The 71084-nt window shown below is 42.7% G+C and overlaps 4 protein-coding genes across 9 annotated transcripts in view; 1 reads left to right on the forward strand and 3 right to left on the reverse strand.

Annotated features, from left to right (window-relative positions):
* The first annotated feature begins 1517 nt into the window (after positions 1-1517).
* On the forward strand, positions 1518-34465 carry AKIP1 (A-kinase interacting protein 1). Of its 6 annotated transcripts, none has more exons than XR_006414284.1 (7): positions 1785-2358; positions 3350-3436; positions 6287-6400; positions 6993-7082; positions 7716-7888; positions 22752-22967; positions 34233-34465. XR_006414284.1 is itself a non-coding variant. In XM_044425736.1 (6 exons), the coding sequence occupies exons 2-6, from the start codon at positions 2224-2226 to the stop codon at positions 7870-7872; spliced, it is 555 nt and encodes a 184-aa protein (XP_044281671.1). In that variant the 5' UTR covers positions 1518-1775; positions 2222-2223; the 3' UTR covers positions 7873-8104. The 6 variants fall into 6 exon arrangements, 4 of the variants coding, with proteins under 4 accessions (XP_044281671.1, XP_044281673.1, XP_044281672.1 ...); XR_006414283.1 differs by having other exon boundaries at positions 7744-7888; positions 34233-34460; XM_044425736.1 differs by lacking the exons at positions 22752-22967; positions 34233-34465 and adding an exon at positions 1518-1775 and having other exon boundaries at positions 2222-2358; positions 7744-8104.
* CUNH11orf16 (chromosome unknown C11orf16 homolog) lies at positions 10404-15363 on the reverse strand. The gene is made up of 4 exons (XM_044426101.1): positions 15298-15363; positions 14414-14620; positions 11853-12078; positions 10404-11102 (listed from the first exon to the last, which is right to left on the reverse strand). Exons 1-4 carry the CDS (start codon positions 15361-15363, stop codon positions 10423-10425), a joined length of 1179 nt encoding a protein of 392 aa, XP_044282036.1. The 3' UTR covers positions 10404-10422.
* Positions 28147-44931, reverse strand: TMEM9B (TMEM9 domain family member B). Its single transcript, XM_044425734.1, has 5 exons — positions 44714-44931; positions 40369-40460; positions 36026-36134; positions 34407-34541; positions 28147-29028 (listed from the first exon to the last, which is right to left on the reverse strand). The coding sequence occupies exons 1-5, from the start codon at positions 44795-44797 to the stop codon at positions 28873-28875; spliced, it is 576 nt and encodes a 191-aa protein (XP_044281669.1). The 5' UTR covers positions 44798-44931; the 3' UTR covers positions 28147-28872.
* Positions 44932-67743: 22812 nt separating this feature from the next.
* NRIP3 (nuclear receptor interacting protein 3) overlaps positions 67744-71084 on the reverse strand; it is a 33685-nt gene continuing 30344 nt past the window's right edge. Inside the window, exons 4-7 of the mRNA XM_044426102.1 lie at positions 70344-70483; positions 69867-69919; positions 69292-69386; positions 67744-67759 (exon numbers count right to left, since the gene is read on the reverse strand). Of these exons, the coding sequence (XP_044282037.1) occupies positions 67744-67759; positions 69292-69386; positions 69867-69919; positions 70344-70483 (304 nt within the window). The remainder of the gene's footprint in view (positions 67760-69291; positions 69387-69866; positions 69920-70343; positions 70484-71084) is intronic.

Below are 71084 nucleotides of genomic sequence, written 5' to 3' on the forward strand. Positions count from 1 at the left end.
TCTATTTGCCAGGAAGTGAGAGGACCGGATGCCATGATCTTATTTTTCTTAATGTTGAGTTTCAAGCCAACTTTTGCGCTCTCCTCCTTCACCCGCATCAAGAGGCTCTTTAGTTCCTCTTCACTTTCTGCCATGAGAGTGGTATCATCTGCATATCTGAGGTTGTTGATATTTCTCCCAGCAATCTTAATTCCAACTGGTGATTCATCTAGCCCCGCCTTTCTCATGATGTGCTCTGCATATAAGTTCAATAGGCAGGGCGACAGTATACAGCCTTGCCAAACTCCTTTCTCAATTTTGAACCAATCAGTGGTTCCGTGTCCAGTTCTCACTTTTGCTTCTTGACCCGCATATAGGTTTTTCAAGAGACAAATAAGATGGTCAGGTACTCCCCTCTCTTCAAGAACTTGCCACAATTTTTTGTGATCCACACAATCAAAGGCTTTAGCATAGTCAATGAAGCAGAAGTAGATGTTTTTCTGGAACTCCCTAGCTTTCTCCATGATCCAGCGTATGTTAGCAATTTGATCTCTAGTTCCTCTCCCTCTTCGAAATCCTGCCTGTACTTCTGGTAGTTCTCGGTTCACATACAAATACTATTTCTAGTTCCACCTCGTCTAAATTTACCACTGAGTGGCGCTATACAGGAGCATCTGCTAATCGCAACCGACAATACATTAGCTAAAGACAAGCTACAGGGGCCGCTTCAAAAGCTGGTAACACTACTTACAGTGCGAGCCTAAACATGCCCACTCAGAACGAAGTGCCACTGAGTTAAAGAAGTTTTACTCCCAGGTAACCATGCATAAATGCCACGTACTTATTAGCATTGCAGCAGTCTTAAGTGATTGGATAGCACTAGAGTGACTCTTGGGCTCGGTGTTACAGGACTCATTTTCCTCCATTTGTCTCGGTGTGAGCCAATGAAGCAATAAAATGTTTCTACTTTTACTTGCGGTGCACTGCTACAGTTCCACTCCTCTCCCTCCTCCCTTGGCGATTATAGCAGCCACCAGAAGGGATAAGACTGCCATCCTAAACACACTTTCTCTGGAAAATAAGGCTCATCGAGCACTATGGAGGTCACTTCGAAGTAAATATTCATAGGATGGCAGTGGAAACGGGACAAACGGCATCTATGAAGACGAAGAATAAATAGCAAGAGCATCCGTGGCCCATACCCTATCCGCCTGCGCCTTGGCGAAACAACCTCAACGCTGTAAGCCTACGCGCACGTACAGCAGGGGACCCAGGCAAGTTTATTCAGAAGCAACTTTCCAGTAAGTGCGCACAGCTGCACGCGTGTACCAGTCACACAGATTAAAGCGAGCACTGACTAATTTATAGCTGCGCGAGTGTGGTCAGGACTCGCCCCGACTCCCAGAGTCGCAGAAGTTAAATTGCCGCCTTAAGGACGTGTCATCTTCCGAGAGGAAGAAGGCGGGGCGTGACGTACGTCCATTGTGACGCAGCGACCTGCTGTTCCGCGGAGGAAACCCCTCCCACCGGGCACAAGGGAAAAAACCTCGGCTCGTGCCGTTAGACGTTCCGGAGAAAGTAGCGGCCAGGGAGCCGCAGCTGGGCTGGGTGACGTCATCGGCTTCGCTTGCGTTAATTGGCGCTTTCAGAAGAGCTGGTCTTTCCCGCGAAAAGATGGGCTTGAATTTCTAGATAAGGCGGCCCTGAAAAGGGGTCGGCGGTTGCTTTCCTGTGCGTGTCTCCTGCTTTCTGCGGGCTTCTGCCGTCGGTCGGTTTCTGTAGTCGGTGTAGTTACGGTGAGTTCTGCTAGGGGCCGGATGTGTTTTTCGAGTGAAGCTGCCTCAAGACCCTGGTCCTTTTACGAGGAGTTTGCTTATCAGCCGACAGTTTGAACCCATCTCTGGGTTGTTCTGAGGCGTGCAACAGGTCGTGACAGTGTAAGCCTAAGCACACCGCATGTCTCTTCTCTAGAGCTTCTGGAGTTGAAGGTCTGGATGTGGGGGAGGTTTAATCCTTAGCACCTCTTCCTTTCTGGGGATTTGGAAGCCATGAAGATGTAGTTTATATGAGCAAAATGTTCAAAGCATTGGCTGGACTACCTCCGGGAAACAACAAGCGAATAGGAATTGTTAGAGGAATGACATGGGGATGTCATTTGTCTCCATCTCCTGTCCCGTACTGTTATTTGTTGCTGTCTAAACAAATTTGCTGTTTTTGTTAAATTTTTAAATTGGGACACAAGGAATGGAGTCCCGGTCCCTAAGTGTGACCCGTCACATGCAACGTACAGCAACACTTGCTCGGGAGGTCCTAGAACGGGCCAAAACACGGAAATTGCACTGGCCGCTGCCTACTGAACTGCAAAGAAGAACCTTTCAGGTAAGGATTTAACAAAGAAGCCTTCAAGGTTGTGGTTGGAGTCAAGTTCTTTATAGTTGCTGAGGGTGGCCATAGAAGGAAGGAGAGAATGCTGTGCCTTGCTATCAAGTCATGCAAAGATAGTGGAGCTCTTGGAAGGAATCACGAGATCTTTTTTGTGGGTGGAAGTGTACAACTGTTTACTGTGCCTATTTGTTTTAAAATCGCCCATGTCATGATTACAATGGCCTGAAGAGCCAAGGCTATCTAGGCTGCAGCTGCACAGTGGGCCAAATGTGGACAACTGTTCTTGTGCTCTAATTATTTCTCTGTGTCTTTGGGGGCATGATGGTCCATAGCCCAGTGACAGAGCATCTGCTTTGCATATGGAAGGTCCTGGGTTTGATCCCCAATATCTTTTGGCAGGGCTGGGAGACCTGCTTGGAGAGGTGTTGCTGCTTGCCCAAGTTGGCCTAGGTGGAACAAGGATCTGACTACGGTGCTAGCCAGCTTCCTAGGTTCCTGCGGCTCCAATTGCACTGCAAGTTTATAGATGGCAACTCTCACTGGCTATTCTATACTCGAGAGGGTAAAGTAGTGGTAGGCTATCTTTGCCCTTCAGATATATGAGACTGCAGTTCCTGTAATGCCTGACCCTCAGCCGTATTTGAGACTTAGAGCCTATGCATTTTTCATTTTTGCTCTAAGGAGGTATGACTCTAAGATCTTCAGTCTAGATCATCTCCTTTACATGGAGATAAGTGGGCTAAGATTCAGATTTGGTGTCTAGTGCCTTCTCCAGGGTAGAAGTGAAAAAAGGCATGGTTATTAGATATAAGGATATAAGGAAAGTCTGTTTTGGCCCCTAAATATTCAGTTTTCTGAGTTAGCTAAATCAGCTTAGCTAGATCTTAGTTACCTATGACCAGATTTGCTGCTGTAAGATAATGCAGGATTTTACATTGCCTGGGGGGTTTCATAGTGACATAGTAACCATTATGTTTCATGAAAGCAGGAAGGGGCCAGTGAAGATGCACACCTTGCTGCTGCTTTTGCTTCAGTTGCTGAACACTTAAGCCACATCTCAGCCGAATGTGAGGTAAGCTGCCCTTGAAGTGGAAGCAACGGCTACTGTGATGGGACTCTATAACCGTGAGATGCACTGCATTGAGATTCTTCCCACAGGTAGAGGGACTGAAGTCCAGTGGAGGCTTCTCCAGTGCTGGAGGAAGGGAGAAACTTCCTCTTCCTCTTCCCAGTTTTCCTTGTAAGTGACCTGTATCACTTCCCTCACTGATGTGAAGGGTTCTCCAAAGGGCAGATTCTGAGGTGGTAGGGGGTTGGGCTTAAAAGGGCTCCCCAGGCCTTTTCACAGAGACACATGGAAGTATGAATGCATGCATCCCTCTGAGGAGGGTAGCATGGCGACCCCTGTAAAAAACCGCCCATCAAACCCTTTTAAAAGGAGTCAGAATACTGACATATGTCAAAACTGACAGCAGCTGTACACACTTCTCCACATTCCTGAGCACCTAGAATCTCTAAAAGGGTAGTAGGGTGAGAAGACCCTCAAAGGATCCAGGTCCAAAACTCCTCAAAACCTTGACAATTGCACTGCAAAGGGGATGATTTACTGGCGATCCCTTTTTTACAAGTGAGGAAAAAGCAAGTTTTGTACAACTTGGTGTCTCTTGGAAGCTCACCTTTGAACAGTGGTAACGACAAACTGAATGATGGCTTTGTATGATGTCTAATTTGTATAACTACTCTTGGCACCATGGCCACGAGCTGTTGTAAACAGCAATAAGACACTCTGGCTGCATAGCCGAACATGTTACACTGATTAATTATGCAAATCACCCCGGCACACAGCATAGTTTATAAGCCACTGTGGGTTCTTAACTACCTGTTGATCATAAGAAGCAGATCTGTACTTGCACATAATCTATTTTTGTGCTTTTATTTGTGTGGGGGTTTCTGGTTGTATTTAGCTTTATTCATCCTCTGACAGAAGAGAGACCTCTATGGGAATTGATTCCCTTCCCTCTGTGAGCTATTTTATGCCTCCCATAACTGCTCCAGAAGTTTGGAGGATGCTCTGTGGCAAATTTGGGATGCACAGTGGGTGGAATGGGAACTCTCATAACACAAGCTTGCTGCTGGTCATGTGGCATTAGCAATACACTTCTGCACCTGTTCCATTACTCCAGGACTCCCAGAGTGCTAACTATAAGGCCAAGTGATTAGAATCAGCCAAGAAATGGGTCTGAATCTAGAGTAGGGCCATTGAAATCAACAGAACATGTTAAGTCACTGATTTTGGATTCGGCCCCAAATATAAACCTGGGGTTGATGAGATTTCTGAATGGTGGTAGAAGAATCCAACACCGTGGAGTCAACTGCAAAAAGTGTAGCTGGTGAGCCTGTTTAAAATACAGATGAGAACTTTCCAACAAAATTCTTTCTTGGTTGTTTGTCCCTCTGCAAGCAGCAGGTGGCAGCAGAGATTCTACCAGGGTTTTTTTTTTTTTTTTTTTTGGGCAGGGCTGTAGGGATGCAGCAGCATTATTATCATTATCATTATTTGTATTTATTATTTGCATGATAATTTAGCGTTTGTGTAATTGTGTAAATGTCCTGTTTGCAGTCTTGAATACAAGCAAGAGCAAAAAATGTCTGCAAATTCCTGAATATGTTTGAAATCAAATGTGCCTTTTGAAATTTATGGCTAAAAATGCATTTCACAGTTTAATCAATGGGGAGAAGGGCACACTTCTGAAAAAATATGCACAGAAATGGACACTTTTCGCTTTTGAGATGGGCCCTTTTCCTATTGAGTGAGCTGAAAAATAGGTTGAGAATTGGTGTGAGCTGAAACAAGTTGAATGGTTTTTAAAAATTTAGCTGAGCTCAAATTGCTGGTGCGCCACCCTTGGCATGGAGGAAGTTGCTTTATATGACAGGAGCAGCCACTCCTGACACCAGGGGCACCCAGTGTAGCTCTTGGTGCCATCATGCCCACGGATACCTCCAGTGGCACCCATGGAAGCATCCCCAATGTGGTGCCCATGGAAACCTGCACTTTTGAATATTTCTTTCCCTTTTTAATGTATGTATGAAATTCATACAACTTTCTAGCTTCCAAAAAAGATCGAATATCCAAATAGTCCATTTGAAGTTGAATAGTCCATCAATATGCCACCCATTCATATGTCAAAAGTGTTGTAAGATCTATTGCATTGTAGGAGATGAGCGTTTATCCTTTCAGTTTTGTATTACGGTCTTTCAGCTGTCAGAAGGGCACAGAGAATGCTTTTTTCCATTTGTTAATTTCCATGAAGCAGGTAAATTATAAGCCTGTACATCATCAATACTAAAGACTGTTCCAGTACAGAGTTTATCTGCGCAATATTCTCTTCCACCAAGGTCATTCCCCAAACTTACATTTTAAAAGAGTTTTTTTGTATTGTACTCCCAGCAATTAGCTGAATTAGACAAGCCCTTATTAAAGGGATGCTGTGATAGTCTGGTAGTCACAAAATAAGTTTTTACTAAATAAGACATGGCCTAAGATCCATGGACATGGCAGGCGGATACCAAAATGGCAATCCGCTGATTAGGCATTTTGTGGTGGTGCCCAAAGCAGTTTGTCAAATTGCCTAACATGCCTCCCCCATGTACAAAAGGTCAAGGGACCCCAGTATTACATGAGCCTTTCCAATCCCGTGCCTTCCAGATGTGTTGGGCTTCAGCCAGGTTAGCTGGGCCTGTGTTGCGCTGTGGTCCAAGACATCAGGAGGAATCAAGCTGGGAAAGGCTGACACACATGTCTATATTCCCCTAGATTTTAGGGGAAAGGGGTAACTTTACAGTTCTGCATCATATTTTAATGAATTTATTTTAGTAATGCTTGCAGTTTGCTTAGTAATTTTCTTCAACTCTCCTACAGAATTACTATTGCTGCGTGCCCCCCTTTCAGTTCAAAGAGCATGAAGTTGCACATATTTTCAGATATCACAGCAGGCAAGCATCTGAAAATTTGCTGAAAGCATTTAAAAATGAGGTAAATATACTTGTTTTTTAAAGTTTTATTTCTTTTAGAACCAAGACAGTTTGTTTGTTTATACATGTATTTATAGGCTGCCTATAACTGCCAAGACCTTCCTAGGTGGCTTACAATACATACTCCAAAGGATCTCTTGGGCTGTGTCTCTTTCTATCCATTTCCAAAGCTAATATATTTCAGACAAAACTTAATTGCCCAATACTCACTGCTTCTCAGAATTCTTATCAGTATTGGCATCTTCCTGCCACATCATGTCCTTCACATCTGGACAGCACAAACTCAGGTACTGCAACTCCCATCACACCCAACAAACTCAACCAGGACATTGCTGCTTGGTGAGTATGGGATTTGTAGTCAAAAGATCAAGTGGTTGCCAAGCTGGAGAAGACTGTTGTAGAATTATTAAGGGTTTGGAAACCAAATTCACATACATAGTAGCTGTTTTTCTCTGGATAATTTTCATTTTTTTTTGTTATTGAATGTAGACAAAGCTTTAATCTCACTTTTTATTTCTCTTGCTGCTGTTCTTGTTTTTAAACTTAGTTAACTTTGGCCCTGCAGTTCCATAAACAATACCTATTCTCTCTAGGAATATAAAACTGGTCCCATTGTAGAAGAACCTGGATGCCCTGATACAGAATCATCTGCATTAGTTCCAGTTAAGAATGCTCAGCTGAAAGCAAGTATCATAACATTTTAAGGTTTCTATGTTTTTATACTTCTTCAGAAACAGTGTGTGATGTAGGGTGCTCTCTTGTGCATTATACTGAACTTGGTATTTGTGGGCAGAACAGGCAGTACTGGTGAGAGGGAAGTCCTTCCCCCTCTGCAGGCTCTGTGCTTCCCTCAAATCTGTTAGGAGTGCAGGGGACAGAGAAGAAGGCGGACTTCACTTACATGGTATATGCTGAAAACTTAAGTAGAATGCCCTTTATCCAGACCTTTTACCAGCAATCTAATGCACAGGTACTTGGCTACATAGAGAATTGAAATGGGTAGTGAAATTGGATTTTTTTTTAAAAAAAGTTTAAATATATTTTAAGTGAAGCAATCCACAATGCCTCTGTCATGGTAGCTGCCCTTCCCAGTCTGGGAGACCACCACCTTCACTTCCCCAACAGACATGCTCCTGAAGATGAACATAATTCTTCCTTAGCAACACTGCTGTCCCATTGAAGATGTGTTTTTATAGCTGCATCTCTGTATTCACATACATCCCATGTTATTGTTGAAAAAGTTAAATAAGAAATTGCTGCCCTTTTACTTAAATTAAGAGCTTCAGCTACTAATCATTGATTGTTCTTTCTGGAAGAATCCTGACCTGCAAGTTTTACATGCAGGATATTTACATTGAAGTTTCTCCGGGCATCTACACAGTCTGCGCATCATCATGTGAAGACACAGTCAGACAAACACATCTTGTACAGATCCAACCAGAAGAAAGTGTAAATTTGACTTTTGATTTATGATCTCATCATAATCAAGGTAACAGATGAACAGACTTCAGTGTTTTAAGTGGCACATTTTAATATACTGTCTTCCCAGGCCCTAGGGCTTGACCATTATTATCAGTGTCTAAAATGTTCTTCAAATTTGCCTTAGCTTGAATCATGTGGGTGTATTTTCATTTTTATGCTGTGCAATCCCTTGTAAGCAATAAACCTAAAGTGCAAATGCTGCTATTTAAAAAAACAAAACAAAGCTTAAAGTTGTGTTTATAACTTGTTTGGACAAGAAGTTTGCTAAAAGAGTCGTAGAGGTTATTGAAATTAAACAGAGTGAAATTTTCTTATTTTGTTGCACTGTAGCAAATTCAACAAAATGCACCATTGAGTACAGAAGGAACTGGTTGTGATCTTATGGCCTCTAGACATTGCGTGGGGTCCCTAGGATAATTTGGAATCTACACTCTGCCCCCTCCCTGCATCACAGCCAGTCTGTAAAGAGCCGCTGCTGTCTGTGTCCCCAAGGCTGGAGAATCAGCCTCAGAGAGGGGATAAAGGGGTGAGGAGGAGACTGTTAGGGTATGATGTATCCTAATGGTGCTCCAACCTTTCCTGAGTATCTCAGCTAGATGGCCAGGGGTGGCCGTCTAGTTAAAATGCCAAGCAGGAAGTGCAGCGAAGTGAAGATGGTGGCCGGTGCTACTGCTTTGCCTTGGGTGTTCAGGCTTGGTGCTGTATGAGCACTGAGGGCTGAGCCTTAAGGTTCCAGAGGCCACATTCCCTGCCTCTAGACTAAAGTCTAGCCTAGTGTTGGGTTCAGTGGGGTTATTTCATCCCCTTTCTTGTGACCTGGTCAGTTCCAAAGTTCAGGGAAGTTTTAAACTTGGTAGGAAAGTTTCCTCTAAACAATACCATTACCCACACACACGTGTGTGTGTGTGTGTGTGTGTGTGTGTGTGTGTGTGTGTGTGTAGAGAGAGAGAGAGAGAGAGAGAGGTAAACACATGTTAAGAGCTGTTAATAAGGCATATTGTTCTTTTGAATGTAATGTACTCTTGTATATCCAAAATTAAATGAAACTAGAATTTCTGTCTGGGCACATAAGAAGCAAGCCCAAGTTTCAGCTAAGATTTATTACACCCCTCCCCAGCCTGGTATCCTCCAGATGTGTTGGAGTGCATGGTTGGGCTGGAGGCGATGATGAGTATTGTAGTCCAACATATCTAGAGGGCCCCAGGTTAGAGAAGGCAGACTTACTGCATGCATTAACCTCCCCCTGATGATAGTTTGACATCTTTGTGGGTCAAGATATCCTTCATAGTAAGTTTCCTTCGGGGAGAGTGTTCAATGGTTTCAAACATGGCACTTTGGTTGTTCAATCCAGTTGGAGACATATCCGTATATGAAAACGCTTTGGTTTCAGCACTTTCTTTTTGGCAGCAGCTGCTGAATATGTTGGTTCCTGTAGGTGACAGTATAACATTGAAACAGTAGGTTTCTCTGGCGCTGTTTGAAATAGGAACTTAAAACATACAAAATCTTAGAACTTTTTCTGTTGCTACGTAGCACTTCTGTTAGGAGTCCACAAGCAATTGGCAACCTTCTTTCTAACCCAGGATGGGATTCTAACATATTCTACTTTTTGTAATATGTTAGAAGTGCACTTATGTCTGGAAAGAAGGGTGAGGGAAATCCCATCACTTTGTACGGTACTAGTTGTCAACAGTGGATGGGGATTTTACTGATGATAGAGCCATTTTTGGGTAGGATTCCAAAGAGCTGACACTTGTGCTCAGTACTACATTCTTAAAATATGACAGAAACAGGCAAGGTACACTAAAGAAAAATGGATGCTTTGTTGCATAAATCAGTGATGAAATGTAAGTATTGTATGCTCCCCTCCTCTCTTATTGCTACCACTAAACTATATGAAACATTTACTGCCAGACTCATGACTAAGTGAAATTTTGAAATCATGTCAAGCAGTTTTAGCCTGGCTCTGGAATTGAGCTGGAATACTGCATCCAATTCTAGTTTCCAAATTTTTTTGGACTACAGCTCCCAGAATCCCTGGCAATTGGTGATGCTCTCTGGAGCTGATAGAAATGGAGCTCCAGAGCATTTGGAGAGTGCCAGGTTAGGATGCTGCTCTAATATGTCTATATTAGTATTGTCAAGGCAACTCACAACCCAGTATTACATGAGCAGGCAGATTAAAAGAGATTCCATGGAACTATTTGAGGTGGGAGATGTAGCTTTAAAATATGCTATTCATCACATATAATTTGAGTGTAGGATGTATCATATTTGAACATAATTTTCAACCAGGCAGGTAGATTGCAAGTGGTTTTGCACCGAAATACTCATATGCTGTCTGTGGGACTAAGCTATCCTTTTAGCTTTCTGTTCCTCTGACCAACTCCCCATGTCATTGGAGGACAAGATTTACATTCTAAAGTATGCTAGCATCTCTGTGTCCACCCTGGTAGAAAAGCCAACATTGCTATTGCTAATCACTTCCCTCCCGAGACAATGCTGAATGTCCTTGGCATTGAAGCTTCCCCTGCAGGCCAGTCAAGGGAAGTGCTGTGTACCTTGGCTCTTACAAGGGGCGCTAGGATGGTTTCTCCTCCAGTACTTCCAGTCTGGTCTCCTGATCGCTTGCAGCTTGGGCTGCTCAAAAAGGCTACAATCTGTGTTCACTGCATGATCTACCATGGTGCTCTTGGTCAGACCCATTTCTCCACTGCTTTGGGAATCTGAGGAAGGGCTGGACGGGGCTGTAGCCGGCTCTTCTTTTGGAGGACCTTCCAGAGCTAGGAGTTTTGGGGTGGGTTTGCTACTGATTTCTTCTTCCACGTTCCCCTGGGGTATTTTGGCTGAAGAGGGTTGCCACCAGCAGTCACTATATTTGGGGCAGCTGCAGGAAGTATGCAGCATATGCCCAAGCAGTGAGCAGCTGTGGTGAAAGCAACTATAGCAAGGACATGGGAAAGAGCAGTACGGCCAGTGGGACCGCTGCAGGTCCCCCAGAGTGCATGCGCATGTGCAGGCCGCCACAGGCCCACATGCGCAGACGTGGCAGCTTGCTCTGCGGAGCGGCCCTCCCAACTGTTTCCTGCTGGTGTGGGGCATATGGATCATTTCGACAATCCTCTGCCACTGCAGTGGTGAAATCCACAAGGCTACCCCTCGTGGGACTGTGGCTTTCTTGCCATTCCAAAAGCTGACTGTAATTTCTTCATCTTCTTTCTCTATGGAAGAAAAAAAATGATTTTTTTAAATAAGCTGTCACCCTCTTCAAGTAATGGAAGATTCTTCATTATTGATTTAGAGCATACAGTGGATACCTGACCACCTCTGGCCCCGAGGCTGGTCTCTCTATCGCTGGCTAGAAGGTACTTCACCGTGATCCACTTTGCTTTTTTCTTTTATTCTGCTATGCAGACTGTGTTTCCAATGTGCTGCCATCGTGTGGGTAATTAACAAAGTAAATACAGCACATTTAGGTTGTATTCTGCTTTCTGTCTAGGCGTACTACCACCTTCACAGAAACATGCTTAGGGGCGGCCAATTCCCAACAGCATGAGTGGGCAGAACGCTGATGGCCAGTCCCTGTAGCTGTTTTGAAGCCGTTCCCTTTCAGAAAGCAGTGCTGAGCTGGGGGACCTTTAAAGGGCATGCCAAATCAGCATGGAATTGGATGAATAGGCCAGACACAGGATGTGCTCTAAAGAAAATAAATCTGAAAATGCTGCAGGGAGGGATGAAGAGAGGATTTCTCGAGAAGCGGAGCCACGTGCCTGTGTCACTAGACAGGAGAAAGTGGCTAGCTGAAGCAGAGCTTGTACGCAGCAATAAAACATATTACTCCAGTATGGTTCCCCATTAAGAGTTGCAGTACTCTTCTGCACTCTAGGTATGAAAGAGCCAGCCACACCACTGCTTTAGAATGGAACTGTCTCTAATCCCAGATGTATTTTGCAAAAGAATCATGGTTTTACCTCTCAGGGGATCCCTGGTCTCCATGCCTCGGAGGACAGTGCCAGGGCCATATCTCTTCTGTCCTGGTTCCCAAGGTGCCAACACTTTGTCACCTGGTAGGATGGAGTGTCTCATGCCGTTCACACACTCAAGGACATCACCACTGGCTGTCTGTTGCACATGTGCTGCATCCCCATCCACCGAGAATGGTGTGGCAAACTGTACTAGCAATGTTCTTTTTCCACTCTGTTAGCAGATACAAAAGGAGGAAAAAATTAAAATGAAAGACCTATATTATTAATTATGAAAAAAAAGTGTCAGAATTTAAAAGTAAACCAACAGTTCACTAGCTGCACTAGCCTGGTGTTGTTAGTGCAAGAGGGAACAAATATCTAATAGGTCAAGGTAGAACCAAGATAGAAAGTGCACCCTAAATCAAGGGTGCACATTTTGTACATTGTTCTGAGCCTCTAAGGAACTGAAAGTGCAAATGTGCACTGCCCCCCCCCCCCGGGCTTTTGGTAGCGTTTAAAAGAGAGGTGGTAGAGTGGAACTGGGTGGTTTTGGACTGGACATAAGTCTCTGCATGCAGTTAGAAATTTGGAAAAATAAGTCTCTGCATCATTCTTTGTGCAAATATTGATTAGACAAGAATGGACAACCATGGGCAGCCCCTCCAAGATGCCACTGGGACACTTTGAAAGGACTGCTTGCAGCTGTTAAAACAAATCAGGAAAGCCAGCTTTCCCAAACTCTGGAAGAAAAGATAAAATGCAAGATAATCTGCAACAAACACGGCAGGGAAGAAGGCGAGGACTTGGTTCTCATGGCATATGAGGACACCTGGAGGAGGACTAAGGAGAAACTGGGGCCAACAACCCATGGTTAACCCAGTAATCTGCTGGGCTCAGCCTGGGTTGTTCTCCACACAACCAAACCTCTGTGCTTTTTTTGTCAGGCTGGGTTAGCATGATGCAGCCTCTGCTGGTAAGAGGCAGTTTCCAAGGTTCCAATAGTTGTTGCTAACTACAGGAGCACATCTAGAACACACATCAAACTTCGGCACTGCATGTGGGAGCAGGAGAGGTGTCAAGCATCCACACACACACGCACTTGGCAAGATGAGGACCTCCACACGGATTCAGATGAGTGTTGTGTGAGCCAGGTGTGGGATCTTATCTGGTCAGCCACATGTTCCCCTTCTCAGCTGTTGCAGTTCAATTGGGAGGAGGACATTGTGTGCAAATTCAAATACAGAAGTTGGATTAAACTAGGAGAGCAAATCTAAAGACACCTGTAGAATTTGCACAGTTTATTCTGCAGTGCAGAAATTTGAGTTTTCTTAGCACAAAAGCCAGCTGCTGGATTTCTTTTTAATGTATTCAGTACAGAGTTTCAGTTTGTCTGTACATTTACTTCACATATTGTGCTGCATGTGGTCATGCAAACAGCACTAAAAAACAAAAACATATTCTGGATTTACTGCGGAGTCACTCCCATGATGACATACTCAATAACCGTCATTCAGCTTTGTCTGATTTTCAGGGACTTCAGGATCCAAACAACCATGCCATTTGCTTCCTCTTTGAAAAAGAACATATAATATTTGTTTTTCATGTTTCAGCTGCTAACAGCTAATGAATTGAGGTTGGTGTTGCTGTGCACAGAGGCCTAGCATTGCTTAGTATATATATAAACACACAACACATTTCCAGCAATAACACTGTTTATCATTTCACTTACGATAGCTGATGAGATACTGTCCCCAAATTGCACAAATCCTCAGACATTTGGTATTAGCATAAATACAACAACCACAGAACCTGCTCCAGCAAGGTGCTGGGAGACTAACAGAAGCAATTCTGTATGTGTCTGTTCAGAGAGGATTGCTGCCTTAGCCCTCAGTATGAACTGTAATTTTTCATGATAAATGCTAGAAGAGAGAAAAGATGGAAAACTGGTCAACCATCATGGCTGAAAAATTGATGGCAATGATGCCAGTGACTAGCAGGATGTAAAATGAGTTGCTCTCCCCACTAGCAGATACTAACTTAGGCTGAATAAGCCATTCTGGAGTCAGAGTGATGGGAAGAAATGAATCATAGTACATGAGAAATCATCATGACTTGTGACTCAGCCCTCCACATTTCTAGTTTAGAATTCAATGGCGTCCCCAGAATCTATGATGATCTGTGTTCCCTCAAGACTGGTGAGAGAAAGCATCATTAATGAGGGACGGAAGGGCATTCATGCTCCATGCAGTCCAAATGAAATTATCCCTCAGGAACTCTGCTTCTGCATGCTGTTATCAACCATTAGACTGAATCATGTTCTAAGCAGAATGCCAAAGGCTGTTTCTTCCATCCCTGTATTAATTCAATATTCATCCGAACTGGTATAATCCTGTGAATAAAGAACCTGTTGTGCTAAATCTGACGCCACCATGACTAGAATGAGCCCATTTGCTTGAATTACTGTGCTTTTCAAATAGGCCAGTTTGTCCTGATGAAGCTTGCAAAAGGGTTCTGGGTGAATTAACAGCGTCCGTCTACGCATGCTACAAAATAATACAGCAACTTGCCTCTGGACCCTTTACTATAGCGCCTCGGTAAAAATAACCATCAGTTTCCCGTCTTGCCAGAACAGGAGTACCAGCAGTATCCAGTGATCTCTCCAAAGTCAATCCTGCATCGCGTGTTGTATTCAGAACATAGGGGCAGTGGCCAAGACATGAGCATCTTGAGAAGAAATTAAAGGTGTAAAAAAACAAAACAGAACAAAGCATTTTCTATGCATGAGAAGAAACGCGTATCACTCTTGAACTACTGGACTAGTTCCATTGTTTTTCATGGGTACTGCCCCACCCTCTGGAAAAATCCACAAGATCCCTTCCGCCTTTGAATGCAAGGAAGGCACGGGGGAGCTGGCAGTTCAATGTAAAGCTCTTTGTTGAGCTGGACACTCGTGGCAGGGTTGGGGAGCCCGTTTCAGCCTCGGGGCCAAATTCGGTTTTGGAAATGCTCTCAGAAGCAGCGCTCCAGTGGTGAGCAGGGACCAAGGTAAAAGGAGCAGACTGGGCAAAGAGGGTGGGGCAAAATAACCCCAATCCTGGCATAATTTAGCCTAAAGTTCTTCCTGCCAGTTACTAAGCCTTGGGAGAGGCATTGCAACCTTTTAGAATGAGAAAAAAATGTGCAAAAGCTGGGAAAGCACTAACATTGAAGGGTAGCTGGTTGTGGGGTCAGGGGAAGTGTGGTGGCCATCTTACCCTTACTCCAAAGGGTAAGATGGGGTGGGGGTAGAGGAGCAAGATTTGGCCATTTCCATCCTCAAACGATAGTTTGCGCATCCCTTCTAGTTCTGAAACTTCAGATTTGCTTTTCCGTACCTTGTGATGGGTCGTCCAAAAGCACAGATCGGATGTGCTAAGATGGAACTGGGATGAGGCATGAGGTGCCTCTGCACCAGTTTAGCCTGCATTGGCATTATGCAGCAGTGCTTGTGACAGGGGGACCATGTGCAGCCATCCATTCCTTCAGAAGCACTTCCCTAGAACAACAACAGCAGTATTCATTAGTGGGTGGGGAAAACACATTTCCAGGGTTTAAGACAGGGGTCCCCAAGCTTTTTGAACAGGGGGACAGTTGACAGGTGCCAGCAGTGGCCACAGGCCGCCAAGGCGGTGCCGGCGGGGGGCATGGACCGGTGTGGGGGTAGGGTACGCGTGCATGCACATGCACATGAGGAGATGGGGAGGGGGGGCGCGGGGCAAGGCCCCAGCTTGCTCATGAGGAGTTCGTTTCTGAGCAAGTCCAAAACAAACTCCTCGTGAACAAGCTGCTGCCGGGCACGAGCCCAGCGAGGTGCCGGCTTGCTCGCAAGGAGATCATTTTCTCCAATCGAGTCCAAAACGATCTCCCCATGAACAAGCTCCAGCCGGGAGCTTCAAGCGTTTCCAAAACAACCTCCTCGTGAGCAAGCCTCATGAGCACCCAGTGAGTGCAAAACCTGTGGGGCAGATTGGTTAAAAGAGCATGGCTGGCCGGATCTGGCCTGTGGGCCTTAGTTTGACGACCCATGGTTTAAGATAACTACAGGCAGAGTTATGCCCAACCTCTACTTACAAACAAACTGCCATAAAGCCTATCAATTTTAAAAAATAACTACAGGAAATCATCATTACCACTGAGAGAGAAGAAGTGAAATGGACAAGAGGGACAGCTCCAAAGTATCACCACAGAGATAGAAGACGTGAAAGGGGAGAGAGGGAGGCCTCCAGAACATGCCTTCCTGCTCCACCCTTCCAGAGAGGGAAATCTCTCCTTGCTGCAAAGAGGAGATGCAGATGAGTTTGTACAGGGGTGTTGGCTTAGACATATTTCTGGTTCTTCCATTTTCATGGGGGTCCTGCACCCCCAATCCCTGCAAATGTGGGGGGCCAACTATACATGATTTAACTTGCATACAAATTCAACTTAAAGGCAAATTTCTGTTATCTCAGGAACGGAACTGCCAGGACTGCCTATATAATTCTCATTATTACTACAGCTTCTACCTTTGGCGATTTGGTCTGGATGTTACCTGCAAATCAGCAATAGTGATTTAGAATCAGGATCCAAAGCTTTCTTTCACACCATGTCATCTGTATGTAGAATAAATGCCTTTTCTGTTGCTGCTGTTGTCAAGTCACCTCCGACTTACAGCAACCCTATGGGTGGCTGCCTTCTGAACTGGCCTGCCCTTCACAACCCTGCTCAGCTCTTGGAAACTCAAGACTGTGGCTTGCTTTATGGGATCAGTCCATCTCATATTTGAGCTTTTTTCTTGTGTTGCTGCTTTCGATTTTCCCTAGCATGATTGTCTTCTCCACTGATTCAGCTTCTTGTGACGTGCCTGTAATTAAAAAGCCTCAGTATCATCATTTTAGCTTCCAGGTCAAGTTCTGGCTTGATTTGATCGAGGGCCCATTGTTTGTCTTTCTGTCAGTCCAGGGTATTTGCAAAGCTCTCCTACAGCACCATGTTGCCAATGCATCCATGCTCTTCCTTTCCATTTTCTTCACTGTCCAGTTTTCACAGTGACCAGGAATACAATTGTTTTGCTGCTCTTGGCCTTCCTGCCCAGTGATGACCTTACACTTGATTTCTAGTTTCTAGTTCCTCATTGCTGCCCTTCTAAGTCTCAGGCTTCTTCTGATTTCTTACCCTTTGAAAGTTATACAAAATCTTTCACAATTTCAAATTCTTTCTTGTTGACATTCAAGTCCTGCAATTCTTCCATAGCCATGATTTTTCTTTCTTGTTCAGCTAGTCCTGATTTTGCACTTCTTTTACTTTTATCAGGAGTGGTTTCAAGTCACTGCTGCTTTGTACCAGTAGTTTGGCACCATCTGCACAGCCTAAAATTTTGATGGCTCTTCTGCCAGTTTTTACTCCTACCTCTGACCTAATCCAGCTTTCCTTACGGTACGTTCTGCATAGATACCTGCCATTTCTGCCCAGTGGGAAATGCCTACCACTCACACAGCCACTGTGGAATTGCACTTGAAACACTATCAAAACAGGTGGTGTTGATGAAGAAGTACCTCATGCTTCCAAGCCACCAGTTGTTGTACCTGTTGCACTCAACTACTTTTGGATTGGGGCCCATTACAGTCTATTAAGGATGCAAATATATCATGTTTGTTCTGGGGCTTTGAGGCATTTTATACAGAGCAAGAGGAGTGCTTCCCCCTTGTCCTGACCCACTTACTCACTTCGACAGACTTCTTTTGCTTGTCTAGCTAAAGTTTTTGAAGGGGGAGAGAAGTGGCAGTGGAATACTTCTTATCCTGGCCACTCCAGTCTCCTTCCCACCCATTCCTTTTACACCTGTCAGAGGTTGCTTTCCCAATCCCAGTGAGTGGCTGGCCCAGTTCTTTCTGCAATGGGTAGAAGCTAGGGCTCCAATTTCTAACTCAGGAGAGTAGATGCCACCCTTGGATCTTAAGGCTCCAAATCATCCTATGGCCTCTCAGACTCTGTCTAGGGACAACAGGATTGCTCCCGATTTAAACTTACTTTGAACCTTGAAGCATGCTTATTCCAGGGCTATACTTTCTTCCAAACAGACTGCCTTTCTGCCTGAATTTCTCACTGTTTTGGGAACAAAGATTATGAAACATCTACTCAGATTAAAAACTGTTCGACATAACGTGAACCATTTGTCTAATAACTGAACATGGACTCTGAACTGAACTGAACTCTGACATGACTGTGAGGCCCTTCTAGTAAACTTAATGTAGAAGAAAATATATGGGCGTACTCATCTTAATACAAATAAATAAGTTGCAATTGAATATACATCTGAACAGATCTGTATCAGCTTGTGATGCTGGCCTCTGAAATACATGCGTGTGTACAAATTGCTTATTCATTTAGAAGACTTTTGGACTGCTCTGCTCAAACAGCACTGCAGGCAATGTACAATAAAAGGATAACATACATAAAAATACAAGAAGCCAGACTTTTTAAAAACTGGTATTAATATAAACAAAGCACAATTGCCTTAAGTAAGCTATCCCAACCTGGCACCCTCCAAATGTGCTGGACTACAACTCCTATAATCCCCTAGCCAGAGCATCAGGAATGCACCAGGTTGAAGAAGCCTGGTTTAAACTAATCATAAACCCCCAAATACCTTTCGATGTACTACACGAAACCTTTTCTTTCTAGCATGACTAGGCATTCCTTATCATTATGCCTTAAATAACTGGATGTTGTCGATTCAGCAGGTACCACTCTCTCTCGTGCAGCTCTTAAAAGGATGTGTCCCATAATTCGGTCCCAAATTATTTAGGGCTTTAAAGATTTGAACTGGTAGCACTCACAGCTGGGCCTGGAAACAGAGGGGCAGTTGAATCTTGCTTCAGGGCTGGTGTGGACAGGGCACTCCACTGCACCTGAGAGCAGCAGCTAGAACAGAGGAGTCCCAAGGTGCCCCCGTTTCTCTCCCTCCAACAGGTGACTGCTGCTTCCTGTCCCATCCCCTGCACCTACTGCAAGGGCTGACAGTGCTGGAACCAAGCCACGCCAGTAGCTGCAGTCTAGGTTGTGCCTAGACTGTGTGTTTCATGGTACAGAGAGTACCTTGGGCTTGGGTGTCTACATATGTTTGCAACTAGACATTCTATTCAAAGCATACAGTTCAGGACAAATAAATATTTTGATCTAGCCACATCTTGTACTCACTGGCTTCTCAAAACAAGGAAATCCACACATTCAGAACTGACATGTGACAGGAGAATTATTCTGTGGCTGTCAAGGTAAGATTTGCAGTATGACAGCAACCGCCAGACATTTTTTTTATTATTTCTATTTTCCCAACATATACAGTTACATAATTTAAAAAATACAGAATAAAAGAGAAACTAAGATAAAGGGAACAGACTGAAGTGAAGAAAATAAAGTTGCCAAGGGAATTACAAACAAACACAGCCCATATACTGCAGCCTCCAGAACTATATAACCTCCAGGTCATCAAAAATATTTTGCATCATTGATGTACACAGTCTGTCTTGGTTTGGTGTGTCAGGATTGAAATGGACATCACAATTTGAGCTTTATTTAGATAGGACTAACCTTCATGTTTTATTGATTTTTGGCAAACAACGCTTAAGGATTTCCCAGGAATTTAGGAAAAAAGAGCTTTGAGTGTTTAGAGATGAAATTCCCGGAGAACAGAAGTGCTCCCTTGAGATGACCTGTCTGGAGCCCATGTAACAGCATTGCAATCATTATGAAAGGAGATAATCTGGAAAGGCTCTCTGTTTGTAATGCGAACATGTCTGTTCAATGGACTCTTGTTTTATCTGCCTCTCTTCGAGGTTTTCTTCTACCTAGATCTGCCAGTCAATGGAAGACTATGGACTTGTTTGCCTTCTACCTGTTTGACTGATTTATATCACTTTTATATAAGTCACCCCATACTAAAAGCTACGGCTTGTAGCCAGTGGATAATAATTTTATTAATATTTCAAGGAGCCCAAGGCATCTTTCCGGATCCCCCTCTTCTCCATTTTATCCTCACTAAAGCAACCCTGTGAGCTGTATTCAAACAAGCTACCATTCATTGTTAAGAAATAACATTTTTAAATATTATTGCTCTTTTTCCATTTCAGTAACACACATTGCCACAATAGCTTCAAAAGGAGACACAAATGTATGTATCCATAATTTGAAGTCGATTAGTGGGCCACAGTGCTTAAGCACCCAAAGTTTGATTTGATTAATCGATCAATCTGTTGATTAAACCAATATGTAGCACAATCTAATGCAAGTCTACATAGATGTAAAGCACACTAGCTTTAATGTGAGCATACATTCATAATCCAATGTTACAGCCCTAAGTCTAACAGTGAATTTTAACATTTACCATCTTTTTACATTTCCTGAAGAATGTCAAACATTCATCAAAACTGAGATATTTGTAACATGTATATTTAGTTGACTATCATCTAAAAAGTAAAAAAACTAATCAACAAACTTTCTTTAATCTATTGACAACCTTAAAACTATGAATAAAACAGGACAAGTATGTTCTTTATTCCAGCACCTTTCAGGAAGTTTAATATTGTAGAAAAGACCTGATTTTTTCAGGAAAAACCTTAGAATGAAGTTTGCCATAAAAAAAACCTCCTTTGGTTACTTAAGAAAGGCTCAATAATGATGGATCAAGTATGTGGCTAAGGCAAATAGCATCAAGCAGTCCACTTAGTCTATTGTGCAATCATTTTGGAAGTTGAAGGCTTTGCAATTTTCTTTTAAAACTCACCAGAGTTTGTGGTGTTCAGTGTTAGGATCTCTGGACTGGCTTGACTTCAATGGCATTGCACTTCTGTGCTACTGAGAATTATTGGCTAATGTTTTTCATCGCTAAGCAGGTTGCCATAGAGCCATTCCTAACAGGAACTTACGTCTGATAGCAAACCAAGTATTCACACACAAGAACACACACACACACACACACACACACACACACACACACACACACACACACCAGCTATAACTGTTCCTTCAGGCATATTAACTGCACTGCAAGAGTAAGTCAAGAAAATATTCAGAGTTCCTTCATGATTACGGTAGATATCAAATGTTGCAGCTTGAAAAATAACTTTGCTTCCGTACAATCCACTTTTGACCATCTTCCCAATTCTACTCTGTGGAAATGTCTTCAAATGCCACTAAATAAATACTTCTTAAACATATCATATTTAGAGCCACCTGGAGTAATATCGTATCAGAAAACTCAAGTATTGTGCTATGTTCAAGTTTCTTGGTTGTGCCCATTGCTGATCCAAGATGGCAGAGCATCCTGCCTTGGAAAATGTGATTTTCATTTCTAGAATGCTTTTGCTGCTGAAATCCCCAGGTATTCAGTAGCTAGTCTCTCCCATGGCCAACCATTTCTTTGCCCTGCCTGGAATCTTCCCCCAGTTCCCCCCACCATGGCTAACAGCAGGAATCCCACACTATTCATTAAACACTTTACTAACAAACTGGAAGAACTGGAAGCACACGGAAGATAGGCAGACATTGCCAAAAAAGGCAACAGCCCTCAGGCCTACGCATTTTGTTATCTCCCAAGCAGAATATACAGTCCAGCGGCAAGGCCTGGCAGTCCCTCACATTGTGTGCTGAAAGCAGCTTTGGAGCTGTCGTGCAGCGGTTCAGTCCGCTGCATGCAGACTCACGAGTGCATGCCATTCATGACTAGATGCTGCTTCTTCATCTCAGGCACACTGGAGACACCTTGCCAGAACCGAAGGTGACTTTGGTATGTATATCAGAAAATATCTTTACTCCTGGCAAAGCCATAGAGGAGAGTAATTCAAAAATGCCTTTTCTTTGCCCCATTCTTTCTGCTCACCACAAGTAATTGCTGGTCATCAGTTGTGGCACGGAGGTTGCAATCACCTAGAACTTAATTTGAAGTAGACATTTTGGGGATACGTTTCTGAAATGCAAACCTGTGGCTACTAGATGCTGTCTGAACAGTGACAGGAAAAGCTGGAGTCCCAGTCCTGATCTTAGAAAAGGTGGGACCCCAAGTTCGGAGCACCCTCCCTCTGTCCTTCCTGCCAGCACAGTTCTTTCTGCATCTGCTGTGGTCCTGAAGCAGATAATCAGCTTCAGAGCAGGCCCTGCTCCAGCTGCTCGACTTGCAAGCCAGAGAAGAACATTGGATAGCTGAAATCATGATGGCTTCATCTGTTCAGTGGGACAAGAGAGGTATGGAGTCTGCCCTCACTTCTGCATTTCTCCCACTTTGCACTGGATACCCAAATTTAGATAGGTTGGTGTTGTTAATTATAATTATCTCACTCCCACTGTGAGAACATACATAAGGACAGCCTAGCTCCAAAGAAGTGCTTAATCATGCAAAAAGGTTTAGATACTCAGTAAAACTACCTAGCTACAGGAACAATCAGCTTTTCAATATCAGTGCATTTTTAAAATCCTGTATATTTTATTCCAATCAAGTAACTTTCTTTCAATTGTATATTTACTAGTTTTTATATTCTGGGCAAGCATCCAGTAACTTTATATAGAAATATCTATATTTAAGGAAATAAAAATGAGCAAAAACTGATACTGCTGCTTGTCAGACAGGAGCAAAAGCTTCTAATCACTTTATTAAAATATAACTTTATTTAATAGAATACAGCTTGAGATGATACATTAGAATGTATCACCTTCTACCCACCTCAGGTAGGAACATTATCAACACATTGATTATATTTAGGAAGCTTTTCAACAATGGCAACATTGCAATAATTTGAAACTTCCATGTATTTTTAACATAAATCATCTCAATCATAGTCAAAAATGCTGAAATGTGTGTAGCGGGCTCAGTATTGCAAATATCTTTAATCCTTCCAGGTGGGCGATCTATGGCATCCTCATGTAAGATAGTATTTGAAGATTATGAACTCCTTGGAACTGGATCATTGTGAGAGCTATCCTGAGAAGGGCAGTGAATATTTCTGCCATTATTCTCTGAACCATCACACAGGACAGACTGCAGATGCCTTATGTACTTAATTGCTGCTCGGAGTGTTTCAACTTTGCTGAGCCGTTTCTCTAAGTATTCAGCAGGTAGGTGATGTCTGAGTTTGGCGTATCCTTCATTGACACATTTGATCCTCTGCCTCTCCCTCTCATTTCTTTTCCGGATGAACGCTGGGCCACAAGAGTACTCACATCTACTGAAACTCCCACAGTGGACAGGAAGTTGGAAACTGCAAGGATTGCTGTAGAAATTATCAGCAGTCAGGTGCTCTGGGTTGAATGGAAGCAGAGGGAAATCTTCAGGACCAGTAAACTGGTTTGGGGCCTCTGGGTACAAAGGAAATGAGGCATACGGGTCTCTGTAGCAAAGTCTGGACAGCTGTCCACCATGGGAGTCACTGAAGTTTGGCAACTGGTCCATGGCATCCCAGGAGCTTTTCCTAGCTGTGCGTCTCAGCGACAAAGCTGGAAATGCAGAATTGCATTATCAGTTTAGCGATTCATGTCTTGTAACAAACTAGGTGTGGCTGTCAGTATTTTTAGAGTGCTCGATTTTATGGAAATACGTGGGAGACTGTGATGATAAAGTACTGGCGTATTTAAATGCCATGTTCTACATTTTTAAAATTACCAACATATGTGCTAGATGTTTGCCACTAGGTACATTTTTTTCTTCTCAAATCATAAAGCCGGCCTCTTGAGGATTACAAGTAGTTGGCAAAATATATTTTTCCCTTTTTAATGGATTTGTATGAAATGCATGCAACTTTCTAGCAACTAAACATACACTTCAACAGATGTGCACTGAATATCCAAATAATTAACCATTTGAAGTTGGTATCTGTACGCTGTAAAGTCCTCAGACCAATGCATTGTAGTATTGGTGTTTCAGTGTTGCAACTTCAGTATTCCAGCTGTCAAAAGGGCACAGAAAATAAAATTTCCTATTTTTTAAGTTCCATGAAGCAAGTAAATTAAAAGAGGTTTACTGAGTATTTAAGTGTGTTCCAGAACACAAATGCATCTCTGTAATCCCTTCCCCACTACAAGAAGCATCCACTGCACATTGGCAAAAATATATATTAAAGGACATTTGTGGTATTGCACCACTAGAAGTTAACTGACATTGATAACCTCTTATTGAAGAGAGATTGTGGTGTCCAATTGATGCAAAACAAGTATTTTTCCTGAGGAAAATGCAGCCCAAGAACCACAGATACAGCCGGAAGATGCCAGAGTGGTGATCCACTAATTAGGCATTTTGGGATGATGCCCACAGCAGTTTCTCCATTTCTCAAACATGTCCATGGGTCCAAATTGGGCCAGGGGCCCCTGATCTATGTTATCAATATCTCAGTGGAGAAATACTGAGCAAGGAATCCTCCCAAAAGAGCCAGGAGGTGCCACTATTTTTTCAAACATGAAGGAGTAAATTGGCCTCGTCCTTCTCTTGTACATCAATTCCCATCGGTATGCTCCAGCCCTGATGCTCAACATATGCAAATATTAACTGAACAACTGGTTTTACCTTTTGGGATATGGTACGAGGGTTTGAAACCTACATCATGAAAGAGCAATCTGTTTGCAAGGAAGCAGGCTTACTAAGCATGCAACAAGAAAGTTCAAAAAGCTATTTATGGTTGCCTATTATGAAACAAAGGTTGCTCAGTGTTCTGTAGTTTAACCATGGATTAAAGTAATATAATTAAATAACTATGCTTTTCAGATGCTCTAAAACAGAAAAAATGTCTAGAAATTCACAGCACTCACAATCATCAAACCTTTATTTGAATTAGAAACTTTAAATGATTTTACTTTATGTTGCTGGAAAATCAAGTTTCATTAAATTATTTGTGTGAGGAAGAGCATAATGTGCTCTCTTCTTTCTAAAAAGGACTTTGCTGCATGTTGCATTTGGTTAAAATTCAAGTCATATCAGCTGCCTCAGCACTGAAGGCAAATTAGGATTCTGATTCCTAGACTTGCCCGTGGTGAAATGAAAGAACTCTCCAAATCATCAGGGATGTAAAATATTATAAAGGAACTGAGCATCTAAACATTGTACTATAATGAAATATGTTAGTATATCATTAGAACAATTCCCCCTTATAAATGAGCTATAATACAAAATACAAGCTACAAAGTATGTTATTAATCATGTGAATCATGTGCAAATTTAATCCAGGATTAATATTAAGAAAAGCCACATGATTCTTTGCTATTCACCTCTCAACTTAGGATTCTTACCTGAATCATGCAGTGCTTGTGTCCACTGGACTCTGTCAAAGACAGAGCCAAATTTATAGTCAATTGTCAATATGCAAAGTAGCTTGCAGTTAGATCTGCTCTATTCTGGTTTCGCTTCTTCCACCTACACTGCAACTATAAGGACAACAATTCATAGAATGATGGATCAGAAAGTCTACTGCACTGGATGGCTTTTACAGTTGTTATTCTTGTCAGCAGGCTATTTTTACTCAATTGTAGCTATTTTCTAATTTGTGTCAAATCCATCTCATTACTTAAATTGTAGAAACAGATTTAGTTTTTCCATGGGTATGCTAAATACAGAATTGTGAACAAACTTGTATCAAACAATTGTTTCAGTTACAAATAAGGGCACAATCCTTTGCAAATTTAGGTAGAAAATGAGACATGTAGGCCCTTTTCTGTCTAAAGTTGCAGAGAATTGCTGTTAAATGGTCTAATTTTGGGAATGTTAGTTACTAGTTAATCCATCTAGTTGTAGAAACCCAATGGGAAGTGTCCCAAGGTGCTGGTATGGATCAATAAAACTTAAAACCAGCTGAGTGTTCAATTATCAGTTTTTCTTTATGTAGGGATGGATTGAATGATGCACTTAAAGATCTGTTAGCAGCTCTACCACCAATTAAAAATTAGAAGAGGCGATAGGAGGATTTTAACTATTGCTTGCATGCATGTTGCTCCTGCCCAACTCCAATCCCATGGATTGCCGATCATATTTACAACTTTAACCCTATAAACTAGGGAAATGCTGTTCTCAAGTTTGTTGTTGTTGTTAGTTGCCAAGTCTGTGTCTGACCCATTGCAACCGCATGGACAACCTTCCTCCAGGCCTTCCTGTCCTCCACCCCCCGCCCCCCAGAGTCCACTCAAGCTCACACCAACTGCTTCAGTGACTCCATCCAGCAACCTCATCCTCTGCCGTCCCCTTCTTCTTTTGCCGTTAATCGTTCCCAGCATTAGGCTCTTCTCCAGGGAGTCATTCCTTCTCATTAGGTGGCCAATTTAATCGGACAGAAAACATCATACAGTGAAATAGTATTTCTCTGCTCTAAGCTCTCTTGGCCTGCTTAACAGAGCCTGGATGATTCCCTGGCTTTCTAATGAGCTGGAGGCAATAAAACAAACTGAATTTGGAGAAGGGAAATGCATGACTAATTTGACCAAACATAGGCTGGAGTTATATTAAAGCCCAGTCTGTGATAATAGGTCTTCAAAACCTGTAACAAAGAAATGGAAATAGATGCTCTAAAGGAAGGCATGCATAGCTTTCAGAGATAAAGGAAAAGATAACTGCAGAAAGACTATGAAATGGAAGTATACCTAGAGTGCAGGAAAAGGCTTTCCATTATGTTACCTTGCAGAGAGATAAGCGCTCCCACACTGCAGTGCTATAGCAAGAGAATGTTCCCATCCTCTAAAAGAATATTCTTGGAAATTGTGTGAGTTTGGAGTGAGACTGAAGAGAGAATTGTACAAATCATGGATATAGCAGATGCTATATTCTAAATGGTTCTAAATGGTTGTCTCTGACCCTCATATACTTAACACTGCAGCCACAACAGCAAATAGACTAGCAGGGAGGAGAGTGGCAGATGAAGCTGCGATAGACCAGGTTTAGAAAAATGCAGTATCCCTACAACAGAAATCTTGCCTGGGAAACAGCCTCTGGGATGTACAGAACTTACCGCTGTGTGTTTCTTGCGCTATTAAAAATGGCTATTTCTCCCAGAGAAGCTTTAATGTAGTTTGCCATTTTGCAGCTATGAATGCCTTTGAGGCTACCAAATGCTTGGCCAAAAGCAAAAGGATTAGCAAAAGAGGTATTTTATTTCACAAAAAATAAACAGTTTGAATACAGTTCATACCACATGTAGGTCCTTCTTCAGGCATATCTATAAAATAACATACATTTATATAATAGGATTTAAACATGTCACTATTTTTAAAAATATTCATATTCAACTACAACAGTACAATTGATTATCAATTGATTATCAAACAATTGGATAAAAAGAAGCTCAAAATTCTAAACATGTGTAATTTTTCTATCAGGAATAAAAGATTTACTTTGTGTGGCCCATCGATTTGCATGAATGCTAGCTTCTCCTTGTTCATTGTAGCACAGTAGGCTGGAGTTTGAAGAGCAAGGATGATCAAATTTGGTCTCACTATTTTTGTTTATTCCTGAGACATTTTATCATTCAGTGTATGTCATCCCTAATGTATCATTTGGAACTCTGAGCCTCTCTTTCACCATCTTTTTTAGTTTTCATAAATAATTTTATTATTGTTGTAGTTGAGTTGCATATACTTTATGCTATTGCACCCTATAAAATTTTTAGCAATTAGCCTCTTTTAAACAGACAGGTTTATATTCTGTAATACAAATTTTGAACATCCTTCTATAGATTTTTCTGGAACACCTACATATGGTATAAAACAGGGTGAAACTGTTTATATTTGTGGAACAAGACACTTTGCTTACCCTATTGGTTTTCAGCATCTTTTGTGGCATTTCCTATGTTGTTGGATACCAAAGGTAATAGCCAGATAGTCCCAAGAGACACAAATGGACTCCATCAAAGATTTCATTTTTACATCCTTTGTTTTATAAGATTCAGGAATTTAAATAAGGATGCAATCTTATCAACAACTCAGAGGCCCCCAAACTCAAGAGGTTTCCTGGACAGGACAAAAGAAACAGCAGAGGCAAAGTTTGGCTCCCCATTCTCAGATCTCCCTTATTTTCAGCCTGTCTAGTGAGGGCACTTAATGAGAGCAAAAGAGGCTGGAGGAGTTTTAGGATAAATCATATCCTTTCCAAGTCTCTACCCCATTCCTGACCTTGCAGGGGCAGCCAGTACAGTTCTTTGTGCAACAGCTGCAAGGGGCTGGAGCTGCAACTCCCACTTCTGAGACCACAGAATTGCTTCTTTAGTTATCAGCTATGACAGGGTCAGAATATGTTTTTAAAAGGCAAGTAACTCCCAAGACAAGAGAAGATTCTGAATAATTTATTTGCATTCCATTATCAATCTCATTTTAAAAATAGTTATTGTCCACCAAGTATTGAAATGTATATGAATAAATTGTCTTTAGATATCACACAAGCTGTAGCAAGCGACCAAGGAGGGGGAACGGTTCTCTTCTTGTGCACTGCACTATTTTTTCTTTACACAGTACTTCAAGTCTCTAGTTCACCAACTTTATCTGTCCACTTAAGCTTCACCTTATATTTAGAGAGGTCAGCTAATGAATTGACAGTTCAAGCAACTAAATTTATACAACCAGCCAGTTTTAGATGTGATAGTTATACTGTACAATATAAGTTTCTGATACACAGCAGACCATAAGAAAATAACAGATATTTACAAAAGTACATCTGTAAAGTCATTTGTAACAGAAATGCTGCACATCTTCTCATTTCTCTATGTAGATATTAGTGAAAACTGCATTTAAGAACTGCAGTCAATTATCTCTTGAGATCGAAATTATTACACAAATTGCTTATGTTTTATTAGTGAAAAAAATTTAATAACTACATAAATTTTGACTTGTTAAACGAGTTTAATATCTTCCTTCCATGAGTGTTTGTACTTTCTTTGCTATTGATGAGCAAAATTGTCTTCTGACACAAATGGCATATGAGGAAGACAGAAATCAATGCTACACTTTAGTCCATTTTTTTTCTTCCAACACCGTTTGAAGAAGGTGGTTGTACTTATTAACTGAGCACAACATGGCGATCAAACACAGACTTGCGCTGTTCTTGAACTTGGCGTTTCCAACGTTGTTGGGCATACTCCACTTTGTTCAACATGTTAGCACGGCTTCGGGAATGAGCCAACACATCATGAGCATTTGCAAAAGGCTGATGATCCTGTAATTTAAGAAGTTTATTGCAGTTTATTGCTCTGCATGCCCAAGTCAAAATAAGAAATATTCTAGCTTGCCTAATATATAAAGATCAAAATAATGACATTCTGTGGAAGGATGCTATATAACGTCTCTATAGTCTTTCAAATAATTACTGCAAGTTTTAGTCCTTTCCAGAAGAAACTAGTTTAGTATATGCATTTCTACACTAACTGTCCTCTTAACCCAGCATTAGTAACAAGTCTCAAAAACCAGAGCTGCACAAAAAGATAAGTAATTTGCAAAGGGTGTGTATGGGGAACACAGAAGCTGAAAACTGTGCCTATCCTCCAGGTAGTCATTCTGTGACTGGAACAGAATGCATCTGCATTACAAATGTCCCCTCAAGCACACAAAGGAATGGGGTGAAGAAGGCCATGACAGGCAGTGGGAATGTAGGGGAAGGCCAGAAACAAGTAAGAACAGCAGGGGCTATCAGAGGATACAAGCAAGGGGCTCTTGTGGTGGGAAGCAGTGAGAGATATTGCCTCCTGTCGCTCAGATATGAGCACACTGGAGTTCTGGCAGTTTTATTCTGAAAGACAAGATAAAAGTATTATTTTTCTTCCAGGGCTTCAATTGAAAGAACTGTGCACAGGATTTCAAGTGTGCAATGAGGTTTTCCCATTCCCCTCTTTCTGACACATTTACAACCTCTCCACACCCCAAAAGGGCTGCTGAGGTTCAGAGGGTTCTGGAGGGAACCTCAGAATTGTACACCATGCGGCCCAAGGGGCTACAGCCAAGGGGAAAGAAATAGGTAGAAACTGGTGATTTCCCCACTCCTGTGCAGGAGTAGAAACACGTTCTCTGTGCTAAAGTGGATCTTCAGCAAATGGAATACATTAAACATATCAGAGTTAAGCTCAGTCAATTCTTCCTCAGCACCAAGCATTAACACAAATTGTTTTCCAAAGGAAAAGGCACTGGCACTGCAGAATGGAATGGTGGCATAGTCAGGTTTCATCCATCACCCAGCGGAACTGGGGCCACTGAAAGGCTGTACTTGCTGCCTCCCAGAAAGAGCAGAACCATAAGAGGAGAGAGCACCTGGTCCCATAACTAAGCCAGTGAAGGGTCAGATGCAAGGAGCTTGCTTTCACCCTCTCAGCCAGAAAGAACGCCTGTCGGAGCTGAGTCAACCTGGCCTCCTCCATTAGCTTACAGAAGCAGCTGCTGCTCTAAATGCTGGCGTTCTTCTTCCCTCTCCCTTCCTGTTGTGAGCTTGCAGTCAGGGACCATTTTACTTTTCAGTATCTGTATAGCACTTAAAATCTTTCAGGGGTTGTATAACTGAACAACAGTAACAGTCGCATGGCAAGACAGTAGTGAAGTTTAAACTCTGTGTTTAAGTCTTCTACACAACAGGCAAGAGCTATTGTGAAGCTGTTTGGTGTACTCACTTCAAGATGTCAAATAATGCCAACACATGTATGTTTACACTCAATATCTTAGAATAAAAAGCAAAATACAGCTGGTTCGGTGACTAAGTTAAATGACAACTATGTGTGTATATTATGCATTTCAAGGCATCCTTATTAAGCAATACCTATGAATTAATGCAATCCATAAACACAGGCATTCAATATTAATCCTATTGTTTATATTTAAAGATGTTTTGGACATATAGGGATATTTTAAAGATTAGATTTGGAAAAGGTCATGTATGTGATATATACTAAGGATTAAATATCTACATTATGACCTGTTTACCATGCTAACATATCAAAATGAATTAACACTTTTAGTTGTCATGGTTCAAGACTTCTAGTATAAAGAACAACCACCCTCAATTAGCAATCTGGCTTGTTTTAAGACACCAGAGTTCAGTAGTAAGAACACTGGACACAGTCAGAAACAGCAATCTGTGCCCACTCTTACCACTTTAGGGGCTTTCAGGAGCATTTGATCTCTTTTGCATTTATAATGTAAAGATAAGCCAATTTTTCAGAGCCCCATTTTGAAGGTGCTTGGGAGGCTGCAGGGAGAAGGTGAAATCAGGCCCCTTTCAGTTCTGCTGATGTACTTGCTTCTGTCAGAGGAAGGACATCACTGAATGCCACCCATTGTCAAGTCGAACAATGGTGATACAGCAAACACACCACAGTGCATAGTCAGAGTGGTACCTTGTACTAGCAATACAGATATGCCAGTGCATACATTTAGAACTTGGGTATTAGAAATGGGTTTTCCAGACATTCACTGATCTTACTATTCCTTAGCACAAGTTAAATTAGAAACTGAATTACAGCTGTATTCTGTAATTCCAGGACTGTAGCATCCAAGCAAAGTATTTGACATTGTCTGTGAAAGTTCAGAATCTCTAAGACCCCCTGCTTTCATTTTTAAAACAAATTGCTAGTCCTTAAGGTGGTAAAAGCAGGCTTAAACATTGATGCTTAGTGAAATCACGGAATCCAGGGGAAGGGATGGGAAGGATTTCAAGTCATCAGAGGCAGGTCTCTGAGCACATGGCGAATCACATGGCATAGGTCTTTATCCACCATTATGACTAAGAGAAATAGAATTTATGTAAACTAAGCCTACAAATGTGCTTATTTGCTTATCACAATTCAGCTCTTCTTGGGAAATGCCTTGCTTGGATGCAGAATGTGTGCCTTTCATGCCTCCAAAGGAGTTAACCTAGCATTCTACATTCCCTGGATTCAGCTCAGTTCTGCCTCCTCCCTAAGAGAATGGGCATTCTGCAAGGAGTTAAATTAACACTGGCTCAGAATGTTCTCTTCTTCCAAGTAGCATGAAATCTGTACTGAATAACTATACTGCACCAAACCACTGTAATAGATTTCAAAGTCCCTTACAAATGACACCATAAAACTTTGAGTCAGTTCAGGTCATGTAAGAATCAGAGATGCTAAGGAGTTTTGATCTAGGTGGTGAAATATATTTAAACCAGCTGCTGGTTAAATTCTAAACTTTGTTAAAAGTTTAATAAGAGATGAGGCCATTAAGCCAAACTACAGGTATTCCATAGTAATTGTTGTGCCATCCAACTTGATGAAAAAACCTCACATAGAAATCTTTGTGGTAGCTGTCATGCGATGGAGCATGTGCAAAATACAAGCATTTTACAGAAGGATGATATGAACTTCCAAGTTTGACTCAGTATTGGTGGCCATTACGTTATTTAGCTGGCATGGGGAGTGATCGTATGGCTCCTAGAATGGTCTGAGACATCATAAGAGCATATATCCTCTGAGGACAGGACTCCAACCTTGGAAGGGAGAATCGCAAATCCAACCCCTGCAGCTTTGTCCCCTTGCAGCCAGTACAAGAATGACACTGGCTTGCAAATGATGCTGGCAAATCAACACCAGAGAGGGAGGAAAGGAGACACTGCGGTGGGTGGAGAGAAGAGGACACCAGAGAACCAGGACACAAACTATTCTGGGCCTCTTACAGCCTCTACCATCCCCTGATGAACTGCCATTGCAAGGCAGGCAAAGAAAGCCCATCTAGCAAAAAAAAATGCAAGGACTGGCAAACAGGGAAGCAAGGACTGCCTCCACTGCTTCTTCCAACTGGGAGTCTCCAGCCCAGTGGGGCACTGGGGATGTGAAAGCCTCCGAGTATGGACACTGCTGTCCTGTGAAAGCACAACACACAGGATCATGTCCTTAATCACTTCAAAAATGTGTTTGCTCTCAATGAACTATTTGATTCAAATTCAAAAACATTTTCAGTGAGCTAGCTAGGGAGGAAAATGTCCAGATGAAGTTGACTAAGCCACACAGTGGGCAGATTGCTAAAAAGAATGTTCAGATAATTTCTGCATTACTTTCCAAAAATCCCCAACACTGCATTTGCCTCATTTCTAGCTGCCTCTCCTTTGTGACTACTAACAGCCAGTTCAGTACATAAGAAAACAGATTTCTCAAGCCAGCATCTTGATTTTTCATTTGCTTTTCAGTAGCTCAACAATCATAACTCTCTGGCAAGCATCCTGCCTCTAAGCTACCAGAGGATAATGTTTTAGTTCATAAACCCATGACATCTATTTTCCAAATGAGATGCAGACACCTTTAATTTGATATTATCTTCCATTTAAGCCTATTTTTATCCCTTTCTTTAGCTGCTCTTCAAAGTCCACTTTGGCTTGCCAGGTGTTCTTTCAATTAGAACTTGCTAGAACTTTTGCTCTTCTTCACCTTCCTCAACTATGCCTGAAGATGCTGAGATAAAATTACACAAGCAAATAGCTGGCCTTATTTTTCTGGTTAAAATTGAATAGGATGAACCATTCAGAAATATCCTAATATACATTCAACCTTTATATATTTTTATACATTCACTTCCACTATTAACCTTTTAACATATTTTAAACAGCAGAGTTTCACTCCAAAACACTATAAAAGTTCTTGAATATAAAACAAATATTCTGCTGAAAAGAAAAATCTTCTGGATAGAGTACTTGTAAACAAAATTTCCCAACATATGCCACACGCATCTCATCGAAGAAACCCTATGATAACTGGATGGAACAATCAAAGCAATGATGTCATGCCTCTTCTGTTCATTTCAGATGGGCTTCAGTCCCGCGTAAACCCAAGGGCAAACAAATTAAAGATAGGCAGGAAGCGTACATGATTGTGTTTATCTAAATCTAAAAGTATTTGGTACATTTAGATTCTTCTCTGATTTTAATGGAGCTCAAAGGCATGTACATAGAACAAAAATGGAAAATATTCTATCGACTGAAAAGTTTTGGACCCAGTTTAGCATTATGTATGACTCTAGACTGACTGTATTTAGTCTTACCATAGTTTACTGAAACAAGCCAACTTAGTTTATGAAGTTGGCTGGTTTCAATAAACCATAGTTAAGAGTAACCTCACTTAAAGTGAAAAACTAAACTGTGGTCAATAAAGAATAGTGGCCAAAGCTTATATTTCCTCTTCTTGGCGCTATGTGTGTGTGTGTGAGAAAGAGAGAGAGAGAGGAATCTACAAGTCTAAGGCTTGCCTAAGCCAATTCCTCTAATAATAACCCATAGCTTTATTATGTCCTAACACATCCCATCTGTATGTCAAGCTTCAGCAAGGCCACAAAGACTCTAAGAATTTTTGGAAACCGCAATTAAACCAAGAAATAAATAAATTTATTTATTTATTTATTAAAACATGGACAACTATTTTATTTTCATTCCAGATTCTTCATTGGAAACAAAAAAGGCTATGTGGATACCTTATTTATTCATCTGAACTATGATTTCAGAAGATATAGTTCCAGACTATTCTTTGAACTACAAAAGATAACTGGTAATTTGACAAAAGGAACTTTTAACAAATGGTGTTTGAATCATATTAAAAATGAAAAACTTACCCCAAGATCTTCATCACTTTGTATTAGTTGTGAATGTCCAAAGAGACGTCTCTTCAGAATAGGTTCTACCAAGGTGAGATACACCATGTACAGCAGAAGAAGACCCAAGATGGATAAATATATGATGATAGTAACCTACACAGTAGAAGACAGGATTTCAGTTTATACCACTTGAGAACGTGCTCATTCAGAGCATGCAGATGGGCAAGGCAAAGGCATATGCTTACAGGAGAGTAAGCAATTAGGCACTCCATTCTTAGCAACATATCCAAATTAAATGGAGCACATGCTAAGAACTGAATGCAGAAGCAAGTGGGGTTTTCCATTACTTATAAATTTAGCATGAGGAACTGAAGATAGGCAAAAAGCAAGCAATGCTACCTTCCTTTTCATAGAAACCGATGAAAACACCATTTTTCAAGCAACACAGTTTTATTCATTTCTTGGAAAATGTATTCTGGTTGTACATCCTCAACAAACAGAGATTACTGTTAGGAAACAATGGGTTGCAGTTCTTGTGTAACACAACCTTTGGACCCAACTCATTTGTTTTAAATAAAATGCAATATGTCAGGAAGCTCAAGAAAAACAAAACCACAACTCATTTCTAGCACAAGTTTTAAGGCAGTGATACTAGATATGTAAGGGCTGCTGCATGCACTATATAACAGCAAATTCATGTGGACCACCAGATGCACCCATGGGGAACCACAGCCAACCCCTGATGAATACAGCTGAACAATAAACACATTTGCTACAAACTTGTCCATTGTCCTCCTGATGGCATTTATCTGTATAATACTACTTTACAGGTACACTTTAAATTGGTGTGCATTGGTGTATGTGAGGAGGCAAAAGGAGAAGGACTCCAGCACAATTCAGTTAGCTGTGCGGTGCTAGAAGAAGCACTCAATTTCATTAATGCATCCCTACGAAGTGGTGGTTTCAGATGGAACAAAGAGTGAAACAGGCAGACCATTTAGAAGGTGGCAATATTCCAATGTAAAGCAAGTCACACGATTCACAGGGGATAGTAGGTATCCCAGCTTTGAATGGCATCCCTTAAAGCAGGCTGAAACAAGATTAGTGTCAGCATAAGAAAAAATGGTTATGCTGGATGCTCTAATAAAGCCATGCTCGTGCTTTCACTGCATATTTCCAAAAGCCTTAACAAATATGAAGCAACACATGGTACGAATATAAGAAAAATTGTGGTTAGAGGTGGAATTCAGTCCTCAGCAGATTACAGGAAGCTCCATTTTAGTCCATCCTACTACGAGTCATACTTAACACATGACATCTCTTTGTTATATCAGGTCATTAAATAATTACCATCATGACATCGTAGAACTGGGATGCTATGCCTGATTTTACAAGCCTAGCTGACTACATACTCTTCACTGAGGTTAACTTTGCAACCGGCTCAATGTCTGGAAATTATGTTATTATTATAGATCTCAACTTGAAAGGGTTTTATAGTCTTGATACAGGTTCTACTACAGAAATCTGCATTTTTATACACTGTCCTAGCACATATGGATTTGTGGAAAAGCTGTACAAACAAATGAGCGTTAGCTGCCCAAATGTTTAAAAGTAGTAAACAAAAATGATTTTTTTACTTTAATTGTTTCAGAACTTCTCTCTTCATATTTGCATTCACAACGTAAGCAATAGGCCTCCACATCTGGCCCAGGAACTGGCATAGGCTGTACCACATGAAGGCAATCACTAGGAGAAAAGAGAGAGAAGCTTCAAGTAAATTCAGATAAATTTATACCACTGCAAAGAAGGGTGAATACATGTGGAATGCACCAGGAGCTATTCAATCAAGGATTCATATTTTTGAAAGTTAAGAATACTTGACATTTAACCCACCTAGCGATCTGCTTAAATATTTAACTGCACTAGAATTTAAGTCACTTTATGAAGTACCCACTGTTAAGAAGCAGGCGGACAAATTTGAGTGCAATGCCAACACTGGAACATTCAAATGTAACCTTTTCTGGAAACCCCACTGGCTCTAACCATCCAGGTCCTCATCCAAGAACTGCATTTCTCCCACCATCACTGTGGTGGCAGATCTCTGCTCAGCAGAGAGTTAGCGACTGTGGTGTCTGGAACTGGTAGCATAATCAAGAGTGCTGGTTAAATCTTCAGAGGAGGAACCCCACGCACTATACTAACACCCTGGCTCCAGCTGCAATCTCTCCCACCCACCGTAACACTACAGTGTCCCTTTTCTCTAGCCATATTCAAATCTAGCAGTTCTGTTATAACATTGGCTACACTTGCAGGTCATCCTAAGTCATTAGAAATAAGCTTATTTATAGGCAAGCTGTGTGGTCTGAGTTGTTCTCAGAACAACACGATCAGGTTTATCGTGACTTATCCCCTGTTCCTTCTCCTTGGTCCTCCAGCTGGTAATTCCAGTGTCCTTCACAGCCCAATCTGCCTTCTTTCCCCTTCCCCACCCTCACAGCTATCCCTTTCTGACTGCCATTTCATTTTTCTTCCCATAGAGTCTTAAAGCAATATTTATTTTTAAATTTATAGGCAGCTGAATAACTTGATAGGGCTCTCTAAGCAACATACAACAATACAATACAGAACATAACATAACATAACACTTCTCAGTAACAATTTTAAAAATCCCAACTGCTAACAGTGCATGGTATCCTGAACAATCAGTTATTAAAAGCAGGTCTCAAAATGTCTTCAGAAAAGGACAGTCTTTGCCTGGCGAATGAAAGAAGTTGGGGGGGGGAGTGGCAAAGTGGGTGCAGCACACAGTATCCTCCACTTACAATGTAATCCTCTCAATTCTAAATATTGAGTCGACACTTCTCACCTCCCTCCAGCTTTTCACCATTTCCCTGCATCTCTGGTTAATAAGATGAAATATTAACTTGCCCAATTTTGGGGCTCTTTTCTCCAGTACTTCCTGCAGTAATTATTGCAGTTACCTGACAGTTAAACAAAAAAGCAGCAGCAGAAATTCAAGAGTTGGGATGTAAAAGGTAGATAAATTTGTGCCACTTTAAAGGCTAGTAAATGAATGGAAGCTAAGTTTGTGTACCTGCAATAATTGTTCTATTACTGCAAACACACAATTTCTCCCTCTACTTATTTGCCAGACTTTACATTGTTATACATTTCCCAGTCCAATGACATTACACAAATGTTCCAGACTGTTTTGTTTTCCTTATTTAAAAACCATCTTGCAGGTGGCAGAACAGAGTGGAGCAATCCCCACCACCCCGCAGGGCCCTATTTACTCCATCCCATTCTGTTGCCTTTTATTCTTAGAATTGTCCGGGGACCTCAGAAATGAGGAGGAGAGATTGAAAGAAAGGGACATGTTTAGCGTCAAGAAGAGAAGACTTAGGGGAGCTATGAGAGCCCTCTTCCAGTACCCAAATGGTAATCACAAAGGAGGAGGTCAGGATCTCTTCTGGATCATCCCAGAGTGCAGGACATGGAAAAACAGGCTCACGTCACAGGAAGCCAGATTCCAGATGAACATCAGGAAGAACTTCCTGATTGTTAGTAGCAGTATGACAATGCAACCAATGACCTAGGGAGCTCGTGAGCTCCCCCACACTTAGAGGCATTCAAGATGCAACTGGACACCCATCTGAGAGGGACAGTTTAACTTGGAGTCCTGCAATGAGCAAGGGGTTGGACTGATGACCTAAGCAGGAGATATTGTCTCCTCCCACTTCTGGTGCAGCTTCTTTTGCTGCTTTTCAAGTGACGACTCAGCAGTTGACAACTGTCTGTGAATTAGGCTATATGCAGCCTTGCCTTCTCCAGCCCCATTGACAGTGGGAACACAGAAGAACATTGACTAGGCAAGACTATTCATATCAGACAGCACTTGCAAAATGCCAATATTAACCAGCACCACCACCGCAATGGCGTAATTTTAAGGGGCCAAAAAGGGGGGGTGACAAACCAGTGATGGTCGCTCCCCCTCTGCTCATTGAGCACCAGTGAAGGGCCTGTCACTAACAGCGGCAAGGGTAAGATTGTGAAAAGCAGGGCTTTTGGGGCACTCTTTGCCAGGTGGCTCACTAGCCAATAATTGCAAGTAGCAACAAAATGGCTTTTCCACATCCAGGTGACATAATGCATCATGGACTAACCTCCAGAACAAGCCATGGGTTGTCAGGGTAGCTTGCTGCCAAAAAGTAAGCCACTCTGTGGGAAGTGGACTGGGTTCAGAGGACAAAACAATCTATTGTGGCTTGTCACCCACGATAGGTCCCCGTGTTGTATGAATTCAGTATCATTTGGAGTTCAACAACAGGTCATTCAAAATTCTAGGAAAGAATCTATAGATCTATGGTGGGAAATCCTCTTTTTTAATGTGAGACCAACTGTTAAACCAAAGTAGGTGACAAAATAATCACATTTCAACAGGCCAATGATCACAGAAAAATAAGAGTCACTGTGCCAGTTGTCATCTGTTTTAACTCCCACTTCATGTTGTCAGAATTCTCTTGCCATATGAAATACCACACACTCTTTTTAAACAGGACAAATTTGCCTTCTTCCACATCTAGAGTATATTTGAAAGTCTTTGAAAGCTATATAGACAAGACCCTGGGTCCTCAAACTACGGCCTGCGAGACGGATCTGGCTCGCCATGGCCATCTATCCGGCCCGCGCTGCCATTTGCTGCCCGCGTGTGCATTTGCTGTGTGGGCGGGGAGGTGGTGGCTCGCTCGCTAGGAGATGGTTTTGAACTCGCTGGGAGATCTCCGAGCTGAGTGAGCCACCGCCACACACCCAATGCCACCTCACCAGGCCATGTGCCCAGCCCCCCCCCCCCTTCACTGGCCCGTGCGTGTAGCTGCCCGCCTTTCTAATGGCCCCCTATTGAAAAAGTTTGAGGAGCCCTGGACAAGACGGTACTGGGGAGGGAATCTGTTTCAAGCACAGCATGAGGTTTACATACAGTGCATTACAGAAGAATTTACCCCACATTGTGTTGTGTTACAACCTAGAATTGAAATAGATTTAATTGGCACTGTTACCATTTGTTGAACACAAGATGGGGGAGGGGTCAGTGAATATTCCAGCACACAATTAACAGTCTCAAAGAAAGTAAAAATGAGCATTAAAAGAGAAAATTAGAAGTCCTCCACAAATTACTCCTTTGTAAGGCTTTTTGAACACTGTTGTTTCACCATGCTTATTTTATTCATCCTTCCTCTAAATTTGTATCAACTCTTGCATCATTTAGAGGACAACAGTAATTTATGCCATTCAAGAAGAATTGTGCAATACAATTCAGTACACAGCAAATATTAAAACAATGCTGCTACACTTGTAAAACCTCCCACTAAATGTCAGTCACACCTCATCTGGTTGAGCAAGTGTAAATGCAACTATTCTTAATAGGTTTATATTCATTTACTCCAGCCTTAGAAACAAGCAGTCATACAGTCTCTAAGAGAGCATCTCTAAAGGGCAAGCTATTCATCGTGCTGACTAGCCACACAGAAAAGCTGCCGATCACTAACGGAAACTCACAATAATACGGATACCTAAGTAACAACTGTGTATGGCTTGGTATTGTATGTCCTGGTCCAGTCAAGAATATTTCCTGGCTACTTCTCCATAGGAAAAATTGCCCTACACTTTGAAGGACACTATGAAACCCTCTATTAAATAAAGTAAAAGTTTTAAAAGTAAATAGTTAAGGCTTTTCCTTTATAAATAATGTTGCATTTCACTTCAGGCTTCAAATAGAAACTTAAATGTATTAGCAACATCTACTAAGTAACTCAAAATTCACCAACTACTTAACTTTTACAACCACTTCACTCCCAAGCAAAATATGGGTTAATTTTCATATTACAATTTTCTGTATCCACAACAACACTTGTGAAATAACAATTAAATAAAGTGCCAATGTTATACTTAACATAACAAAAATAAAGTTTGGTATACTCACCAATCTTTCTGTGAAATGTTTTTACTGAAAATATGGCCAGCATGGTCCTTGTATGGAGGACAGATACATTTACATCGAACATCCTCAGAATTCTGAAAAATAAATGCAAACTTATAACTAATGGATTTTCCATTAAGGGCAACAACAACAAATGATAAGCGGCAAGAGGAACAGGTGATGGAAATAAAATTAAGGATATAAAGAGCATGCACTCATACACTATTTAACATTTTCGTTCTCTAACGATTTATAGAAATTTGGAAGAAAGGTTCCATATGTGTGCACACACTTATACTTATTTAATCACATATATATCACCCATCTAAATTAGATACTTGGATCTATAAATGAAACCAAATTAATTTGATTAGGACTCCAAATATTAAAAAGGAGGTATTCAACAAAAGAAAACAGTCTTTCAAAAGTACTGATGTTTTTCAAAGCAGTTGTTCAAAGTGCTGATGCTGAAGATGACACAGCAGGATATTTTAAACATGCATTGTTAATAGATCTATGGGCTTAGAACTTTGGCATATGGGCTATAGCAGCCTTCCACAACCTGGTGTCCTCTAGATAGATGTTCAACTTCCATCAGCCTCAGTCACCAAGGCCAATGGGCAGGAATGCTTAGAGTTTTGTCCAGAACATCTGAAGAGTGCCAGGGTGGGCAAGACTGGGTTGCAGATGGATTAGGGAGGCAGAAAATGTGTGAAAAGGTTTTTGTTTTTAATTCACCTCTCATCTGAAGAAAGTGCAACATATCACCAAGTGTACATGCTAATTATATGCAAAACCGAGGTGGCAACTCTGCACTACAACCAGACTGACAATGTTAAATTCTACTATCCACAAAAGAGCAGATAATCTGATAACTCCTGTAAGATGCTTGCCCTAAAGTAAAATACCTTAAGAATAAAGAGCTAAAATATATTTATGTTTATGTAATAATGAAGAACCAAATCATCCTCCAAGGATATCCACCTTTGATAGTGTACTAACACAAATCCAGCATAGTTCAGATGCCTTATGGGGCCTTTCACCAGATTTAAGAAACGGTGAAACCTCTATATATGCTTCAAGCAATTTGCATTATTAAATGCCAGAAGTCTTATAAATCTAGGGATAGAGCATCTCACATACAAAACATACCCCACTGAGTTAGAAAATAAAATTGGGGAGGCCTCAAAAAGAAAAAAAAAGCTGTGCTGTAATCATGTGTGATTTGACCACCCCCACATCAAATGCACGTTCCAGTTCTGACAAAGAGGTGAAATTTCTCCATGTTCTAAATGACTGTTCCCTAGAGCTGCTGTTCATGGAACTGGCCAGAAGGGAAGCAATCCTGGATTGAATCCTAGCTGGAATTGCCCAGGGTCTAGTGCAAGGTGTAAATGTTGTTGAACCAACAGTGACCACAGTGCTATCAGGTCTGACATACATTTAGGTGGAAGATGGCTAAAGAGGTCCAATGTGGTCTCATTTGACTTAAAAAGAAACCACAAAAATGAGAGAAGTGGTAGAAAGAAAGTTGAAAGGGAGAGTCATGAAGGTAAAATCCTTTCAGAATGTTTGGAGATTACTCAATCCACAGCAGTACAGGTCAGATAGTATATATATCACAAAGCTCAAGAGATCATCAGCATGGTTAACTAGCAGTGTCAAGGAAGGTGTAAGATGGAAGGCTTCCTCTAGAAAATGGAAGCCTTGTCCAGATGTGATAAATAAAGGGAGCAGAAGCAGGCTATAAGAGATAACAAAAGAACCACACACCCCATTTTGTGCAGCATATTGCTAATAACATCAAGGCCAACAATAAGGAGTTATTTAAATATATCAGAAAAAGAAACCGGCCAGAGAGGCAATTGGATCATTACATGAAAATTAAAGGAGCACTAAAGGAGAAATAGCAGAGAAACTGAGTAACTACTTTATATCCATCTTCAGAACAGGTACCTCTTCTAGACCTTATATATTCAGGAAGGGAATCAGAGGAATTAAGATAGCAGTGACCCAAGATGAAATTCTAAACCTTACTGACAAAGTTAATAATCAGCAGGCCCAGATGGTATCCATCCTAGAGTTTTTAAAGAACTCTAATGTGAAGTTTTTTATATGCTTAAAATATATATAGAATGTCCCTAGAATCAGTCTCTGTGCCACAGGATTGAAGAATGAGTGATGTAATACCAGTGTTTTAAAAGGGATCTGGAAAATTAGCTTAATGTATGTTCTAGGCAAAGTGGCTGGAAGTATTAAAGATAGAATCAGTACGCATAAAGAGGGACAAGCTCTGTTGAAAAGGAATCAATATGGCTTTTTCAAAGGTTAAATCCTGCCTCACTATCTATTAAAGTTCTTTAAGAGCGTCAATAAACAGATGCATAGGGACAATCTAACAGACATTGTTTACTGGTACTTCTGAAAGTTGTTGTTTTTTAAATAGAGTCTCTCACTAAAGCCTCCTGAGCATACTTAGCAGTCATGGAGTAAGAGGAGAGGTCCTCTTACCGACCAGTAACTGGTTAAAGAATAGAAAGCAAAGAGTGGGGATAAATGACAATTTTTCCAATGGAGGGATACAAATCCCACAAGGTTCTGTATTAGGAGTATGCTTTTTTACTTATTTATAAATTATCTGGAATTAAGAGTAAGCAGTGAAGTGGCCAAATTTGCTGATGACATCAAACTGTTTAAAGGCGGTTGGATCCAAAAGGGATTGTGAGGAGCTCCAAATGAATCTTACCAAGTGGAAGAATTAACCAAATGGCAAATGCAACGTACGTGTAAAGTAATGCTTCCTGGGGTAGAAAATCTCAACTTCAAGGATAAGCTGAGCTAGAGGTGACTGATGAAGAAAGAGATTTTGGGATTGTGGTTGGTGAAAAGGTTCACCTAGTGTGCAGCTCTTGTTAAAAAGCCAAGCAATATATGAGGCATAATTAGGAAAAGACTTGAAAATAAAACTGCCAAGATCATACTTTCCTTTTACAAATCTGTCATGTGACCACACTTAAAATATTGTATATAGTTCTGATCACCACACCTGAAAAAAGACATTAATAAGCTGGAAAAATGCAGTGAAGGGCAGCTAAAATGATCAGGGATTTACAACTACTCTATGAGAAGTAGTTAAAACAACTGGGATTGTTTAGTTTAGAAAAAAGGCAAGGGGAAACACAAAAGAGGAGATCACAATTGGGTGTGGAGGAAGTGGTAAAAGATACATTTTCCCCCTCTTTCATAATACTAGAACCAGGGTCACCCATGAAGCTAACTGGCAGGAGAGTCAGAATGGATAAAAGGACTTCTTCACACCGTATATAGTTAAACTATACAAGTAGGAGTGATGGCTAATCTGGGCTGCTTTAAAAGCAGACTGGACAAATTCATCAAGGACAAGGCTATTGATGGCTGTGTGTTGCCTCCAGCCTCAGAGGCTATTTGTCTATGTGCACCCCAGTTGCTCAGGGAGTTGGGCAGGAGCGGGTCTGTCATATTCAAATTCTGTTTAAGGGATCTCGTGGGCAGTTAGTTTGCTGCTGTGTGAACACAACACTGGACTAGATGGACCATTAGTCTGAACCAACATGGTGTTGCTTATGTTCTTAGACACATAATCTTAGCTTCCGCTTGCTTGTACCACCCAAAATATCCATCCACCTCTGCACCACATTCTAAGACAGTACCAAATCAATTCTCCTCTTGTACACAAAGAGTGGATTAAAGAAGAGGAAATGACAAATATTTCGGGAAAGGAGCAGAGAAATCATAAATACATGCCTGGTAGACGCTTGATTACTGGGCCTTACTTGATAACTGGGCCTTACAATTGCTCACCCACAGCACAAACTTTTAAAGCACTCTCAGGCTATGTTTTGCTTAAACGGTATTTCAAATATCTGGTACGAAGACATTTTCAGAAGTTAAAGGGATTCGTTAGAAAGCGACAAAGGGGTGAAGCATAAAGTGCGAGGGCGTGTGATGGAGTCATCCTAAATGAAAAACAAGCTAGGGGAAAGATTACCTGTTCGAAAATGTTATTCACCCATCACATATAATTCTATGTCGTGGCAGCAATGCACACGAGGCTTTGCTAAGTCACATGAGCAAAAGGTACGGAGATGCACACAATCTGCACTTCTACAGTAGGTAAAGGGCCTGGCCTTATCGCCTGGGTCTTGAAGCCCTTGAACGAGGGCCCCCGGCCACCTTTACGAGACCTGCTCTCCCCGCGAGCCACGGGGACGGCCCCCCATCCCACCCGGCCCGAGGAGGGCTCGGACGAAAGCGACGCGGGATCAATGGGCAGGGTTCGGGGAGGGAACGAGGGAGGCGCGCCGCTCACCTTTTCCCCGAGTGCCTGCCCCGCGAGCGCGCCCAGGGCCAGCAGCGCGCACAGCGCCGTCCACGTTCTCCCCGGAACCGCCATGCCTGCCTTCCCCCGGCCGGCCAGCCCGCTCGCCCGCCAGCCCGGCCGCTCCCTTATGGCCGCCGAGCCGGGCCCTGAGCCTTACTCACGGCTCTACACCATCCCGACTTCCGCTACCGACGCCGGCCCCCGAACCCATTGCTGTGTCACGTGGCGCCGCCAGCCTTCCGCTGCGGACGGAGCCTTCCCCCGACGCAACAGAGGCGCCTTGTGTTGATTTCCCGAGGCAAGAGCGGCTTCCTCGGAGCGGGCAAGTGTGCGCGTTAGGCTCCAAATGAGCCAGCTCTCGCTTTTTTGAAAGTTGGCTCCATCGGAATCACGGGACCTCACCTCAGAGGAAATGTCCTCGGGATGAAAGCGTTAAGTGACATAGTCGTGGGAGTTCTCAAAGCAGAACTCGAGATTGCTACCCCGCCGGGACTGAAGGAAAAAAATAAAATTCCCCGGTTAAAATTCCGGCCAGCCCCGAGTTGGTTTGCCCCACAGAGGAAAAACATGGAGGCTTTGAACTACCAGCAGGACGATATCCGCTGGCACAGTAGTGGAATTGGCTGACTGGTTTCTACTCCTCCTTTGAAAGCCTACAAACATAGCCAGAGATAAACATGCAAAGCTTAGTTTTGTCTAGAACAAAGGGGCTATCTGGATAAGACTAAGGATTCAACTAGAATAATAGAAAAATAGAGTTGGAAGGCGCCAGAAGGCCATGGGGTCCAGCCCCCTGCTGCTGCAGGACAATCTAATTCAGCACTGGTTCATACGGGTGGCCAAGGCAGTGTGTAGTTGACAAACAGGACATAAGTGCAACAGCACCCTTCCAGTTGTGTTTTCCAGCGACTGATACAGGGTTTCTGCCCCAGGGCTAGTAACCGTGGACACCCTTACTCCCCACGAATATGTCAATCAGTTCCCCTTTTAAAGCCATCCAAATTGGCGGCCTTTGCTACATCATGTGGTGGCACATTTCCGTACTTACATACTTCACTACATCATGTGAAGATGTAGTTTCTTATATTTGTCCTGATTCTCCAACCAAGCTACCTAGGATGATCAGAGGTTCTAATATTATAAGAGATAGAGTAAATCTCCCTATCCATTTTTTCACCCTGTACATAACATTTGCACCTTTCTCATGACTTCCCTTAGTCAACCTTTTTTTAAGCTAAACAATTGCAGACACAACCCTCACAAGGAAGTTGGTCCAGCCTATTTTATTTCCCTTGTTTTCTGCCTTTTCCAACTCCAGAACTGTAGACAGCATTCCAAGTGTGGTCACACCAAAGATGTGTATAAAGCCAGTGTGATATAGGCAGTATGATAGTGGCAGTTTCATTTTCAGTGTATTTCCTAAGCAGGCCCAGCTTACTTTTTCACAGCAGCCACACTCTGGGTGGTCATTTTAACTGATCTGACAACCACAACCCCTAAGTTCTTCCTCTTATCAGATCCATCAGCATTCACATGAAGTTAGTATTTCTTGCCCCAGTGTGCATCATGTGTCATAGCAACATTTTCTTATTTTTCTGTGAACATCTAGCACAAGAAAACATTTTGTCTCAAAAGTTTGTTTCCAGAACTGGAACTCAAAATAAAAGGTGTTTACTTCACTAGCCTGGGATTTCTTGGGCCACAACCCTTGCAGTGTTTCCAGACTGACAACTCTTAGCACTGCCAATTAAAAGGTATTATACAAGTGTTGTGACTTTGCCTTAACAGATTTTGTGAGGAAAGAAAAAAGATGGAAAAAGTGGAGGAAAAATGTGGGAGGGTTAGAAGTGGAAGGTGCTATCATCCGTATTCCCTATACAATTATGTCAGTGAGGCAGATGATTGCATAATAACAACCTTATCTGGAAGTAGCCTTGATGCAAAAGTGCTTAAAAAATCTCCATGCTTCTCAAATACTGATGAAGCATCATGAGATAAGCATATCAGAGCCTGTACGCTGGGTATGATTCATTGCCTGCCACTAAAGGGGAGGCCAGTTTCAAAGGAGACTCAGAGAGAAGGTTGAACACCCCCTGATTTTTTTAATCAATCACATTATGGCCATTTCCCATGACTGCAAATTAGTACTTTTATGCCAGTTTCACCAACCCACTCCCCCAATCTGTCGGCCACCTGCCCACTTTTCATCTGTACTGCGAACATTGCTTTTGTATAAATATTCATGCCAAAAAAAAAAAAAAAACCCAACCCTGGAAAAGAATGGGGAATATTTTTCTTTTGTATTTATCACCTCAGAAGTGGGTGACATCTATGCAGAAATGTAACTTAAAAGAATCCTGCCTTCATGCGGATATTGCACACAGTTAAGTACAACTGAGCAGTTTTTTATTTTGGTTGGTAAGCAAACTTTATTTTAAAAATGCCATTTTAAAGCAAATTAGCCACACACAGAGAAACAATATCTTTTTCCACATGGTTTCATATCATTGGATTGGATGTATATATTTGGTGACCTCCCATACTGCACAGCCAGGAGCAGCTGGGCAGTTTGCTATCCTGCTTTACCCTACAGCACTTTACTTTGCAACCTGACAAGGATGAATGGACTAACGGTTCATCTGACTGGACAGTACAGTTTACCAAAGGAGTGCTGCTACCCAGGCCTTCAGTCCTGTACCAACTTTTCTGGGATTAAGTCTCAGAGGGTTCTACAGGATTGACTGTTGAATACACATATGATAAGGTTACACTGCTTTAAAATAAATTCATTATTTATTTTAAAGATTTCTAGGAGCAAGCTTTTAGGATAATCCCTTTAGTTCCAAGTACCATTTTGATTATATTGTTTGTCTCTCACTGTCAGACAAACAATAAGGCCAAGCTAGCTACCCCTATCCCATCTCCAAATCAGTACAATTGCAGTTCACTTCTGAAGTTACTTTGCATATTTTTAAAAGGTGCATACACAGGTGAATTTACTCTCCTGTTTACATGCCCACAAGGGACAGGGGAAATAGTAGTGAAGGGATGGGGACAAGATGAAAGTAGATATACAGACAGCAGATCACGTTACATAACAGGGAGGCAGGAGGAATTCTCTGGCAATATAATAAATATGTACCATTACAGATTTGAAGAAAAAAATCAATGTGCTATGCCTGCAAGATTGCTACTCAGACCCACTTTCTCATAATACTAGAACCTGGGCCATCCTATGCAGCTAAATGATGGGGGATTCAGAACTGACAAAAGGAAGAACATCTTTGCACTGTACATGATTCAGCTACATAATTTATTTTCCTAAGATGCAACAATAGCCACCAACTTGGATGGCTTTACAAAGGGATTAACAGAGGGCAAGTTTATACATAGCTTTATGTTGTTTATTTGCAGACATTTCTTGCTACTTTTCATTTAGATAAAAATTCCAAGGCAGTTCAAGAGATAAAATCATAATAAAATCTCATTCAACCAATAAAACAATAAAATAGATCACAAAAATGAACAGGGTAGCAGGAAATGCTAAAGGTCAGGGAAAGACTTGGCTAATATATATTTTTTAATTTGTTGGCAGAACACTCCACATTAAAAGCCCGCCTGATCTCAATGGGAAGATCATTCTGCATGGCAGGCACCAAGCAGGGAAGGGCTTCTTCGTATCATGAACAAATGAAGCCCTGTCCTGTCCTATCAAGTTGGCAGGTCATGGTACAGTGAACAGTAAAGGTAAAGGTTTCCCCTTGACATTAAGTCCAGTCATGCCTGACTCTAGGGGGCAGTACTCATCTCTGTTTCCTAGCCGAGGGAGCCAGCGTTTGTCCGCAGACAGTCTCCGTGGTCATGTGGCCGGCAAGACTAAACACCGAAGTGCACGGAACGCTGTTACCTGCCCACTGAAGTGGTACCTTTTTATCTACTCGCAATTGCATGCTTTCGAACTGCAAGGTTGGCAGGAGTTGGGACAGAGCAATGGGAACTCACCCCGTTGTGCAGATTCAAACCGCCGACCTTTCGATCAACCAGCCCAGCAGCACAGCGGTTTAAACCACTGTGCCACCTGCAGTCCCAAACAGTAAAGGACCGTCCTAAATGGTTGAAGTGCTGGTATGCTGCAATTTGGCCACAGATGCCTCCGTAGGCCTCAATATGTTCAATATGCAAACTTGGAGAAGGTTGCTTGCTCTCAGTGCTTATTTTCTGTCTTATTCAAGGGAGATATTAGAGACTTACCTACCACGTGGGACTGTTTGTTATGAGGCTGTAGGTACAATTTTAAACCCACTTGAGGGTAAAATGAAATCAGTGTAACTTCTTTCTGAATCAACCTGCCTAGGGTTGGATGGTGGCAAGGAGCAGAGGATAGGCTGTTCTAGGATAAAGTGACTCTTCGTGAGCAGGCCTTGCCCAGAGAGCTGCAACAGGTGGGGCCCAGCAGACTCTGAGGATACCTTCAGCACTGGCCTTGCGAGTCAGCCTAGCCAATGCTGCAGACAACACAATTCTTCAATTCCAGTGCCTTCTGCCTTGTTTCCATGAAGCTTTTCTTGATGCCTGATGCTCTATTTTACTGTTTCTTGGACTCCTGCTTGACTCTGCTCTTGAACTGTGTGATGTAACTGGCCATTTAACTGCACTTAAACTTTGCTTACACTTTGACCCCTGTTGCCTTGACAGCTCCCTTACTAGACCGAAACCTTGTTGCTTCATCAGTCACCTGTTTTGTGACCTTGAGTCTTAGATTGCCCCATAGTACAGAGTGTGCTTGACCCAAACCACACACACAGACAGAGGTGATCATTTGCACTAGACCTCTCCCTCTTGGTGTCTAGTTCCACATAAAATTCATATGTGTTTTCACCTGATGCTTTTGTAGCTTCTCTCCTGTGAGCTGCACAGGAATTCTGCATATGTTCCTCGAGCGCGCCACTGTCTGTGCGTGTCTTTCCTAATTTTCCTCCTGTGCCATGGCAGCCTCTCATGGGGCAATTTTTCTCTTCTCACGCCATGGCCACTGCTGCTCTTCAACCGGTTACTCATTGCCTGGTGTCACTTCTTGTTCTCCTGCCTAGGGGTGGGGGTAGAAATCTGGTAAAAGTTTGGTCAACCTGTTCAGTGAATGGACCAACCAAGTTCTGTTCCAGCGATGGTGCTTTGTTATCCGCCCTTCAACCAACACCACGAGAATTGTGCTTTCCAGTGCAAGCCCCTTCTTGGGTGAAGTGTGTCTATAGGGGTGACAGAGTGTATCACAAAGTTACTGCTGCTGTGTGATGTGCAAGCTGCTCCATTTCCTGAGACAGCTGCCATGCAAGGATCCTTGGGAGAAGGACAGGATCAAGCACGTCAGACCTGCAAGTGTCTCTAGCACCATCACCTGGAGATCAATCTCAAGCAGCATTGTCCTTGGAAAGGTTGCATCGTAAATGGTGCGGTCTGCATCCCATGCTTGGAAAGGAGATGTTGATATCCAGTGACTGTTAGGGGTGGGGTTCCTCTGCACTCTTTGAAACCCACTTGGACCACTTATACTGAAGCAGGAAGTAGGGTTCCCAGCTCCTGAAGCAGAAGTGGTAGCTGTAGGCCAATACCAATGGAGTCCCAACAGACGCTGCTGGTCTTTGTCTGAACACATTCTCTCAAAGTTGTTGCAGGCCGTCCTATGACAGATTCCAAGTACAGCATTTTTGGGGGCAAGTGGGAGTGTGGCATTCAGCAAGTGGGAAATAGTTGATTTTGGGATGGGATGCAACACTGCATAGGTGTACTTGAGAATGGAGAACACACCATAGTGTGGTCTTGCTTTGCGATAACTTCTCCAGGAGATATACACTTTCCTTGAGAAATCCCCTGCAGCGAAAAGGCCAGCTTTGGGGGGCATATCTGACTTTCACTGAATGCAACAAAAGTCAGTCTCAGTTGTATAACAATATGCCCCCTACCCTCCAATCCAATACAGTTGTCACTACATTGTCATAAAATGATGCATTGCACTTTCCACTGAGGAAGTGTTCCGGCTCATTGTTTAGCCATGCTGGAAAATTGCACTCAAGAAGGTGCCTTCATAACTGAATGACTTGTGATGCTTGTGACAGGGTGAAACAGCACATGAGCTTAGAGTGGCCCGGGTCCTTAGCCCTAAACTTAATTTAAGCTGAAAATACCCATGTTCTTCCCTGACTGCTGAAATGCCTGTGCCATGCCTCTTTTTTGCATAGCAGTTCCTTCCTACCCATTTTGAGCACACAGCAAAGCTTGATACCTTCATGGGGACCATAATTTATTTAATCCTCACCCTACCCCAGACCTTAATTCTAACCCTCATTTCTGAGGGAACCATTAATATGCTTCCTAGATTTCCCAAATTCCTGCACTTTTTTCTGCACAGCTTGTCTTTTGGCCTCTTTTTTGCCCAGCTCTTCCTTTCTACCCATTCTAAGCACACTGCAAACCTCCAAACCTTCACTGGGATCACACTTTTTGTAACCTGAGCCTTAACCCAGAGCTTAATCCTAACCCTACTTTCTGCTGGGAATATCCATGTGCTTCCTGGATTTCCCAAATCCCTGAACTACGGACATTTTTCTGCACAGGTCGTCCTTTCAGCCCATCCTCAACACATTCTAAGCCTCGGGAGGTCCACCCAGTCCATACTTTTACTAACCCTAACCCTAGGCTGGTCCTTGTCCCTAACCCTATTTTCAGCCGGAGATTCCCCTGCCTTTACTCAGACAGCAAAAATTCCTGCCCAGTGCCTCTTTTTCTGCCCAGCTCTTCCTTTCTACCCATTCTAAGCACACTGCAAACATCTAAACCCTCATAGGTATCACACATTTTGTAACCCAAGCCCTTATCCAGAGCTTAACCCTAACCCTGCTTTCTGCAGGAAATATCCATGTGCTTCCTGGATTTCCCAAACCCCTGAACTATGGACATTTTTCTGCACAGGTTGTCCTTTCAGCCCATCCTCAACACGTACTAAGCCTCGGGAGGTTCACCCAGTCCATCCTTTTACTAACTCTAACCCTAGGCTGGTCCTTGTCCCTAACCCTATTTTTAGCTGAAAATTCCCATGCCCTTACCCAGACAACACAAATTCCTGTGCGGTGACTCTTTTTCCACCCAGCTCTTTTTTTCTACCCATTCTAAGCACACTGCAATCCTCTAAACCTTCACTGGGACCACACTTTTTGTAACCCAAGCCCTAACCTGGACCTTAACCCTAACCCTACTTTCTGCTGGGAATATCCATGTGCTTCCTGGATTTCCCAAAACGCTTTACTATGGACATTTTCCTGCACAGCTTGTCCTTTCAGCCCATCTTCAACACGTTCCAAGCCTCAACAAGTTCTATCATTAAATTTAAGCTGGTCCTTCATCCTGTCTCTTATTTTAGCCAGAAATCCCATGCACTTCCTTTTGCATTGGGACGCTGTTGAAGAATCTGTTTTCCTTCTTATTGTGCGTCTTAGCCAGATCCTGGATTTTAAAAAATTCATCATGTTTTCATCCTGCCCCTTTAGCTAAAAATGGTTGTCTTGGCTTGTCTAAATAGTGCAAAAGTTGCTTCTTCTCCTTTAATTGTTCGTATGTTTGTTTTACAAAGGGAGAAGTATGTAACAAGGCTTTTCTGGCCAAGAGGTACTGGGAGGAGATCTGCCAAGGGTAGGTTGGATGCCAACACAAGTATACTTGGACATGCAGCTATCTTCATCCAAGGCCACTTAGCACTGGTAGGTCATCTTGGCCACACACAAAGAACATCCCACCATTAGCACAGGAAGTACTGAACCGCAGGAGGTATGTGCCCTCCCACAGCCCTTGCTGGTCACATTTTAGAAACCTAGAAACATAGCAAGTCAGAAGGGGCCTCCTGGGCCATGTAGTCTGACCCCTGGCTTCAGCTAGCTCCGCTCATGACATGCCTACCATGTGCTTGCCCAGCCTATCCTTGAACACCTTCACTGATGGGGCTTCAACCAGCTCCCGTGGAAGCCCATTCCATATCTTTGAGGAAGTATATCAGGATATACTTCCCAGGATCCACCTTGAATCTTGGTTCCCTGAGCTTTGCTCCATTGTAACGTGTCCTGCCTTCATCCAGAGGGAAAAATAGGTCATGACATGAGACCCCTTCACATACATATATGTTACTAACAGGTCCCCTCTGAGTTTCCTCTTCTCAAGGCTGAAAAGACCCAGCTCTCTCAGTCTCTCCTCATATGCTTACCCTGCAAACCAGCCACCATCCTTGTGACCCTTTGTTGCACCTGTGATTCCAACCTTGTTATATCTCTCTTGCAGTGAGGGGCCCAGAAATGAACACAATATTCCAGCTGCTGGTGTACCAGAGTTGTATAGAGAGGCAGCTATATCGCTCTTGATCTAGAAGCCATGCTTCTGGCTATGCATCCAAGGGTGGCATTCACCACCCTTGATGGCTGCGAAATGTGCAGTGCCATTTGAGGCAAGCAGAATGGTTGGCTTTTTCACCATTTTTGACAAATGACTCTGTATCCTTTTGGAACAAGCAATGGACAATCCACAGGCCCAGGTATGCACAACATGACAGTCCATAGCTTACACAAGCCACAGTCAACAACCCAACAATAAATGAGGGTTCTCAGCATGGGTTGTTTGTGGTTAACAACCCTCACTTAAGCCAACATGCTGCATTCTTTGAAAGAAATTTATTTTAAAGACTGAAATAACCAGATGCCTTTGAAAATAAGGCATGAAGATATGTACCTCCAGCATTTCTTCTAGTCACAAGTCTTACTGTTTTGGCCTGTGAGTGCAGAGGTTCCATTTAAACCTCATGCTCCTAATAAAGGAGTCCTGAGAACTCTCTGTCCCAAAACTTCTAGAACCATATTGATTTTATGTCATCACTCTCAGAAGGTGTTTGCGGATGATGAACACAGCAGATGCCCTGGTTGCTTTGTGTTTCTGTGACAAATTTTACAAAAACAGCTTCCCTCCTCACTGCCAATTTCTTCATTACCTCTCACAGCTGTACCCAGAGTGAGACATTCATCTCATTAAAGTGTCTCTTCTTCCAGTCAATCAACAATGTTTTTATTGAAATGAAGCACAATTGAAATGCTTTTGGCTCAAGAAACATAGACGGGGAATGCTGCACAAGATAAATACTTAGAAGGAACATAATATGCTAGTCTATGACCTTGGCTGTGCCCAGTTTGCTTAAAAGTACTAGGGTTACAGGGGAAATGTCAAGTGCAACCTGTGTTTTTTATCTTCTGTGGCGGAGAAGAGTCTGAAGACTGATTATGTAGTTCTGTCTCAGAATTAAACTGGAATGGCCAAGTTCCATAGATGGGCAACCATCTGCAAGCCATTACGATGAACTCCTTGGAGGAGGAGCAGTGCATAAGTGTAACAAATAAACTAAATGTAAATGTAGGTTGGCTCTTTGCAAATTTCATGTATACTAGTATTACTGAAATGCTGCGATTGGGCTCAGTGCTTCCCTCAGTCTTAGCCAACCTGGTGCTCTTCAGATGTTTTGGTTCATAGCTCCCAGCACCCTTGACCACTGGCCATGCTGGCTGCAGCTGATGGGAGTTCTTGTCTATAATATCTGAGGATACCGGGTAGGGGAAGACTGTCGGACATGAATGAGATGATTTCATAGAGCATGTGGCATTGCCAACAGAATAAGGATTTGGAGGTGTAATTCCATTCACCTTGGTATCTCTATGTTACCTTTTCTTTTAAACTTGGCAAGTTTCCTGCACCATGTTTGCCAAAGTCTATCTGCTCTTACTAGCTTCCTGATCTAATCAAACAGAGCTTCTTGTTTTCTCTTAAAATTCTGCTTATTTAAGCATCTGGAAGTCCAAATGCATCTTAAGAAAGGACAAAACTATCTTTTGTGCTATGGCATATAGCACTTCTTAATCCTTAGGACCATTTATGACATGGGCCATCTCTCTGAAATTGTGTTATGCTGAAAGGACAATATTACCTTGATGAGCAAGAGCTTTCTGCTGTTTCCCATTACCCCCCTTACCTTTGGCAGAAGTAGAAAGTGTGACTTTGGCAATTCCCATTTTCAGGGGCTGTTATCCAGTCAACTCTCACTTTAACATTAATTACACTGCACTAATGTAAATGACCTCTGGTGCAATGCCAATAGCATTAGCTGATACATCAATTTCCCCCAGAAAGACCACTATGCCAGCTAAAACTATTGGCATTCCGCTAGAGGTCACATATGCTAGTACTGCATAATTTTGTTAGAGCTAGTGTTGTGTTGGATACTGCATAGAATGATTTCACTTTTGTTGAAGCAAATGTGCAATTGTCCCTAGTTCTGACTGAAGAGCTCTTGGCTGTTTCTTGTTGCTTAGATTTCTTCACTGTTTTCCATGCTGATAAGCAAGGTCCTCCCAGACAGGGCAGTCATGTGCCCTACTTCACCCAGGACAGTCTTCTGATTTAAGGACTGTCCATGTCCAGTTTAAAAATAAAGAACCACCAGGAGTCTTGAAGCTGCCCCATCCACTGTTAGCACCTGGGCAGCAGACAAGCATCCAGTTCATCTGGTCATAGTTTTCCCCACTATTGATGGAAGTAATGCATTTCCATGTGATTTGTACTTAGTATGTCCAGCTTTGCATCTATACATACAAGTTATTATGTGCAAAATTGGTCCAAATCTGTGTCCTCATTTATCCCATGTTTGGTGCCGTGTAAGTCACCACACTATAAGCTGGTTCAGGGTGAATCCTATCTACACAGACTGCCTTATTAATAACCATGGGGGTTTATGCCCAAGTGAAACTGCATAGGTGGGCTACAAGAATATTGACTTGCGTGCCATCTCAGCTTGAACTATGGACTGCAAGGTCTTCATTGAGCCTCGCTTTGAAATGCCACCAGGTTCTTCTCTGTAATTAATTCTAATTGGAACACACAGAACTGGACACCTGCAGATGCTTGGTGACCTTATTTAGCTAAGCGGAGAGCAGCCGGCAGGCAGCCACAGAGTTCCCAGGGTCCTTCTGCCATTGTTCTTGAGCCCACTGAGTGCAAAAATCACCAGGAAAAAATAATGATGCCGACACTACGAATGCCAAATTAATTAGCTCTTATACCAACAAGTCAATTTATCCTGAAAAACAGAACATCACCATCCCAAGGAATAAGCTGAAACCCTGCTTTCTTTTTGTCCGTGCTTCTGACAATGTTCTCTGGACCCCGGCTGAGAGGAGCTTTAAGGAGCTGCCATCATGCGCTCACATGGTGGTGCTGGGACTGGGCCTCTTGCTATTCCTTCCCTTATGAAAATTTGCTAACAGGAAAAGCGTCTTACATTATTATCTGTAATTGAAAAGGCTTGTTTACAATATACCAGTCTAAAACAATACTGCAGGATTCCTCTTTTCTGCCTCTCAGCACAAGATCTTCAAATATAACACTATATTTTAGCAAAAGAAAAGTCTGATTTTTTTCCCTCCGGACACATAGACCCTGCCTGGACATACCAGCAGCATCCAGCAGCACTTCATCACGGCAATACAGTCCTTTAATCCCATTTGTTTCTACTCTAGCAGGAACCCACTGAACAGAAGATAAATTGAAGTGGGGGAATTGAAAAACAATATCACGTAAACAAGAGGAAAAATTAAAACATTAAATTAATCAGCAAGCACACACTACCTGCACAATTGGTCCCTCTCAGTCGGGCTAGCAATTAAACAAAGGGGGTTTGTATATAAAGGGCACCCCACAAAGCAAATTCAGACATGCCGATTGTGTTACTATTTTCCCCAGGCATGGTCCTTGGTCAAGGCACCTCACTTTAGATCACAGGATACCCAGGAAGAAGTAAAACCAATGTCCTTGCTGCTGGAAGAAGAGCCATTGAGAATGACAGGGAGAGCACTGCAAGGGGCTTTTGCTCTCTTCACCAGAGCTACTTCCTTAATAAGGTTGGTTAGGATTGCAGCCTGTGCGAGTAAAAGTAAAGATTTGATACACTCCTTGCCTAAAGGCCCGCTTATCTGCACTTCAGACATAACACTAAACGAAGCAGTGTGCCTCAGCCAGCTGCCTCGTTTTGGTTCTTCTTCCAGTTGCTCTGCAAATAGAGTAGCGCTATTGTTCGAGAGAGCACGGCTTCTGCCCTGCTCTGTGCCTGTGTGCCAGGACATCCATGCCCCCCACCTCACTGTGCGTGTGCCCTCGCACTCCCTCTTCACACACTGCCAAGAGCTGTCTTGTCTCACGCCCAGGCACATGGACGGCATCTGCACAGGCAGGCTGTTCCAGTGCAGGACATACCTGGCTGGCCGACATTAAGCCTGGGCAGGCTGGTCACATCCCCAAGCATGACCCGCAAAACAGGAGCCATCCATGCAGCCAGGGATTAAGAAATCCCTCAGGGGAGCTCCCAGCCCAATCCCCAGGTAGCCCAGCCTCCCAGGTAAGCACGGGAAGCACCTGAATTCAAATGTACCAGTGGCACTCAGGGCAGGAATGTTGAACCAAGGGATCCCGTCATCGCTGCCTGGTCAGCCAAGGTATAAAATGGGACTCTGCCAGGTGCTCTTGGCCAATTGCCCTTTTGCTAACGATTTAAATTATTCTCAAGAATAAAATATAGTTCTGCTCCTGTCGTGCTTGATTGAGCAGAGCAGGCCAGGTCTGGGGCCCTCGAGTCCCTCAGCAGGAACAGAGGGAGCGTGTCCTGGCGGAAAGACTTTCCCAAGGGTGTCCACGTGGGCAGCTGCCTGGGGAGGTTTTCTGGCTGGCCACAAGGAATGTGTTTGGCCTGCAGAGGTAGTGGTGGGGACACAGCAGTGCCTGCTGGCAGCCCTCAGGGATGCCAGGGACAAAAAAGGAGTGGCAGAGAGGGCAGGAGACAAGCCAGGAAACGTGGGCTTCTCGGAGCAAGCGCCCTGTTGGTGATACCAGCATGCAGGCTGTGCGCGCCTCCTGTGCAAGGCAACTTTTCTAAAAGCAGAGCTAAGGCACTAAGGTTTGAAAGCACCACATGAACAAACTGAATCAGCCAGACAGGAGCGCCAAGCATGCCTGGCTCCAAGGTCACTGCTGTTGGAGTTGGGGCAGTGCGACGCTCTGCTGATGACGAGGTTCCTGAGCTGCAACTGGGCTTCAGGTAGGCAGCAGGCAGGCAAAGGGAGAAAGCAGCACATAGCAGCCAATCAGAGTGTGGCTGCAGCTGCCTCAGCAGTTGCTAGGCAGGACTGGACAACAAAAAAAAAGGAGGCTGGAGCATCTGCTCCTGCCAAACTCTGGTAAAAATATAGGAACCTACCGAAAAACATTGTAACTGTATTCACATGTAACAACGAGCAGGTCCGGGTCTTAAACAGCTTGGGACCTAGATATCTGATGGAACAGCTCCTTCCATATACTCTAAGATCATCCTCCGGGGTCCTTCTTCAGGAGCTGCCTCTGAAGGGAGCCACTAGGAGAAGGACCTTTTCAGCAGTGGCAGCACATTTATGGAGCCAGCTCATCAGAGATGAGTGCCTGGAGCCAACCTTTTATGCTTTTAGGTGCCGGACTAAGACCTTTTTATTCTCCAACTTATTTTACCCATTGAATTTTATTATGATTTTAGATTTTATGAAGGCACTGTGGGTTATTTGGGATTATTCAGTTTTATTGACTATTGATTTGATTTGTTATTCATTTTACTTATTTAGTTGTATTGTTTTTTTCTTATTTTTATTGTGATTATTTTTGGGTTGTCTTTATGTTCTTTATTATGTTTATTGTTGTTTTAAATTGTAAACCATCCTGAGAGGCATTAGGCTAAATTGGTACAATACAGAAACCTTTTAAATAAACAAACAAACAAGGAATGGTGAAGCATTAAAACTTCACAGCAAACGATTGATTCTTCATGGGGATTCATAGAAACCAGACATGCCATAATTCACTGTGGATGCTGAATTCACACAGAATGGCAAGTTGTGTGGTTGTGTGGTTTCCAGCATGGCTTGCCGTTGTGTGTGAATGCGGCCTGTGTCTCTTGCACTACGTAGCCTGTGTACTTGGTGCTCTTCCAGACAGAGGGCTTCTAGCACCACCATTCATTGCTCTCCTGCTGTAAACTACAATGGAATTACCATGGGACTTTTCACTTTTCGGGAGGGGGAACTGCTGCTACAGGCTGCTCTGTGGGTGGAGTATGCGGAAGCGGTGTTAAGGAGAGTTGCCCACCAGGCTGGAGCCCTGAATCCCTGGAAGGTGTCAGAATCCCGGAATCTCAATTTGAGGAGGGAATAAAACTCGGGTTCGTGGGAAAGACCAAGTGTCCAGACCATCTGAGGCTTTATTGTATTTACCCCAAGGTTCCCGCGGTACTCACGATAATGCATGCATTACCAGGCAGGCAGAGATGAACTCTGCTGCAAAACTTCAACACAACTAGAGAGTTTTTATACACTCCCAGTCACATACAGGTACAGGGCATCTGATGACAGAATGCAGAGATTACAATAAGATTCTGAGGTCATCACATACAGAACAGATAAAGAAATGTCAGTCAATCACACTGTAACAATGAGATTACAATATTTCCATTGCCTGTATTGACACTTTAGTTCAGTAGCTTGAACCCATCTCCAGGTCTGCTTGGACATGCAAATTCAAGCCACTGAAACTATGCATGAGCTCAAGACTCTTATCTAGACTCTAAACATTCTGAATTGGCCAGGGCACATGGAGCCTCTGGGCTAGGAAGATACTTCCTTGAATTCCAACAATGACTATTTACAATGTATATTTGGACTGAATGGCCTGTCTACTGTAGCCCACAGCTAAAAGTGAGAGAAAGGAGCAGGGGAATGCCATTTTAAACAGTGACAGCTTGGTTTTGAGAAGGAAGACAGGATTTGATCCCACAATGCAAAAAAGCACACAGAAGTAATGCTTTTCAGACAGGATTTATCAAAATTTTCCCAACAAAGGCCATCTGACCCACCACCCTGCCAGCCATGGACATTTGCTGAAATAAAGGAATGGGGCCCCTGAGGATATGTTACATCTCGTCCCTCTGCACTGGCTAGCTTTTTGCCCACAAATCCTTCACTCCTGCTGTGCTCCCCCCACCACCCTTCTGCCTGAATGTTTAAAATCTGAAGTCATAACCCATCTCTCCCATCAATACATCTCTTTTTAAAAGTGGAGATGTCCTTAGGAGACAGAGAGACTTTGGAGCATATTTAAATCTGCATATGCAAATATGTGCCTTCTTTGGTTTTATCTGCTTTGCTGTAGGCTGGAGCTCCAGGTCTTTTCAGTACCTGGCACTGTGTTAAGTAGTATGGCAGCCTGTAGCCTAATCTCTCTCCGCTTCGCTTCTCCTACCCACCATACTCTCTGCAGTCCCCCATTCACTTCCTCAGTTGCACAATTTTGGAAGATCAACGATTACTACTGTGGCTTCTTCAAGCTGATTAGAGTTGAATGTTCTTGTATTTTACTCCCATGTAAGCACGGGGGGGGGGGGGAGTTCACCCTTTCTCTGCAGAACCGTTTTGCCCTCTCTTGCTTGACTGCATCGTCCACAAGCTGCCTCTTTCCCCTGAAATGCCACATCTCTGGGAGTCCTGCTGTCCCCTTCAGTGGCTACAAGGGGAAAGGGGAAACAGCACGGGTGGTGGGACAGAGAGGCACAGTGATGCTGCGCCTGCCTTGCCACTGCCTGACACTCACCGTTTCACATGTCTTGGAGAGGAGGGTTAAATTCCATTCCCCACACAGACACACTATTTCTTTCCTCTCTCCCTTGATTTCACCTGCAGCTACCTGCTGCTCTTCTGTTTTACCCAACCATCGGTGCCTCCCATTCTCTCCCCAAACAGGAGGGCCACTCAGCCCCCTCTTGGTAACAGCAGTGCCTGGCACTTGGCTCCAGGGCCCGAAAGTGACCTCAAAAACAATGAGGTGGACAGAATTTTGATGGGCAGCATGAAGTGGATCCCAGTACAAACTCGGTGTCTGTTCAAGAGCACCAGAACGAAAGGCAGGCCTTGGGCACGTGAATGTTAAGCTTTAAACAAGGAAGCATCAACTTAGCTGCACCAGAGAAGCCAGTACAAATATAATTGCCCTTCGGCTTGCAGCCCCACGCATGCTGGGGCAGGGAGTCAGGGAGAGGTGGGCAAGAAAGCTAAGAAAGCAAAGCAAAATCGGGATCAGAAAGCAGTTGCTGGCCTGAAGCTGTTCAAGCAAACCCCACAGCGTCATTGTATTGCATGTCACAGCTGCACCCCACCCCATGAAACTATTGCAAACCCTCGACATTAGGCAGCCAGCCGCTTGTCTGTTGGGGTTTTTTGTGGATTGTGACAGGCCAGGAAATCATTAGTGGCTTTCCTGGTGTGTGAAGCATGTGAAAACCATTGGATGGCTCAGGACAAAATGCAGGGGGTTAGGCTGTCACGCGTGTTGCTCCAGAAATTCTGCAAGTTAGGCAAGCCCACAACATATTCCAATGCCCTGCCAGAACTGGCCATCATTGTATAAAGATGCCACTTTCATTCATGCACCAGACAGCCACATTGTTAATAATCTCATTAGAATTCTGTATGGGAAATGTGTTGGGATCCCTTTCGTATTCATTTTCAAAACTAGGGTTCTGCCTAAGGGCACACAGTAAGCCCACATGGCTCTAGAAAGATAAGAACTCAGAGCCAAGTCTGTCTATCTTCACTAGCTAACACAGTTGTGTGGCATGTAACTTTCAATAAGATGTAGGGCTCAGCCCCAGAATCGATAAAAACAAGCCACAGCAGTCCTGCAAATCAGCTTGGTGTCAGAGTACGGCAAACGATCGATCACAATTTTCCTTTAGGAATTAGCAGCTTAAAATATGAATCTCTGAGTTTCTGATGTCATTGTAAAGGTGGCATAGACAAATGATTGCATCGGACATGCCCAACAGAAACCTGGCTACAGTCTTCTCGTGCTGGGCTTGAGCTGACAGATGGCACATGTGCCCATGGATTCACCTCTGCTGGCTTTAAAAGGTATTGGCCAACTTCTTTCTGAAGCGGATGACAGGTTTCTATTGCTTTCAGCTGGTTCCAAGGCTTTGTTCCTTGATTTCATTATTAGTTATATTGAACTGACCCAGAATACAAAAACCTAAATTTGTTCCTTCAGTACAGACTGCAAGGAACCCAACAAAGATATGTTTGTAATAGCAGAAACTAGCTGCTATAAAGGAATACATGTTACTGATCACAGGGAAAATACGTTTTCTCTATGCTTAAAATGATACCTGCAACATGAAAACCCTAAACATATGGACTTAGATTCTCTCTCCAGAACAGCAAGTAAAAGTCTAAATGGCAGGCAGACTTTTGTGTTGTTGAAAGCCCAGCGCACCAAAGTAACTACGCATTAGACAGAACAAGAGAGACAAAAGAACACAGGAAAGACATGTCCTGCTTTCATTGTGTTACATTTACAATAAAAAATAAGGCTGCTAATTTACAGTTGTCAAGAAACATGAAAAAAGCTGTCCTTGCTATAATCAAGTGTCTTAGCACCTGCAGTATACCAATGCCACAGATAAAAAAATTAGGACAACATGCTCCCCAAGGACCATCCACTGAATATTCAGCTGCACCTACCATCTCCCCAGCCTCACTGATATAAGACCACAAAATCAGATCAGGATCCTTTTAACAGTCCGGCCAACCCCAGGAGTGGGAAGAAGAGGAATGAAGCTGACTAAAATATAGATCATGATAGCTGTGTGCATCAGGCTTCCCCTTGCGGCTGAGACAACTTCTTCCTGTGGTTCCAAGCAGGGGAGAGCTGTAGCCTGCTAAGCTTACTCTGAGTTATTAATAGTGCTGCCCTTTAGCTGTCCTGTACACAGGAGGGCTTCCCCCTTGCCTTATTTATATTTTATTACATTTTAATACTGCCCCATAGCCCAAGGGGATCTTTGGGCAGTTTATAAAATAAGAAAGATATAAAACAGGAATCAAAACAGAGCAGATAATAAAATCAACCTTAGCCTACTGCACTTACCTTGACCAAATTCTACTTACCTGACACAACCTTACTTTCTAGACTTGAATGTTCTACTTAGGCCAGATGCTCTTTGCCCTGATCTGATCCTCTGTCATTTGCTGCCCTTGAGAGCCTCAGGCAGCCACAGAATGGAGCAGATCCCCGTGTGTAGGATGAATGTCGTACAACAGCCTCATTGTGAGTCATCATTTGATCTTCCAATAAATTTTATATACCAAGGATGGCCAGACTTGAAGAGTCACGTGTGGTAAATCTCAGATGTTGGAGAGCCACAAGACATGAGCAAATATGTTTATTTATTTATACATACATACATACCAAACTGACCTTGGTACAATTATCAGGCTAGTTACTGATGGCAGAGGTCTTGTGAGTCTCCTTCTTGAAAATTTGACAAAAATCACTTGACTGTTCAATTAACATGTATTTCTGCTAATGCAACCCTATGCATGCTTACCTAGGAGTAAGATCCACCAAACATAGTAGTCCTTAATGCTGAGTAAACTTATTAAGGCACCACTATGCTTTCAAGTCAAAGTGACTAAAAACCTTTCAAAGTGGGGCCTGTTTCCTTTTTAGATCTGAATATCGGGGGAAACTGAGCAGCTAAACACTGCTGCCTCGGGAGCGCAGGTGCAAGATATTGCCCAGCAGCAGAACCAGCTGGAAATCTCATCACCAGCTGCTGTGCCGGAAGCATTGGCCAGGACCCAATCCTCCGCCGGAGTGCAGCTGTCGTGCGGTTCCCTCAGCTCCCGCAGGGCCAGCAGAGGAAGCAGCCCAGCTTCACACGCTGGCCTCAGCCTCCATTCTACTCCTTGTCTGCTCAGGCGTGTCCTGTCCTGTCCCATCCCTTCCCTGCTCCGCCCCAGAAGCAAATAGGGACCTATTATACTGTAGGCTTTTTCGGCCCCTCCGCCTGGCATGGGAGGAGAATCTCTGTGTGGTGTCAACAACTGTGCAGCTCCCACAAGTCACCAAGCACATCTGTACCCTACAAACTTTAATTGGAGTCATACCAGCTAGACGGTTGTGGCGTCACCTCACCTAGAGGTTATGTAGCAGGAAAGCAGGAAAGGAAATGTCCCTTAGATCTCGATTCTGCAACAAAACTGAAAGATACAGCAGAGTAACAGCCTTGTGCAGAAATGCTCCAGATATTGTCTTCAGTTTGTAAACTCCCTGTGTTTTCTCTCTGTATTTAGTTTTTTTTTCATTTTCTTTTTCAAGAAAAATCCACTAGGGAGAGAAAGAGGGAAAAGCTGCTCAGTGTCTTTTGACCAGCAGGACTAGGAGCCCTCATTCTAGAAACACCCCTAGAGGAATATGTACATCCAAGAGTGGGTAAAGCTTGACCTTTCATAATGTTTGGCTCTTCTTGTAAAGATAGCTAATATGCCAGACTATCATTGTGACCTTAAGCTTGTTTTTCTTTCCTTTCCTACCCCCAAAACCTTGTGGATCGTGATCTCACTCTTCGCATTTACTTTTCCCACTCACTTTTCTGAGGGACATGGTGTCTCTTCTGGAAGAGAGAGGGAATTCCCAGCAAAAGCAGGGCTTCATTTCTGCATTTAAATCCACCAGATACACAGGAGCTTTGCATTTATGTCAGAGTGCACTTCATTAAGGCTCTGGAACAGGGTGTATGTACTTAAGAGTCATTATATATAAATCAAGGAATCACAAATCATAGAAGCTTAACATTATATTTTATTTTCACAGTAATAAACACTCAAGTAGTAAATTAGCCAAATGCCACACTGATGGCATATATAGTTAGACAAATATATTCCATATTTCTACTACATGTTGGCAGGTATACACACAGTGCAGTTCATGTTGTGTACATACAGAAGTTTTGCTTTTTTAAATATAGATGATATAAATACTATACATGTTAATAAGGAGGTTGATGATACACAGAAAGAGAAACTCTCTCCAAACACTTTTACTATAAATCTGTGAGCAATATAATAGCCAATGCTAAGAATGGATGTTATCAAACCAATTGCAAAAAGCCAAACTGCAAAATATAGATATACTAGTCTGTGAGTACTTGATGTGCTGCAGCCAGAGCGTGTTCTTTGTAGTCACTATCAGAAGGAACCGATCAGACTGAACAACACAAACTGATGCTACTCCAAAGACATCAGTGCCAAATCTTTCCACTGACTTTAATGATTCTTCAAGGTGGAAGTGCATATTCAGTACAAATGCTACTAGATAGGTTTATAAGGGACGTGTTCTGTCTAAAACGTGTATTGCATCCTAGTGATTTGATATTCAGGACACACACACACACACACACACACACACAAGCACACGCACATCCAAGTCTACTGAAGCTCCTTTCCAGCAAAGCACTTAATTAAATATTGTCCTTAGAAGCACATATGGGATTCTACCTATATAGCAATGGAGTTTAAGCCACTGCAGCTTGGTATGATGGCTTAAGTTGTGCTATAGACAGAAGCTGAAGGAAAAGATCTTGAATGGGAGTCTCTTCTTTCTGTTCTCAGAACAGAGGAGAGCATATGTTGGTCTGAGACAGTTGTCCAGTATACATTGTCTGTTGTCATTGTAAGCATGGATGGATGTGTTGGCAAGACTGATTCATATGACCATCTTGCTAGCAGGTGAAGATGGGTTAAAGCAAATATAAGCATATTAAGCATTTACTTTTACAGTTTTGCGACTGCACCATCACATTCCAACTTGCGGCCCAACTCATTTGTGGAATTGTCAGTGCAAGCTGAACTGCAAGCTGGGGGCATGGCAAGTAGAACAGCCATCCACATGTGATGCTGTGTGTTGTGTGAATCCACTGCAGAGTCACAGCATGTATTCTGGGGCCACCACCTTCACTGACACTACGCAGACCAATGTAAGAAGGCCTGCTTCTGGTAGCAAAAAAGCTCAAGAATATTATAGAAAAGCACTGTTCAGGAGGAGCTGCAGAACTGGGAAATTACCCAAGTATAATCAGCCTAAAGGACAAAACCAGAGAGGACGGTCAGAGGGCAATACAGCAAACAGCAGAACGAGATCTGAACCCATAAGTCTTTAGTTGGCCAAGGGGACAGGACAGAAATGGCTCCTTTTTTCCTGTGACTCAACCCACAATGTGCCTGTTCACATGTAATTACCGCATATTTTGCACACCATGTGCCAGGTGCAGGCCGCCGCCACTTTGTGTACGTATAGCCAGTGGTTAGCTGCCATTATGTGCCAAACAGGTTGTTGTCTAGAACAGCAGAAAATAGCTGGAAACACGATTCCAGCCTAGTGATGAGTTTTCACTCCCAAGAAGGCAAGGGAGATGATTTGGTAAATGCAGTGTGATGTCTGTTCTTTTTCTGTACTTGTGCCATTAGTGAGAGTGAACCCAAATGAAATATCAAACATTGTTTCTCACTATGCCTATTATATACATTCATTTTCTTTGCTTGCTATCTGCTCTGCTCAAACAGGTTTTACCCTATCAGGACCTGCAAAATAATGGCTATATTAAAGGATCAATCCCAGGACTCTACATTTTTACATTCTTGGGTGAGCTGGTTGCTTAGAAGATAAATGCTAATCTATCCAAAATTCTGGATCTAAATACGAATATACATAGAAAAATGCGTATCCTCAGCAATAACTCTGGCAGACACTATCTTGGCATTGATGTGGTATATACATATTTAAATGTAGAATTTCAGATTTCTTTCAATGTACATTCTTTCAACTGCCAGCTTAAGTAGAATAAAAGCAGCAATAACAATTTATGATTGTGCCAGAATATTTATTCAGATGTTAATCTGTCCTTATTAATAGAGTTAGTTTAAACCCCTAGCAAAAAGCTACGAAACAAACACAGAAGTACTATTTAAAACAATACTGCAATTCAGAGGAAAAAGACAGAGCCTTGGGTTTCCTAAATTTAACAAATATAGGTAGTATAAAATGGTTTGCAGACTCTACAAAATTAGCACTAGAGCAAGCAGAAATTAAAGTTCTCATGTTTGCTGTACTGTGGTTCCAAATAATATGCAGATTTTTTAAAAAAATCTGGAAACATAATTAATTATGTAATTATGAAAAACTGGGTATTTTACAGTTGAAAACGGTGATTCAAATTCTCACTGTTAAGATCAAAATTTCATAATGAGGAAACATAATCTGAACTTTGGGAGATATGCATATTTGAGAAATACATAGAGTTGCCTCTTTTGTGAATGGAAAGTTTCCAATCCATGGAAGGGATTGTTATTGGGAGGAGACTTCAGTTGCAGGAAAGAGGGAGGCAACTGTTGCTAACTCCCCACTTCTCCCCTAAGTCTCCAGGTCACCTCACATGCTGTCCTCCAATCCTCCAGAACAGCTTTTCAGGGGGCAGGAAGAATCAGTGAAAACCAACATACATACTCCAGGATCAAAGCCTTACAATAACCAGCATCTGTGGCTTTGTTGTACCATTTGTGACCCTCTAAACATATTTGAGTGTTTGGAGAGACTGATTGCCTCACAAATTCCCCCTTTTTGTGACCTAGTGATGTCATCCACCAAAAACAGGCTCTGAAACCCGGATTCCCAGCTCAATGCATTTGGCTCCAAAAAGGAAGCTACAAAATTGTCCTCCCTCCACCCCAGTGTCACAAGTGGTGATTCATTTCATTAAACCACTGATAGCAGGAGAGATGATTTTCCAAATGCACATTTTCATACTTGGATGGCCATAAAGAGGACATCGTTTTGTAGAGGGGACTCAGACATACACTTACAAATTTGCTGTCCAGATGCTTGGCAGGGTAAGTGAATGTCAGAAGCTGAAGCTGTCCTAAGCTCCTGGCAGATGGCTGGTTCTTTCATTTAGCTTTCATCTAGCCATAGTCTAGCAGGATGGGGTATCGCTGACTCTCGTTTCAGCCAAGCCACTTCTTCAAAGCCTGCAGGAGCTCCCTTCATGCCTCGGAAGAGCTGAAACAAGACAGATAAAACAGTCTCTCAACAGAGAATTGGGGTTGGGTGTGCTTTTTTAACTAGCTTTGCTCTCTTAATGTTATGGCAAAGGTTCGTCCACATGACCGGATGCGCTTTTGCAGGGTCTCCAACCCCTGCACAGTCCACAAGCACCAGGGCTGCAACCCATGCTGCCTCCCAGCCTGTCCGCCCTGCCGACAGGGATGACTGCAGCACCAGCCTGGGCTGTGCCATCCGCAGGGCCAGCACAGGGTATCCCGGAGGAAAAAGGTACCTGCCTTTTCCAGGGACACTTCCCAGGCTTCCAGCTGTGTGCTACAGTACTGAACCAGGAGCGCAGGTGGCTGCCATGAGGATGTGCCCTAGGAAATAACTGTTTAGCAAGTAAGGCACCTCATAGTCTTTTCAGCTCTTTGTCAAATAGATTCCTTACCTAAAAATTAGGATTCCGTGGATCCTATCTCTCTAAGGACCAATCACCATATTAACAGGGTGGGGAGAGGGTTACAAAAGACACTTGAGGCAATATGTATGATTATGTTTTGTATTGCTACCTGTTGTAGCATAAACTTTTGTAAGAAGACCCTACAAGCTTAAGGCCATACAGGGCTGGTCCAAGGAATTTTGATGCCTGAGGAACAGCTCCTTGATTCCCCAAAGTCAAGGTACACAGTAGCCAAGCCAGCCATAGTATGTTGACACCTAAGGCAGAAAATATTGCAAGCACCTCTCCCCATCCTTAGAAGTTCAAACACAACAACACATGAAATAACCATTTGCTCAATTTGCTCCCCTGACAACCCAGATCAGCTGTCGGAGGCACAGTTGTAATGCAGAACATGCATAGGGTCAAGCAGTAATTTTGCCCCATCAACATTAAATATACAAAATGGTGTGCCACCATCTCAATCCCTCTTTTTCCTCCTCCTTGGAAACAGGCCAAGTACCCAAAACAGATGACCCAAAGAGGAAAACTGAAAACCTAGCAAAAGATCTAGAAAATACATCCACTGACTTTATGATAGACTTTGTGTCAGAACTAATGCTTTGAATCAGGTTAGATATTGTTTCTGCTCTGACAAGGTTTATATCCAGGGCCTGGGAGTGCATACATGGAGGATCCATTCACACAATCACATTGGTGCAGTGAGAGAGTCAGCTATGAAGCATATTAGAACAGCGTTCAGAGCAGCTTCAGATGCCATGAAATACAGAATGCACGAATGTGCGTGGTCATGCAACTTGCCTTGGGTACTTGCTTAAGAGTTTGGTAACAAATCCCTTAAATAATACATTCACACATTACCTACTGATATACAGGGAGAGTTACAATCATGTGACTGTCACACCACACACTCAGCTCCTTCCTTTGCTTTTCAGTGATGCACATGGGATTCCTCCATTGTATGCCATGGCCAACACCAACCCCTGCCAGACTCCTCTTGCCTCATATATCCATCATGCCAATGCTCTGGCTGCATGCTCATTGCCCTAATCATTAGCACCGCTTCGAAGTTAAAAAAACTCACTTCTCTTCATGTGGAAAGGCATTACTGACAAAAGGGATTTCTTCCCTGTCTGTCTTCCCCAGGACCAGATGATGTTTCTCCATGTTTATCACACACTAAAAGAGGAACAAGTGTGAACAGGTGAAAATAATCTAGAGAACAGTCTAAAACCTCAGTAATAAGCAGGAGACTAGGACCTGGTTGCATGTCACAAAATAATTCCTGGGTTGTATAACCCAGGAATTGCTGGAGATAAGCAAAGGGATGAGTGTGCTGCCTCTCCCATGTTTGTCTTTCACCTTTCAATTAACTCAAGAATGCCCCGTTTCTGGGTTGTTTCATGATGTGCAAACCTGGAACCCAGTTAACCCAATAACTCCCCATGGTTTGTTGAAGGATTAGCTCTAATTTTTTTTCATAAATAACGTTGACTTTCTTGGTTCAACAAGTCATGAAACAACCCAGTTTGGACTGTTAAAGGCTGAAACAATGAATGTACTCCAATTGTTCCTACAGTTCCTGAGTTTAAAAAAAAAACCCCAATATACAAACTAAAAGTCTAAAAGTGAAAGCAGTAGGGATAAAGAGAGGCTTACCTTCAAAGATTTCAGTGTCTGTAGCCCCAGGGAGAAGTTTCTCTCATTGTCTTCTGGAAAAGAAAACAAAAAGAAATAGATTCAGACGCATTTCATATCATTTCGTATCCTCCAACATACAATGCCTCAGATTGCTCTGAGGCACACCAAGCCCACAAATGTCCCTCTCAACTCCAGGCAATTTGAGGCAGCTAGAGCAGACTGTGTCCTCCCCTCTCAACTGCTGTGCAGATTAGCTCAGTAGACATACCATCAACTTAAGTCTGAGGAGAGTTATTTCAACATTTCAGAATGGGGAAAATATGTAAAAGCTGGGAAACAACCAAGTATTCCGTGGTCAGGAAAAAGGAATGGGACCAGGGAGAAAGGGCTTGGTCACCAGGGGGATGCTAAAGGGCTAGACCGGGACCCCAGAAATGCCCTATTTGCCCTGCAAGTTGGAGGTTCAACACCTGCTCAGCTTCCACAAACACTCACCTGCCACAACTGCAGAACAGTCCACATGGATTGTGCCCATTGTGAGAGGCAGATGTTCTATGTGACCAATCACTTTCATATTATGAGGCAATGAAATCTTCTCACTGTCAAGCTTGTAGGGTTTCATATGCTCCTTTAGCCTGTACATGGGGAAAATAGCCACTAGGGTTACATCTGGAACTTGGATGGCAATACATTCATCACTTTATATCCAGAAACTGAGGACAGGAAATCCCTGTTCATTAATTCATATTAATCAGTGTGGTGAATTAAGAGCAGAGGTCTGGGACTCAAACAACCTGGGTTCTAGTTCCCACTCAGCCTTGGAGCCAACTGGGTGACCTTGGGCCAGCCACCTATCCTCAGTCTATTCTACCTCTCAGGGTTGTTGTTGTGGGGATAAGATTAAGAGGAAGAAAATTATGTAAGGTGCTTTAAGTTCTTTTAAAAAGAAAAAGGTAGTTTATACATCTACTAAATAAATAAATAGCCTCTGATATGGTAAAATAAGCCACTGCAGATTAATTCACTGCATGCAGAATACTCTCCACCTGCAAAATTGCCTATTACAGAGGAAGGGAAGCTGTCCCTTCCCCTGGGTTTTCAGACACCATATGCTTATTTCTGGCCTTGTTGATGCATTGGTTCCATTGTCACTCACAGTACTAGATATTCATGACAAATCCCAGCAAAAAGTGTGTGACTAATTTTTTGCTTGTTAGTATGAGATTAAGTAGTCAA

The sequence above is a fragment of the Varanus komodoensis genome, unplaced genomic scaffold, assembly GCF_004798865.1.
Source record: "Varanus komodoensis strain SLA01 unplaced genomic scaffold, ASM479886v1 scaffold16, whole genome shotgun sequence".
Classification (NCBI taxonomy): Eukaryota; Metazoa; Chordata; class Lepidosauria; order Squamata; family Varanidae; genus Varanus; species Varanus komodoensis.

What these genes read in the sequence shown, in the direction of transcription:
- TMEM9B (XM_044425734.1), bottom strand. Translation starts at nt 44,797, where the DNA reads ATGGCGGTTCCGGGGAGAACGTGGACGGCGCTGTGCGCGCTGCTGGCC. An exon ending in GGCAGGCACTCGGGGAAAAG is followed by an intron (nt 40,461 to 44,713) that starts GTGAGCGGCGCG and finishes TTTATTTTTCAG; the next exon opens with AATTCTGAGGATGTTCGATG. An exon ending in AACATTTCACAGAAAGATTG is followed by an intron (nt 36,135 to 40,368) that starts GTGAGTATACCA and finishes CTTTTCTCCTAG; the next exon opens with TGATTGCCTTCATGTGGTAC.
- CUNH11orf16 (XM_044426101.1), bottom strand. Translation starts at nt 15,363, where the DNA reads ATGGATGGCTGCACATGGTCCCCCTGTCACAAGCACTGCTGCATAATG. An exon ending in CTATAGTAAAGGGTCCAGAG is followed by an intron (nt 12,079 to 14,413) that starts GCAAGTTGCTGT and finishes ATCTGCTAACAG; the next exon opens with AGTGGAAAAAGAACATTGCT. An exon ending in GACCAGGGATCCCCTGAGAG is followed by an intron (nt 11,103 to 11,852) that starts GTAAAACCATGA and finishes TTTCTTCCATAG; the next exon opens with AGAAAGAAGATGAAGAAATT.
- AKIP1 (XM_044425736.1), top strand. Translation starts at nt 2,224, where the DNA reads ATGGAGTCCCGGTCCCTAAGTGTGACCCGTCACATGCAACGTACAGCA. An exon ending in TGCAAAGAAGAACCTTTCAG is followed by an intron (nt 2,359 to 3,349) that starts GTAAGGATTTAA and finishes GTTTCATGAAAG; the next exon opens with CAGGAAGGGGCCAGTGAAGA. An exon ending in TTAAGAATGCTCAGCTGAAA is followed by an intron (nt 7,083 to 7,743) that starts GCAAGTATCATA and finishes TTTTACATGCAG; the next exon opens with GATATTTACATTGAAGTTTC.